The sequence below is a fragment of the Ixodes scapularis genome, unplaced genomic scaffold (genome assembly GCF_016920785.2).
Source record: "Ixodes scapularis isolate PalLabHiFi unplaced genomic scaffold, ASM1692078v2 PGA_scaffold3__209_contigs__length_174095766, whole genome shotgun sequence".
Taxonomy (NCBI): domain Eukaryota; kingdom Metazoa; phylum Arthropoda; class Arachnida; order Ixodida; family Ixodidae; genus Ixodes; species Ixodes scapularis.
In genome coordinates this window covers 91,487,456-91,559,544 of record NW_024609868.1, presented here as the reverse complement: position 1 = coordinate 91,559,544, position 72,089 = coordinate 91,487,456, and the positions used below count along the sequence as shown (strand labels likewise).

At 45.9% G+C, this 72,089-nt stretch overlaps 1 protein-coding gene across 1 annotated transcript; it reads left to right on the top strand.

The window, feature by feature from the left end:
• The first annotated feature begins 19,066 nt into the window (after positions 1–19,066).
• LOC8031604 (chorion peroxidase) lies at positions 19,067–62,752 on the top strand. Its single transcript, XM_029992857.3, has 17 exons — positions 19,067–19,683; positions 30,980–31,069; positions 33,562–33,816; positions 34,648–34,791; positions 37,347–37,473; positions 38,869–39,077; positions 43,470–43,640; positions 46,790–46,969; positions 47,497–47,598; positions 47,719–47,826; positions 48,367–48,564; positions 50,040–50,176; positions 51,544–51,711; positions 58,607–58,809; positions 59,795–59,964; positions 60,767–60,869; positions 62,476–62,752. Exons 2-17 carry the CDS (start codon positions 30,988–30,990, stop codon positions 62,555–62,557), a joined length of 2,439 nt encoding a protein of 812 aa, XP_029848717.2. The 5' UTR covers positions 19,067–19,683; positions 30,980–30,987; the 3' UTR covers positions 62,558–62,752.
• Positions 62,753–72,089: the final 9,337 nt, after the last annotated feature.

Genomic DNA, 72,089 nt, shown 5'->3' with positions numbered 1-72,089 from the left:
TTTTTCTCGCAGTATTTTAGCAGATCTCCATGCGTGTGATGATTTTCGTTCGACACTAACGTATCGCACGCAAATACAATTTATTTTTATAAACCTGGTGAGTTTACTTAGCCCAACGATGCTCGAAATAATTACAAAATCAAAATCGGATCCTTATGCAAACGATTTAAACTGTTGCAGACTTCAGATAAGATCGACCAAAGGGTGGCTGGTCGACATTTTTAAATCAACTGATGTTTTTATATGACATTGTCTAGTGTCTGGTATAAACGAATCCACACTTAGTTTTGACCAGAAAAAAAATTTGGAGACAAGAAAAATCGTGAGGCAGGGAGAGGTGGACAGTTGCAATAACGCGCACTGATGGAGGGGGCAAGTTTGAAAGTGAATAATTAAAACAATAAAATTAGGAGAATTTTAAAACTTTTTACAAACAAGCTACGGGTACAACTTGCTTGTAATATAAAGTAATAATATTTTTTAAAAATTTATTTAGTTTTCTAAAAATTGCCAAACATGCCTGCTCGAACGACAAATGGCAAACTTTGGAGATCTGTATCTCATGAAATAATTTAATCATTATTACATAACTTGCAGACATTATTTTACTAATATATGGCTATTATTGAAAAAATAAATAAGGTATCTGAGTGACACAATAGTTACAATATATTTAGGCAAACATGGGAAAAAAATCAAACAAAGAAAAATTCCAATGCGAATAAAAAAAAAACACCACCTTCGATTTTTTTTAAATTTGGGTACCCTGTTATACTCTATTTCGGCATTCATTTCTATTAAAAACATGTTGCATCATTGCACTGTGAAAGAAGAAACAACTCCCCAAAGTAGGGTCCTTTTTCAAAGCCTACACTTAGCAGTGTCCTATACAAGAAGTGACTCTGAGTTCCAGTTTCATGAAACTTGCACAAATCTTTTATATACATTTATTCAGATGAGGTCATTGATAAAAAGAGCGATCGGTCACACAGTAAAAGGGAGGAGAAACTATATACAGCATTTTACATAAGCGTACAAAGTGGTATCATATTAGAGACTAATGATTTGAGAAAAGATGATGCAGTGTGAAGTTGTACCTTCCGGTATATTTTACATCTAGAGTAAAATAAATAACTTTACTTCCACACACAAAAACAAAGATATAATAGTAAGATATTTAGGTTGGCTGTGTATTTACGATTACAAACAATTTCAGGTGACGGATGTCATAGTGCCTAACTGAAGCAGCTTCGATGCTCTCGGTGTATGAATGAATCGTGGCAAGCCGATATATTTTATCCTGCTCGAGGATAACATTTTGGGATTTTTTTTATAGTGATCAGATAAAAATTATTAGTAACCACCAACAAAAACAGTAGGTTAAATACCCCGTGAAGAAAAATGTGATAAATAAGATGTCCCTGCATTCAAAATGAGCAGTCCTTGGGAAATCAAATTCGGCACTTTACGCTAAGGTTTTCCTCGCTGTACCCCTTTAATAAAGTTGCTTCCAAGCAGATCCGACTGTCCGTGCTCCATATACGTCACAGGTCCCTTCTGTTGATGACTTGCTGAGCCGCCACGCGTGCCAAGACTGAATGCCAGGGAAGGCGCGCACCGTCAGCCACTCTTCTTTTTTTTGTTCACAATACCGAACAACCTCATTTTCGTCCAGATATACAAGATGCACGCCTTTCAGTTTCTTTGATAGAACGCTCACCATTGTCCTGGCCGTCTGAATTGCGCTTACTGAACGTTCTCTCAGGTTGTTCAGCGTGGCCTGGTGCTTCACGAGTCCGCCAACTCCGTCACATGCATTTTTCCCATGTCCAGATGCAGAAAATAACCACTGGGCTTGTGGGCAATCGTCCTTTGCAAATTGGTGAAGCTGGTAGCGATTCTTGAAATGGCTGGCGGCGCCGTCACTTACGTACTATCGGGGAAAAATGAAATGCGAACAGAGGAGCGCGTGGCTCGCGGTACAGGCTGCGCCGCCTGGAAGTGAGCCTAGGAGCGAGGGTGCGTGGCCTACTCCGGCGTGTTCACGCCCCTCCCTCTGCACTCCCCAAGCTTCAGCAGTGCGCCTCTTGGTGCGCTGAAAACTGTCACCGCTATCTTTGCCTTCTCGGCGCGTGTGGCGAGCTTCTTTGCACCGCGCGCGCTGAGCCAGCAAAGATAGCGGTGATAGCTTTCAGCGCACTAAGAGGCGCACTGCTGAAGCTTGGGGACCGCCGAGCGAGGGGTGTGAACACATCGGAGTAGGCCACGCACCCTCGCCCCTAGGCTCACTTCCAGGTGGCGCAGCCTGTACCGCGAGCCACGCGCTCCTCTGTTCGCATTTCATTTTTCCCCGATAGTACGTCACGTACGAGTATACCGCAACGTTGTCTTCAACCCACTCCTTCACTTTTTCTAGAGCCAAGCAAGCGTGAGCGGCGTCGTGACACAGGTCCTCACTGATGATGGCAAAGCTGTTTGTAGATTTTCTTGTCGTAACTACACATGTAAATATCGAAACTTGTTTTTTTTTTTCCAGTGATATGCTTGCACTTCGTCAGGAAGCACGATGGTCCAGTTTTCAGCAAAGTCAAAATGAAAGACAATGCTCCCGCGTTGCATGCACTGTTTTTCATCGTAGATCGCTTTACCTTGCGTTTGCCGGATATGGTTGTGAAGTACCCAACTTCCAACCGTCACTTGGATGACATTTAGGAAAGTCTCAGGTTCCAAAGTTTTTTTCACAAGGTCGCCGGACTCCCATGTTGCAAGCACAATCTCTTCATCCTCCGGAATAACAAGTTCCTGGAGTGTAAGAAACTGGCCTTTTGGGCAGTGATCACAGTCTCCTTGAAGGCACAGTTCTGTTGCTGGGTCGCACAGAAATGCCGAGTTCATTTCACCAGTGTTGAATGTTGAGCCTGTAACGTTCTCTAGAGCGGCAATACAAAGATAATAATTGGCGCAGCGCACACAAACGCACACTTCCTGGTGTGGAATACATTGGACCCATCTAGGGCGCAACGAATAAAATTTCGTTAGCCCAACGCCGGAATCGGGATGCTTGTCTGTGTATATACGGAAGGCCTCTCGTATTGAGCGTGTCATGAAGCGCTTTGGCACGAACGTTTTCTCTCCGTTGAGCATGACAGAGATGACGTCCTTCTGGTTGGGACTTTGGCGCGAACATTGTAGCTCGTCTTTCGTGAAGTACTCTAGGGCAGCAGACAGGTTCTCAGGGCTCACCTTGCACCTCGTGTAATGATCCGGCTCATACCACACGCCATGCTTTTCCTTGAGTTTTCGGGATTTACTGATGAGGTACATTGAGGCCTGTGGAATCATCTTTTGAACCTCATTCTTCGTCAGTGTTGACGGCAGGAGTGTAAGCAGTTGACAACGTTCCCGGAGAGAGGTGGCGGTTTCAAAGGCCTGCCGAAAGTTGTCCACCCACTCAGTGCATGTGGAGCATGTTGGTTCGGACGACCCCGATGGTGCGTCCCTGTCGTACGCAATACGTAGCCTTGAGCGTATATTCTTGACAGCAACCTGCTCCAGTTCTGTCTGCTTTCTTTTGACATAGGCAGGCCTGTCCCGACTTCTTACGACGCTTGGTTGTCTCAGCGGCGACACATCTGTAGGTAGTATGCTGCGATTTAGATCTTCAATTGCTTCTTCAGCTGGCACAAATATGTCAGGGCACTGCTCTGAGCTTCGCATCGAGATCTCCTTAGTGATGTGCATGAAGCAATGGTAGCACAGGTAGTCCGTCGCACTCACTTTGGTGGAACAGTCAGGCGGAAGAATTTGCTTCAACGAGTTTAGGTCCAACTCGCCAACACTTCGAAAATTCCGCTGCTTTGGTATAGTCTTTTTGTGTTTGCAAAAGTAATCTGCACAAAACACTCGTTCGGAGCTCCAGGACGTCTTCATAATGTATACATAAATAATAGAAATTAAACCCCAACTGATGGCATATAATTGCCAAGTGAAAGAACTACTGGGTGCACAAGTGACAAGTCCGAGGCTGAGGAGCTCACTCACTGCAAAAGTACATTTGAAAAGAGAGGTCACAACTGAGGCTGTCGGCAAAGCTTGATCCACGTCAAAGGAAGAAAGAGGGAAAGTCTCCAGACAAAAAATTGTGGTCAGCGGCCTTCGAAAAAGACTTTCCGGAATCGCACTGTCGTCCCTCCACGCGCTGATATGAAAGCACCCGAGCTTCTACCACGTGGTTCATGACACAGCCTGAGCCATGTCGGCGACCGGTTCGCGAGGGGTTGGCGGTGGGGTTACGTTGATGGTCACTCGGATTAGCCCTTGCTGTACTGAGCTACCGCCCGCAGTGCCTTATCGCCGGCTGGTGTCAACAACGAGAACACACACACCCTGTCTGCACCAAAACTACAAGCGTTCACCGCACACGCGTCGCCGCCGCTTTTAAGCTTTTGTGAAATTGCTTTCTTTTGCCGCGGAGAACCGCCTTATCTTAACTACGCGCCTGAAATCCTTCCAGGCGGGCGCACACAATATGAAGCGTTTCGAGAAATGCCCGTGGAGTAGAACTATGGGAAAATTCGGAGCCCGCGATGTCGATATCGTCGCCGTTGTGTTAGTACGCCGTCGCGTACTGCAGTCCCCCGTTGGGGGAGGGGGGGAGCGGTCTTACTACGATAACATGGCGACAGCGTTTACACTCTGTGTATTTACGCGAGGCTCGAGTATTTGGGGATAATGCTGCCGGTTGGTGTGCCCCTTTGTGCCTGATATTATCGCCCGTGACGCCAGCGAGTGAGATGGCGACAGGCATGACTGCTCAGTAAACAGGCGTCGGCGGCCATGTTTTGCTGGTTGAATCGAACCCCCTTGTCCTTGACAGCGAGCGGGGAAATGCGAAAAAAAGATTGTATCGGCCGTTTTGCCAGAACTAACGACGAGTGTCGTCTGCGGTTTCCGGCAACTATTTTGCCATAATCGTGAGCTTAGCGAGGAAATGATTTTTGCTAGCCACAGAACACTACCACGCAGAAAGGGAATGCTTGAACATGTTTTTGTTCTGGATATATATCAGGGATATATATGAGAGAGAGAGAGAGAGAGAGATGAAGGTAGAGCGGAAGAGGGAATAGCATATAGTGTCGCAGGAAAATAAAGTAAACAAAGTTCCTAGTGGCCGATGGCTGCATGATCTTTTCTCGGATCACTAGTCCGTAATATGATACCTCTTTGTACACAGTAGTTTCTCCTTCATTTAAGTGTGTGAACGATTTCTTTAGTTATCATTGGCCTCATCTGAATAAAAATGTATAAAAGATGTGTGTTGGTTTCATGAAACTGGAACTCAGAGTCAGTTCTTGTGTAAAACACTGCTTAGTGTAGGCTTTGAAAAAGGACCCTACTTTGGGGAGTTGTATCTTCTTTCTCAATAAAATGATGCAACATGTTTTTAATGGAAATGAATGCCGAAATAGAGTATAACAGGTTACCTAAATTTTAAAAAAATCGAGTTTGGTGTTTTTTTTTTTATTCGCATCGGAATTTTTCTTTGTTTGATTTTTTTTTTCCATGTTTGACTAAATATATCCTAACTATTGTATCACACAGATACCTTAGTTATTCTTTAAATATTAGCTATATATTAGTAGAATAATATCTGCAAATTATATCATAATGATTAAATTATTTCATGAGATACAGACCTCGAAAGTTTGCCATTTGTCGTTCGAGCAGCCATGTTTGTCAATTTTTAGAAAAATAAATAAATTCTAAATAAATATGATTACTTTATATTACAAGCAAGCTATACCCATAGTTTGCGCCTAAAACGTATTAGAGTTCTCCTAATGTTATCGTTTTAGTTATTCACTCTCAAACGGGCCCCCTCCATCAGTGCGCGTTAATGCAACTGTCCACCACCTCATGCCTTACGGTTTTTCCTGTCCCCAAGTATTTTTTCTAATCAAAACTAAGTTTGGATTCGTTCATACCAGACACTAGACAATAACATATAAAAACATCAGTTGATTTGAAAATGTCGACTAGCCATCCCTTGGTCGATCTTATCTGAAATCACCCATATACTTCAGTCATTCCGTGTGCGTTCGTTTTGCGTTTGTCGCCTGCAGCAGGCATCTCGAGACGCCTCGAGGACCGGAAGTTGTCGTCGCACATATTTCAGGAACGGACGATTCTCGGCAAACTTCTGTCAAGGTAAGTGTGAAATCTAGGCTACGTATATCTATTCTTTTTAGACGTTTAAATTCCACGTCCGAGTTTTGACCGATCGTTCTTTCTGAGCGACATTCAGTCTCATGTATTCGTCCATAGCAAGACCCCTAGCAACGGTTTGTTTCGAGTGGTGATGTCACATTTACGGGGTCAATTCACTCGGGAACTGAGGACCAGAGATGCCAAGTGACAAAAAACACATCCAGCGAGCCTAACTCTGGCACTTGTTTGCCGATTTTAAGCTAAAATACAGGCTGTCCCCGAAACAAATGAACAGTGTTGTTTCAATCGCCGAACTAAACTACGCTTTACAGAACGCTCAGTCTCCATACCCAGATGTAGCGCTACTGGTCCGGACCAGATGCCAAAGTTTTCAAACGAGTCGTTTTTTATTTAAAAGTTATAACATTTTCGGAAACTTCCGATAGAAACAATATGGCGACCCACAAAGCCCACGAATATATGGGCCTGAATGGCGCAAACTACCAATAAAACCCCCAATTTTTTATTTAAAAAATCACCTATAACTTTTGAATAAGGTATATCGGCTAGCTCTAAGGACCACTAAGGCTACATTTGGACAGAAACTTAGCGTTCAGCAATGCGTAATTTTATTTCGGTGGTAAAAAGAAAAACCAGTTAAATTTTTTATGGACATTAGTAAGCGGATTTTGGACAGAGAATATCAATTTTTGCTATATCTTGACTTTCTTGGGCTTTCAGGGTCCTGAATTGCTAGAAAAAAACGAAACTTTTGGCCCAAAGAATAGTACGCTACAAGGGATACATCATTTATATGAAATGTGGAAGTTGATTAATCCTATACATTACCCGTCTTATGAATCAGCCTTTGAAATACGCGTTTGCTTTCAAAGGTTCACCTGCGACAGACGGAACGCACATAATCCTCAATCTTACCCGAGAGAATCAGGACAAAAAGGTCGTGCAGTAAAGCACGAAGAGAAAAAGAAGCGCAATAGAATATACCATCCAATCTTACCGTAGGAAGTCTGTGGAAATCGTTACTTTAACATGGCAACCGTCCGTCCCGCTGCTAGGAAATATTTTCCACTTAGCCAAACATGCCGATGAACTTTTGAGTGTTTGAAAAGCATTCAGGCCAGAACTTCTTGTATGTGGGTTAATGGTAGCTTACGTTCGCACGCGAAATCATGTGCCAATAAAAAAGCGACCGTAGTTTCCAGGAAATCTACCCTCGGCAAAGTGGCACTAATCGCCTCATTTTATTTACAGCGTTATCAAAGCTTAGATGATTCCATTGGTTCCGGCAACATGAATTAAGATGAATAGAGATGGGAGAAAATTGGCTTGAAGGTTAACGTTTAAAAGGCTTGCTCAAGCACCGTTTTCTTACGTTAGGAAGCTTACGTAGTGCTTACGTCGGTACGACCGCAAATCAGCGGCACATCCGTACTTCCTGCGAAGCGTAGAAACCGGTTAAAGCAGAAGCTTGACACGCCGAATACGAAGCACGGATGCGCCGATGACTTGCGGTCGTATCTCGTCGTAAACGTAAGCTTCGTAACGTAAAAAAACGGTGCGGGCTGTGTGAAGAGCACGTGAAGAGTGACGCTGTCAGAGATCGTGTTCGCAAAATCGCTGTTCTTTTATAATGTATGCACTCTAGACGTTGAACACGTCAGACGTCTATAAGCACTCAAAAAGAAATAAAAAAAAAACAAAAACAAAGGATGGTTTGGGGGAGGGGGGGGGGGGGGGGGGTTCTCCCCAGAAACTTTGTATGTGGCGTCATTCACAAGCTACGCAGACTAAGAGGAACGTCGACGTTTCGTCCTTGTAGACGTCGGAAGTCTACAGCTGTCGTAAATTTCCTTCAATGCCAATCGACGGGCGAGTGAGGCGTCAGGTCCCCCGCACCCTTTGAAAGAGTGCAGCGGATCTTTCGATAGATTACAGCAATCCCAGGTAATCCAGCGCGGCAACCGCATCACGTGACTATACGCCCCGCGTATCGCTGCGCCCCACCCGAAAGTCACGCCACACTCACACCGTTATTTGATTGACTTCGATGGCTCGTAGCGTCTTGCGTGGTCCATCGTAAGAGCAAACGGAGTTGTATACTCTGTTCACCCCCAAGCTGGCATTACGGCGGAAGATATGCGTGCTCGTTGGACCAGTTGTGACATCTGCCTTTCGCCAGATGATTAGGCTCCATCCCGCCCATGCCCACGCGCAGACAGCGGGGTCAGGTAATAAAAGAAGAGAGGCGCTCGATTGGTACGGCGAGTGGACTATAGCTTGCACTGGAATGTCAGTCTTAGGGGTGAACGGAGCATGGACGGTGATGCTCCGCCCGTGTTGCGTACTCGTTTCATAGTCTCTTTCAACGTCTTGCGAGAGACACTAAGCATGACACGATTGCAGCGTGGGGAATCACCGTTGCTCCAGGATATGTTGCGCTGTCGGCGACGACGACGTCAGTGTCCGCACAGGGCGGCCTCGTGGCTGTTGTGGAGCAACGGGGAAATAGACGCTGCTCTTGGAGGGCATCCTGTCTCGTTAAGAGGAAGTCCGAGTCTGTGGCTCTTCTCGCGTGACCCGAATCTTTGATGGAACTTGCGACTGCCGAGGAAATGGCTATAAACGCGGTTTTCGGAAAGAGAAAGTCAGTGTATAGGAAAGAAAACGGCCAGAGTTGTCCCTGCAGACGTAATAACAGTAATTTTATTTTTTAGTGTCGAGAGAGTGCACAAACCTAAAAAAAAAAAAAAAAAACTTTGTGTAAGGAAAAGAAATAGTGCGAAAGTTAGTGAAATAGCTATATGTTTCTATTTTGGGGTGCACATCTCTAATTATAGGCGTCTTTAAGATTGGTACGTAACTAAAAAAAAGTGTAATATTGAGTTATGCGTCATTCCAAAATATACTTTAAATTAAAGACGCGCACCTCAAATAGGCCTCCTTCAGAATTGCTCAAATAAGTCTGGACCCCTCGAGACATAAATATTGCGTTTATTTTTGTTTCATCGAAGCTCATTTCGTGCATTACGTGTCCTGTCCAGGCATTTGCAAGTTGTTTTTGTGGAGTTCAGTATCCCTTCAAAAGGGTACCTGCAACGGATCAGTGGACCAGCAAGTCCAGATTACTGAGGCCGCCCCGAAGCGCCAAGCATTAAAACAAATCTGACGTATTTATGAACCACCTCATATCAACAAGAAGGATGTTTATATATATATATATATATATATATATATATATATATATATATATATATATATATATATATATATATATATATATATATAAATAATAACGAGCTTAAACACATGTTTTCACTACCGTGCGTCCTACTCACAATACAAAAAGCCTTTCAGTGCCCAATTGTTGTGAGAACCTTCCAACTTTTGGTTGGGTAGCAACTTGTTCTTCTCATATCTTTTTCTTTTTTTAACAAAAAATGTGTTGAACGGCTAGGATTTACGTGAGAAGAGTTACCCTAGAGTGTAAAAAAACTGTTACACGCAGGCTAAGGCAATATACAGCCTACATTAGCCCATAGCAGGCAATGCATAAGCATACAAAACACGTAGAAGGTATACTTCGACATAATTAAACGCACTTAATTGTAATCGGCCATAATTACTCGTCATTGTCTCAATGTTCCAAGTGGCGCCACTAAAATCAACAGCCCGACGCCTTCATTCGGCGCCAGAAGGAGGGGGCGATGGCAAGTGCAAGCTTCTGGACTGAGTATGACTTACGGTATATAGCCTGCGGTTGCATGACGACTGCGGACGCTTGAACCTGGCTCCCGAATCACGAAGCGTAACTCTCAACCAGGTCTCAAGGCTTTATGAGACCTGATTAAATTTTAACTTCTCTAGTTGTTGTTTTTTTTCTCATGCACCCGGAGAACACTTCGGTGTGTAGTGTGTGCAAAGTTCACGGTATCACACAACGCTCTCCGTAACCAAGCTTAACAAATCATAAAGCACGCATGATACACGCAAGAAACATTCTGTCCTCCACAAGTTTGTGAAAATTATCGTGATAATATTTTTATTTATATAATAATTTGTATATGTATATACATATTTTTTTTTGTTCTAGCCATAAAACGAAATATAATTTTATTTCACTAAGAGCTGCCAAGAATGCACGACGTTGATAAACTATATGAAAAACGTCAAATTGTGGGGTTTTACGTGCCAAACTAACGGCGGGCATCTGGCACGCCCCAGCGGAGGACTGGGGATCAATTTAGACCACCTGGGGATCTTTTAATGTGCAACCGAAAGCTGGGTTACCCGGCGTCTTCTCCGCAATTAGCCTCCGTCAGATTGCGGGCACCTCGGCCGGGATTTATTTATTTATTTATTCGAACCCGCCACATGGGGATCCGTAGGCCGACTATACGAAAAACGTACTACACCCTAAGAAAATTTATAAAAACTAAGACTGTTCCGTTTATCATAATAAAACTTTTTTTTAACAACAAACATAAAGTGGAAAATGCCGAAAGAAAGAACGTTAAAGCCCGACTACCAGACTAGAGATTCTGCCAGGCAGAAGATCCACCTCACCAAGGGGGAGGAGGAAACAGCCAGTGGTGGGCAGGGTAGAAAGGGGAGAGGAGGAATCGGGAGAAAAGTGGAAAGCGCGAAGTGTACGTCGGCCTTTAAGAGCAAATAGAAAATTGATGGAATCATTTTTTTTTTGTACCAAACATGAGGAGGCCACGAGAAATTATGTACCTAAGATTTCCAATTAATTTCCCGAGGAGTAACTTGAGATTAGATCCCCCAAAATAAAAAGAAAGCTGTCAGAAACGTGGATACTTGAAGAGAGTAAAAAACACCCCCTAGAAAATGGGTTCGCTTCGATAAGTTGAATTGCACACGTTAACGACGTGACGTAAGTTGCGCCAAAATCCAACGTATCATATACATTACTGCTGCTTAATGAATGAGTGGAATAAACTGCAGAACGACATATTTCTGGAGCTAAAAAAACTACATTTATCTTTTAATGGGGAGGTCTAGTGCAAGTTACATAATTCTCTAATAAATAAAAAAAAATGCAAAGGAATATGTCACGTCCCACGAACGAGCCAATATATGGGCTTATGGGGGTTTACATTTGAACTGTATCTAAAGAAACAAATCAATATTGTTTTTGTAACGTAAAAAAAAAAAGAAAACCTAGAAAATAAAGTATGTACACACTGTCTGAGTCATGTTTGTTCCTCTTATGACAATCCTGTAACACTGGTCATAAAAAACCCGCTCTTTCGTTTGGAGCGATTCACCCTTTTTAATTGTAGAATAGAGTGCCGTTGCAGGAAACACCCTTCACAGTGTGTAGGGTGCGAAATGGTGCAAAACACCCTTTTTCGCACCCTTCAGTGAAGTAAGGCGAGCACCCTTTTCGAAGGGTGTTCACGACCTTCAAAAACAACCTCGTTTTACCTACTATGTGAAATACTTAGGGCTGGATGTCGATTAAAAATTTTACCCAGATTATTCATCACCCTTTTAGTAGATTAATTAATCGTTTAATCAACTTCGCTTATTTCCATGTACACTACTTTGAAGAGAGCAAATTTACGCCTCTTACCTTCAAAGTTTTCTTTTTCTTTTTTACAGCGATAGCGGTAACGAGCCTGTGTCGCAGAAATCTTGGCGTCGGTTGCGTGACGGGAAAATCCTAATTAGGTCGATAAGGTCATGACGTCAGAGCCACGTGACCTCGCGCGGGAATTTCAAATAACCCACAACGTTCACGTGAAACGTGACATCACGCGTGGAATGAAATTGATCAAAACGCGACATGTAATACGAATTCAATGTCGCCGCATGTCTCAAATGGTTTAAGTTTATAAAGTAATTCATGTGCATTAAAGAAAACAATTTAAGAATTTTAGGCCTAGAAGAACCCATGAGCCTTCGGTGGCGAGTCAGACACGCTACTTACTACGCCACGTAAGGCACGCTTGCACGGCGTGGGAACGCGCGGGAGTTCATAAGTTTATATGCGTGCCCGTGAAGTCGAAATGAGACGACAGCAGCGACGGGTTTCAAGAACAGCCCAAAGAGACTTCCAGCTTATTTTCCATTAGTGGAAGCAGAGAGGTTCGTCGGTATCTTCCGGCAGGAACCAGCTCCTTTGCTTCTTCACAGTAGTCACTGCTGCGCTAAACAGACACTCGCATGGCGTTGAAGTGATCGTTCAAGATGTAATCTTCTCGTCTTGCAGTTGGTTGTAGAGCTCTTCCCTGCAGCTGACTTTAAATCTAAACTTCAGCTAACATTTACCCTTCATACGGGTGTACTCTTCAGCGTCTTTGCAATGTATATAATGCTGAAGCAAGTAAAAGTGGCTCAGGACGCGCCGCGCCTCTTCCTTCTCAGGGGACTTATGAGTTTCAATTTAGCGTTGCTCATGTGTCCTCAAACCAACCAACGGCAGATCAGGACGCTCGTTGAAGGAAGGTACAAGGCGTAAATAATTGTTGTCCCCGAATTCTTGAGTAGAATAGAAAGAAACAGACGATATATGTCGTGATTTTGATCTTTTTGGACTATACACCACCTCATCCCAAGATGGACTAAGCGTCGAAGTTTCGGGCCGCAAGGTCCAATCACGAGCCAGATAGAAATACGTGCTATGTTGCTCCAAAGTCTGTATAAATTTGTCGAAAAAAAAAAAAAAACTTCGTCTGTAATCGACGGTTCGAGGTTCAGTTACAGTAGTTAAGGCATATTCCAGGTGCGTTTTACTGCTCCACATCTACCCGATAATATAGCGGCAACGTCGGCAACGTACCGTTGTTCTGTAACGCAGCGGGGTCATCAATGGAAGTGACACGTTTGCGGTCAAAATAGCTGGCAATTCTCCCGCGGCTTTGGAGATCCAGAAACTACGTGTATTTGACGACGGTATGTTGGCAGAAACTGAACTTCCTCCGTGCTGCTGTCTGGGCGCAAGTGGCTGCCACAAAATCATGCAGGCGTAGAAGCAATCCCTCATTGATGCTCAAGACCTGACGGACAGGGATTGACGACTCCTTTCCGTTCGCTCGGGAGCAGTGGGTGAAAAGAAAGGAGCTGTCGATTCGTGTCCGTCAGGTGACACATGAGCGATGAGTAAACACGACACAACTATCCACCTGTTCAAAAAATAAACCAAACTTCCTATTTACCCTCATCAGCATTTGCAGGAACCGCAGGATGACCCCATGTCCCAGATGACCTGCTTTATCCTTCGGTATAACACGGTATTGAAAAAAAAAATTATTGGGAAGATTTTTGATTGCAACTAGTAACTGGTCGTTCAAAACAAAACCCCTCGCCTTTTTTTTTTTTTTTTAACCATCGGTCTTTTCCTTTTAAAACGCCAGTAGGGATCTCGCTCTATCGTTATCGCGTTTCCTGAATAGCAGAAGTCTCCGTCAGGTAAAGCCGACGCTGTTAGGCATCAAGTTTCGGAGTGAGGAGAGCTGACATCGGTACAAAAGGCGCAACGAGCCTGCTATGCAGTGATGGTACGCACGATTATTCCACTATATCCGCTGTTATTTGCGTTAAGGCCAAATCACATGGGACGTTTTTCCCGCGCCTCGTCCGCGTCAGCGTAAACTCGCGTCAGGTGCGGCGCTCCGTGCCGATATCTGTCCCGTCCAGATTTCGGCGTCGGCTCGCGCGTGGCATCGTTGTGGGTGACCTCGAGCGACGCGCGCCGACGCTAACGCGGGCTAAGTGCGTGAAGAAATAAATAATAAAAACGCCCCATGTGGTTGGGATTTTATAGTCGAAAAAAAGGACGAGTGAAAGCGGTTGGGGCCAACCGCGGCGTTAAGGATGATCCACACACTTGCGTCGAGTCCGACCGACTGCGAGGGTTGTTATAGCAACAGCTGCGATGGCTCCGTCAAAACGGGCTAAAAACCGGTTTTCGTTGGAGCCGACGCAGCTGTTGCTATAGCAACCCTCGCAGTCGGTTGGACTCAGCACAGTTGTGTGAACCGTCCTTTAAACGCCGACGACCAGACACGAGACTCTGCAAGGCAGAAGATCCTCCTCACCCTGGGGGAGGAGGAAACAGGCAACGGTGGACAGGGTAGAAGAGAGAGAGGAGGAAGCGGGGGAAAAGTGGAAGCACAAAACTAGTCGTTGGTCTTTAAGCTGTAAACAATGACTGTACGCGAGGCAATATACCGATGTCACCAAGAACTGCACAGGCGCGCGTATTCCGAAAGTGGTGCCGCCGCCATGCATGGTACTTGTAGGCATCGCTTTCCGGCTTCCTGGCTGCATAGGGCTTGTTGTGCGCGTACATCATCGTACATGATCGTTTGCGATACCCCGGTATCGGCCTGGATTTTCCTGCATGTTTGCATTTAATAAGATTGTGTTGTGATACCTTATTAGTTTGTCAGCAATAGAAGTAAAGCAAATCGCTTTGTCGTCTGCTTCGTCGTCGTCTGTTTCTTCGTCTTCGTGAACGCGTGACACCACTGCATACACGCGTAAATTCCATTTCGGCCACAGGAAAAACAACAATGCCACTACACCAGCACTCCGGCTGTTCGGATGTCTCAATGAACTTCGAAACAAGTCAACATCTATAGTTCAGTAGCAAAGATCACGAAAATTCGAGGTACCATCGGCTCGGTGTAGCACAGCGGAACATCATCAAATTTGTCGGTGGAAAACTGAACACTGAACACTAAGCTTGCCCATAAAGTTTAATCGACAATAAAGTAAGAAAAGCTAAATAGACTTTCTCGGGGAGCGATGTTTTTTTTGTTTTGTTTTTTTAAACTACGGGAAGGAGACAGCAGTTCATCTTATTTCAAGTGCATGATACATATCGGGAATCGCTGCTCTCTTTTTAGCGATTGTCCTGATCTTTTGAAGCACAGTGGTGCTTTAAAAATTTCATCGCAATAACAATTATAACCACTAAAGTACATCGACCAAGACGTGTATTAAAAAACGGCCGCCGCAAAGCAGTGAGGAGGTTCCGATTGACATAGACCAACGGATAGACCACCATACGGAGCGAGTGCTCAGGGAGATTCCAACGTACGTAAAGCTTTGGAAGGCATCACCGTACATCGTGCCCTGTAATCTTACACTCTTCAGCTAACGTGCAAGATGGTGGATTTAACTTATGAAGCAAATCGCGAAACAAATCAAAAAATGCTTTTCCTTCTGTCGCTCTGACCGGCTATGTTTACCTTTCTTAGCCACTCTTTCCGGGGGCTGCTTTCTATTGGAAAAACATAAAATCCGATGTGTCTTTGCCTGGTGCTTTTTATTGGAGAACTGTGGCACGTAACAAGTGAAGCCACCCATCGAAAACCCGGTTAAATGTCTCGTGCTAACCCGAAAACGTCAGAACGCCGGTCGTACAACGCGGATTGACGCGGCCGGAAAACTGAGGAGAACCGCATGTACCACAAAGCACTACGGCAGCTGTGGCGTCGCGCAACTCCTGGTGAGATCGGTCTATTGCGAGTCAAGAACGCGCATGCGTTGAACCCTCTGCGAAAATCACACTCCCGAAGAGCAATTGCCTTGCGTGCGCACAAAGTATCTCAGCTCTCGTGTCAGCGTTTACACCTTTAACACGACCACATATTGCGAAACCATCACGTGAAAAAGTAAGGCATCTAACTTGAGGAGCTACCCTCAAGAGCAACCTATTATAGGATGATACCATATAGTTCACTGCTGTACTGTTGTGACCACTGAGCGTGCTGAAGACGGAACAAAATACAAACATAGATAAGTTTATTGCTTTCATACAGAGAAATATATGCCATATGAGTAAACTGTCTGAAACAAAATGCGGACACTAAAAACACACACAAAAGCACAAAAATATGATGACATGCGAAGCTAGAAGCCGTTGTTTACTGTCATGTATTCAAGACCCTGTACTGACATAGCCTGTTTTACTCCTTGTCATTAGGCTCAAACTCTCGTTTCAACTGGCCTATTTATTCGGCCTTCTACACTGCGTATGGCCAAGCATCTTACAAAAACGGCGTCTGATATTATTCAAATGAATGATGTGCTCAAGGATTTTTGCTACGTCATCATTGCCACCAGATTATTTGTTTTACCTTAATGTCCCGTGAGAGGCCGCAGCCTCGAAAGATAACCCACCCCTAAGTTTTGGCAAGATTTTATATCTTAAAAAAAAAAAAAAAAAACGAAGGATAGTCCACTTTTAGTAATTGCGGGGCCCTGACAAATGGTGACCTTGGCATAAATTGAGTTACTTAACCTCGGCAGGAAGTTAGCGAATATCGTTGACAGTGAGGAACAGTCATCCTTGATTCATCACCCCTCCCTGCAATCACAAGCTTTGAAGCGCACAAAATTTAAAACTATCATTTTTTAACCTTTTTTTTATCGCAGATTGGAAGTTAGTAAACAAGTTGTAGGAAAGCAGCACTGAAAGCCACCCCACGTCTTAAGCGTGCGCAGGCCCAATACTCCATTCACCCTTTCACGTGATTGGAGAACCAAGCTACGAGCCCCTCGCACCAATCCTGTGTTTCTAACATAGTCTTGTCTCGCTAATATGCACCCCGTTAATGTGGATATCCGATATATAATCATATTTTTTTGTCCCATTACTACGAACTACTCCTAATATCTACACTTTTTTTTTTTGGGGGGGGGGGGGGGGGGGGAGGGGACGGAGGTGTCCATATTAACTACAGAACTCAACATATACTTTCCCAGGGGAGGCAGGAGACAAGCTATAGTCACATGGCATTTGGTGCAGGTGCGAACTGATACATGGCTTACATTGGGAGATCCGTGACCGCGTCCCGTAATGCCTAAGCGGAGAGCAAGTCGTCTGTTTCTTGCGCAGGGGTTGCGGTGACGTCAGAACGACTTAGAGTTTTGAATGGCTTTGATTGGAAGGGTAGTGGGTAGACCGCAATGCTAGATGCCTCGAGTTATACCCACTGTTTTCTTCAATCACACAATGAGAGCTGGGCGTTCTGACATCATCGCAACCCCTACGCAGGAAGCAGGCGAACGTGCGCTCCGTATTCACTAATTATGCTCACGCTACTTGCTTCGCCATTCGTTCCTTGGCTTTCTTATCGGCTCATGCCGCAATATCGCCGACTGCGGAGCGATGATAAGGTGCTCGCAACGCACCATGCCCTGCGTTCCTTTACCTGTCAGTGACCATAGACATCAAAGGATGGATTTCACGTGTGCGCGTTTGGGTTGTTGTACTGTTGAGAACGGGGAAGAGGGCGTGCCTATAGGCGCATTATTAGTCTCCCTGTGCGACGAGGAGACTCGCGTAGGCCTGGAAAAGGGAATGAAAAGGAGGGAAGAGGGGTGGGAATTTTAAATTTGAACCCAAGTTTCAGTCAAAGTATGTATTGCTTTAGGGGGATTGAAGTGACCGATATGTGGGAATAGACGCTCCGCAGTCGATACAATCGATAATGTAGCGATAAGCTAAATACCTGTTGTTAGGCCCGTCGATCGCAAAGTCTCTAGAGGAGAACGGTAGACGAATTCCGCCTTTAGCCGTCCTTCGGGAAGGAAGAAAAGGCGATTCTCGTGGGTAGGGTGCTCAGGAGCGAGCGTCAGGACTGATCGGATAGAGGACGCTCAAAGAACATATGATGAATGGTTTTACGTATAACACAGGCGGCACAGTGCGGTGTCTTTAAGTTTGGATAATTTGTGTAGAGGTTTTGCAGCGTAGGCACAGTCCGATCGGATACGGTAAGGTACAATGAATAAGCTTAGATTCCAGAATAGATGGCGCTGGATTCCCATACGTGATGCCTTGGAGTGAGTGAGGCATTTTGTTGACAAGGTGGCAGAATCTCCGTACTTCGTTGGAAAGTGTAGTTACTAATACAACGAAGAGGGTGCATCTCCCTCGACTTCGCGATCGGCTATGTACGTATAACTGACGTTCTGATGAGACAACCCTCTCTATCTAGCGCAAACGCTAAGTCTACACACACTTGACACATCCCCTCCCCAGGGTGCCTATACAACCTCCAGAGGATTCCTTTAGCCGGTCACCTCTCCGTTTCTGCTATAAATCACCTTCCCAGGTTATCCAAAAAGCAAAAGACTCAATGACAGTCGCCTTTTGCACGTTTCGTTTCGTTCAAGCTCCCGTGCGACCTTGACACGGCGTCTCCGTCGCCGCCGCCGCGTCGTTCGTTAACCGTCCTCCGTCCACTTTCTAATACTGCCCTTGGCGCCGCTCCGAAGCCATCGAAAACCGGGCCCTCCCTCCCACCAGAACTCTTTGCGCGCTAGAGGACCAGTTCATTACTACGAATCCGCGCAAGGTCCCTCCTCGCTTAGCAGCGCGCCTCGCCCATGGATAGCCGGAGAACACGTGCAAGGAGACTACACCCTCTCCTGTCAGCGGCTACGTTACCACGTGGTTGCGCCAACGCTTGAAGTCTACGCGGACGGAGTCCTTGACCGCGCAAGGACACGTATACGTGTCTTCCGTTCCCCATATACTCCGTTCACCCCCTAAGCTGACAGTGCGGCGGGAGCTACGCACTCGCAGGACCAATCAGCCGCCTCCCTTTCGTCACCCAACTCCGCTCTCTACGCGTCGCTATGAATGGGAGTGTCATCACGTGACGAAAGATGGACGTACGATAGGACGAACGAGCGCGTGGCTTCCGCCGCACTGCCACCCTAGGGGTGAACGGAGTAGAGACGACGCGTCACCGACTAACTGCCGTTTCGCTTTCAAACAGACCGCAGAGGACGCTACGAGCCATCCCTATCCAATCCAGCGCTCAATCCAGTCCAATCTATCCGAGGATAACACGACACCCACGAGGCATTAGATTGGCTGCGACGGCTGGTAGCGTTCACTGCGCTCGGTCGTGAGGTGAAACGGTGTATCGTACGAATGTCAGCCGTTTAAAAACAAGAGAGTGGGGGTGAAACGAAGTAACGAAAAGAGAAGGAATAGCAAGAAGGACTTGTTGCCGTTGCTTACGACGAAGCGCAGCCTCCTTCCCTCACCTACGTGTGACGCAACTCGCTTCTTTTTTTCCTTGAATCATTTGTGCGAGAGGGATGCTTATTTCTTCGTCGCCGGATACCTGGGATAAGAGAGCGAATTAACATAAGCGGAGGACGAGAGAGCAGACATCGCAGTCTTGGCCGGCGTGGGGGAAAGTCGAGACGCGAAAGAAACGCCTCGAGAGAAGAAGAAGGGACCGGAGGGGTACTCGGGGCTTTCCCCTCGTTGTAGTGCGGCAGAGACGGGCCTGCGACGACTTGGCCGAACGCTAAACCTGTTGCTGCTTTCGGATTTCGTCGTCGACGTCGCCGCCGATATTCGCGCAAACAGTGCAGCAGTGAACACCGGTTGACCGGCAAGGAGGCCGCCGATCCCGAGGCTCGGCATTTTTTACGGCGCCGGACTCGTAACACCAGGTGAGTGCGGTGCACTTCTCCAGCGTCCGAACGAGGAACTGGCTTTCCAGTGTGAGCTCGGGCGGCGCCACGTAGAGTAATGGATACCTGTGAGGCAGACTCCTTTAGCTCCATGGGACGTCATCCTAAGATGGTCAACTCATCGATTTGGCCCGAGCCCGAGCTCGACGCCGAGTGTCCTTCGACGAGTCGATCGGACACAGGGACAAGCCGAGCCCTGACGCAGCATTCGTATCGAATATGTGACTGCACTGGTTCTTACTGCGATGATTTCAAAATTCTGATGCAGCACCTTTGAATATTCTAAGTAATGTTGAATCATTTGGTGTCCATAAAGTTTTATTCTGTCGCATTGGCAGCTCTAAGGTTCCCTGCTGGTCAACTAGTTTCACAGTGGGCTGGTTCTATAATCCTGATCAAGCGAATTCACATTGACCCAGCTGGCTTATGGAGACGGCAACAGATTCCCATATATTGGTTTCAGGTTGATCAAGCTATCGCCCAGGTCATTACTGCAGTCTCTGTCTCCACAGAAAAATGAAACACTGAGAATATTATGATATAAATTTTACTAGCTTTTGTGCCATGTCAGGCGTTAGCGTCCACTCAAAACATAGCACCCAGCAGAACGAGTGCTCAGTGGTTGCACAATTGGCACCACAATCATGGACGCATCTTGTATAGAGGGAACAAGTTGTAACACAAGTTTTCCTTTTCTATTTGGCACGGAATTCGATGATTCATGTTCCTGAAACATTAATCCAGTCTATGCATTTTTTTTAAACATTCGCTTAGAAAATAGGGAAAGCAGGACGTTTTCAAATAACCATGCACGGGCGCGGACACGGCTGAAGCACTAAACATGGAAAGAGATCTCCGTTCTATCTTCTATCACATGCGTTTTTAGACCAATACTTCATCATCGTGTTTGAGCTTCAAACTCTCACTCAGAGCTCTCGTGCAAGAAAACAAGCCCTTCGGGGCTCATGATCACGCTGTGTGGGGCTCTACAGACGCATCAAAAGGCGTCATTGCTGGGCTTACTAAAATCTACGTCAACGATCTACGCGTGAATTACACGCGCGAAGAACGATGTCGTGAAATATAAAATGAATGGACATTTAAGTGTTTCAGCAAGTTATGCCAAGACCACACACGTGTCTTGGACAACTTCCCAGACAGATCGTGCGTAAACGCCATGGAGTGTAATTATCTACACTTACATTAGCGTGGAGTCATCGAGATGGATGGTATGCGTTCACTTACAACTTATAGACATGGTCACTGGGATTACAACTCTCCCATATCGAACGTAAGTGTACTAACGACACTTATGCGAAAGATATAAGGCTTCGAAGTGTCAAAAGAACTCGACATTTGGAGATCAGATTTCTCGAGCTTTGTGGACGATCGTTTATGTAGAATAAGAAGCAGTAGTCACCTAGGGCGATGTTAAGTATTCTGAGAGCAGAAATATACACGAGCGTCGGAATTATTTGGGAGAGGTGGGGGGGGGGCTAAGGTGTCTGGAAACCTCTGTCCCACTGCTCCTACATCATACAAAAAGTACGGTGTTGGTCGCACATATATGATGACAAAAGTATGGGCGCGCCAAGAATGTTCGAAGCACGTTTGCTTTATATATTTGTATGCTTCGACGATGTCTGCAAATAGTTTTACGCTTTCAAAAAGAGGCGTGCTCTTGTATAGGTCCAGTTGACTCAGCCTTATGAAACACTATGCTCGTATGCGGACAATTAGACAAGGTCAAGTTGGCGCCTGTCTTGATTTAAAAAAGCCTTCCTTCTTTTTTTCGTTTTGACTGCGGTTAAATTGGCGCGTTTTGGCTATATCAACTTGTCAATTAAAAGAAAAAGGCGCACGTACCTGTCTCCGAATGTAGACACTCACAGCGAAACTTGTTCGTTACGCCACATCCAGGAAAGAAAAGCAATACGGGAGAAATCTCGTGGAGACGTGCCAAAACGAAACCGTTCCGCAGGGCTACTCGCGCAAACAGCCAGCCGTCACGTTGTCGGTAAAATTACGAGGCACCTAATTCATAGGCCGTCTTCGTGTTTTTATTGGTAATTTTTTTATCATCCAGCGAGACGATCTCTTCCTGGGCGAATGTGTCTTAATGTGACGTCTGTGTACATTCGGGACACTTTCACATCCAATTACGATTTGTTTTCCTTTCGAAAGCCCTTGGTGAGCCTGCGGGAGATCGCGTTTGGTTAAACGTTCTTCGAGGTTGAGACGCGAGTGCACACAAGGAACAAAATTAAGACAGACATGAAAGGCGTTGCGTCTATTTTTTTCTGGTGTTTGTTCTTCGCATGTGCTCGCGTCTACATCCCCCCCCCCCCCCCCTCCCCAAGCACCATCACCACGAGTATTTCCAGGTCCGTTCTGCCGCACTTTTTCTAAAGTTGCCACGATGTTATACTCACGTCTGGGAAATACTAAAGGGTAATAAACAGGCACCTTTAGTAGTCACAAAGAACTCAAATAAAATTCAAAACTGTTACCCTGCTTGTTTTTCATGCGCAAACTGTGATTTTTTTTAGCCAAATTGATTGTTCGGGGCTTCGTCGTTCGTTCGCTGAACGCTATCTGCAGATCACGGTGATTATATCTCCGCGTGCACTGTGGAAAAGTAAAGACTCGGGCATTTTTATTGAGTGCACCGAATGAAAAGCAATATGTGTTCGAAGATTCGAAGAGAGACTGTGACAGTCACTACGCCGGGCAATTAATGGATGCCTCACTGAATGTATAGGCAACCTAAAATCCATGATATTTTGCACAAGACGTCAGGGCGCAAACGAGCTAGTGAAGTTTAGCAATAACGCGACCACGAGATTGAAGTTATGCAAAAGACGACACATACACAAAAAGTATATTTTGTACGTGTATGTGGTCTTTCTTTTACCTCCAACCTCAGAATTGTGTTACGTTTAATATTTTGTCATTTGCGATACCTTAGAGACGCTGTACTGGATGACTACGTTAATGATAGACACACAAAATAATCACACGAGGAAACAAGCAAGGTCAAACACGGGAACGCCATGCTTTGGAGGAAATGTTGACTCTGCCTAGCCCAAATGATCTTGGTCATTTAGCAAATGCCTTCGCGCCGTCTGTGGCACGTTTACAGAGTAAACATGAGCGTCTGGGGAAATACCCAGAAAAAAAAAAAAAAGTCGGCACGACTCTAGGTTGTATTTTTGAATCGGCGTGACAACCTTTACACCTGTCATCTTCGCTCGAGACACATACCGCGGGTCGTGGCGCGGTATTTTGCATGAACACCTCTGCGACGCCGCAATATGATGCCAGCACCGGACAAACATAAGACCCGTAAAAATAATAAAAAAAGTTAAAACATCTCCGTTAATCAAATTTTGAGAGTGGGAAGAAAACTTGAAGACAAAGCAGAAGAGGCAGAAAGAAGTAGACAGAGAGCGTCGCAAGAAAAAATACGACATATGCTTGGTCGTTACGCCACATCATAAGTAATTTGCACCAACTCGCGTGCACTTCGACAATTTTTTCATCTCCCTTTTTCTTCAAAGTGCACACTTTTTTTTTTTAATTTCTTGCTTTCTCGCACTTGCCCGTCATCATAATTTTCCTAAGACCAGTTATATCATGTATACGCTCGGTTTGATTGTTAGTCAGAGCTCAGCCGAAGGCTAAGATACACACAAACGAAGACACACAGACTAAACCAAAGCATTGATTGTCACGGTGCGCTTACTGGATTTGGTAGGATTAGCCTCGAAGGACACACCTAAAGAAAGTTTGTAACGTCGTCATTCTGGAGTTTCTTGAATAGGGTCAGCGGCTCGTAGCCTCCGCTGCGCTTTGAAGGCAAATGGATTCCTCCTCCCTCCACTCACGCTTCCTCCTCCTCCTCCTCCTCCTTTTCCTCCGCTGCGCACACTCTTCTTTTGTTTTAATATTTTTCTGTACCGCATTTGCCCGCCATCATGATTGTCCCAAATTCCAACGCGGCAAGCGACGCTGTTCAAAGGATGACGTTACTTTTCTATCGACACCATTCCAGCACTCAGTATCCGGGCGAAAAATGACCAGTCATTGGGCTGTAGGCGCGTGCGCGACATCTGATATTACTAAGGAAAGTGCTATCACCCAAGCTCAAAATGCGGTTAACAGCCCGGAAAAAAAAAAAAAAAGTCGGATGGGCGGTTGGGGCCACCTTAGCCTACAGACCTTTGCAGCGCTTATCACCCGGGCGAAAAATGCTGATTCACCGAGTTGTGGACGCATGCGCAGCGTCTGATATCCCGCACAAACAGGATTACAGCGCATGCTCTGAAGGCGTTTCACAGCCTAGCAGACAAAGATGGCAGCGCGCAGAAGGCGACTTTTGCAAAGGTCTATTCTCCGTTCCACCTCAATTCCATCCAAAGCCGGCGTTACGACCTCACGAAGCCAATCCGAGCCAAAAGTGCTGCCTCATTGGCTTCATCGTCTTAGCGATTTTCCTTTTCAAAGGCGACGAATATGCGTTCACACTGGTGGAGTAAAACCTTTCGTTTGGTAGTGATACCCGGAAACAATCAAATTTGGGGTTCAATGAAACTAAAGAGATGAAATACACGTCCGGTTGTCGATGACGCCTCCCCCCCCCCCCCCCCCTTGCACACACACACAAACACGCGCACACATGCTCCGAGTGTGGCACACGGACTGACTCTTGCTTGGCCCTTCCGCGTTGCTAGGGTGCCAGACGCGATGACGTCGACGGCCCGCGGTGCCTGTCAGCTGCGCCTCCTCGGGTCTGTGAGAAATGGAAAGTCAGTTGCTGGAATTCTCTCGGCGCTGGGGCTGTGCAAACACCAGCCCCGAGAATCACGAACTTTGTACCCAGCAAACTCTCTCGTACGTTTCGGAGTTGTTTGGCGAAAGAAAAACCAAATGGTCAAAACAGAGGGCGCGTGCTTACACTCGGACCATAGCCCACCGACGTCTGAATTTTATCGACACTTCGGGATGAAGCATTAATAGTCATGAAGAAATGAATCAACGCGAGCTGAGAACAAAAATACCGTTTTGACTTATCGTCGCAGCGGAATGTAGCTGTCTTTTTCAGGTAGTCTTCGAAGAATCAAAAAGCAAACACCTCGTGAAACGCAATTCAAACCAGAGTTTAAGAGAGCACATTTCAACAGCGTTGCGCCATCTCGGTAATCCACAGGCGTTTCATAATTTTCTGAGAAAGTCTGCGAAATAGAAGTAAGTCCTAAAGTTCATCTTAACGCATTTGTTCACATCTTCAAGAAATACTTTGTTCCAATAACCCCACAAATTTATTCTAATTTTACCATAAAATAGACATATCCTCACTTAGGCCGCTTTTGTTAAATAATTATCGTAAATTATCGCGGCCCTGCACCTTATGATCCGAATGAAGTCCTGTTTCCTTTGTACGTACTTAGATTGAGGGAGGCGAAGCAGGGCAATAATATTGCGACAAAGCCTCTACCACTACATTCATTCACAGCTAAAGATAAGCACGGCATGGCGTATCGCGATCACTCTCCCCGACTCGTAGGTTATTTTTCGCTGTTCTTATGCCCGAGTCCCACTAGGACGACAAACAGAAACAACCGACACCGATAGGCCCCTAGCACGCGCAGCATACACGAGAAGGTATCTTTACTAGCAGGCTTGCAATCACTCGTGCTTACTTCACGTGCACCGATAGACTTCAGGCATGCCGAAAGTACATTTGCGAGCCTCCTGCAGGTGTTTGGAGCTTGTCGGTGTTGGTTGTTTTTGTTTGCCGCTCCAGTGGGGCTTGGTATTCACCACGCCCTGCGTTTTTTAAGTTGTTGGTGACCAGTGGCGTACCAACTTGTTTTTGAGTGGGGGAGGCAAACCAGACCCCCCCCCCCCCTTTTCCCTCCCCTCCTTAGGACCGGGAGGCGGTGCCCTTGGTATCCCCTGGGCGCCGCCCGCCAGTGTTTGTCCTGCCCAGTGGCGGCTGTTTCGGGGGGGCGGGGGGGGGGGGGGGGGGGCAAAACACATGCCTTGCCCCCCCACTCTGAGAACTGGGGGGAAAAGCAAGCCCCCGCTTGCCCCCCCCCCCCCCCCTCCCCGGTTGGTACGCCCATGTCGGTGACTCTAGTTTAAGGTTGTGAACGATATTGAGCGACTATAGAGATAAAGATGACAACTTCACGCAGCCCGAAACGAAATCTACACCGACGCTGGCTGTACACGCGATGCGCAAATAACAAGCGAGTCCACGCATATTTGCTGAAGCAAGGAGGAGGATCGGATTTCAGCATCTTAGAGCGCGTGAGGAATTATTTAAAATATTTATTTATTAGACAGGAAAAAAGTTATAAAAACAAAAATGCTGACGTGCCATTCGTGATAAATCAAATATTTGCTCAATACTGAAATTTAAGCCGTGATGTCTGGCTAATATGGACGCCTCCCCCACCCCCTCCCCCCAAAAGAGCTAAACAAAACATTATTAATGAAAAAAAATTGATGTATTTACGCAACTCGCCTTCTTAAAATGTTATCTTTATAGGGGTGTATCACCTTAACGGGTTTCGTATGAACAAGACATAACTGTAAAGTGAATATTTTGGTTATGAGTGTCGAGTTACGGAGTGGGCGGTCACTGACAAAACCTTCGTCCACTTTTCATCAATGATGCGTGTATACTATGATAGTATTGACCACCCATGCACGCCTGACATTTTAGCGTTATGGTTTGGGACGCCAAAGCCATAATTATTGCAAAGGGGTGCTAGGACCTGGGCGCAAATATGTTTATCGGGAACTAAGGTAGCGTTCTAGATAACGCACGTTCTTTTGCATTACGATCAAAGTAGTCCGGATAAAATTAAGCTTTATTATCTGATTACTCAGATTCACTCGTTCTTGGGCGAGGCGTTCAACATAAGATTCGTCAAGGACACGCGTTTGATAGGTCTCTAGAGCGGCGATACTTGAGAGTTGATAGCTGAAGATACGGTGACCATTTCCAGTCAGGTTTCGACAACTTTCTTTACTTAAGTTTTCTTCCCGGTGTTCAACACCATAGTGTAAGAAATGCTGATGGGTGAGTAATAAAAGAGCAACAACAACTTGTCTAAACACACTTAAATTCTCCCAATAGCACTTTTTGCTTCGTCCTGCATCTCACTCGCGCGATGATACACACTGTAGTCCCAACACAAAAGGGACGAGGGTGACAAGCTTACGTCGAAGCTTTTACGGCAAATTCCAGCTTCTATAGGAACGATGTATGCGACACTTCAATAAAGGCGCAGGTGCTAAAAAACCTTTCAAGCTTTATCAATCCAATCATGATTTGCAAGTCTCCTGTGTTTCTTGTGCGCATACTGCCGAATGAGGTGTCAATCATTTACGCTTCTAAAGCGAGTTCGCAATGTCTTCAGTCTAGTTTTATTGAATAGCAGGACTACTATATGTGCAAAATAAGCTGTTATTCGTTTATGTCCAACTTTAAGCAAACTGATTACTATGTGCGGTTTTGCACGTAAGGCGAATGTGAAACGTTCTGTGCGTCTTTTTACATCCGCTGCCCAGAATAGCTAAAACTCATCAGGTTAAAGGACGGTACACATTGTAATGTCAAGAACTAAAATTTATTGTCCTCTAAAAAAAAACAACATAAAAATACCCCCAGGAATCAGATTGCCCGGGTTCAAACGGTTTCTGCAGTAAGATAGTTAATCTCAATTCTCACCATGATAACGATTGCTCCTTTGACACCAGAGGGTACATACAGTTCAAAGTATTACTGACGATGCAAACATTTTATAATGGCAGAGCATACATACTACATCTTATCATTAGACCGATATCACTAAGCGTTCCACGCATGCGTGACGCCGCCATAACTCTAGTTCATAGGGGGCAGGCGCCACTTCACGAGACAGCTCGTGCCGCCTCAAGCTCTGCTCTCTCAGCAGGGTTGTCGCGCGTGCTGAAGAGCTACAGTTCCCACGATGCATGGCGGCAGTGGTGGCGTAATGAAACTGACTGTGGTATCAATGTATTCTTTGATTTGAAGTACGAAGTACCCAACCACCTGGCTACACGAGAAAACTCATCACTCGGTTAAAGACACATTGATTGATAACATGAAAGTCGAGTTAACAAGTAAAGTTTTACACTTGTCTTGAAGATTACATATATCGTATTCAGTTTTAGTGCATTTGTGAGTCAGTGCCGAAGCAGAAGCTTGACAAAGTTTCGCGTGAGAGGGATGAAGAAATTGGCCATGAGCGAACAACGGCAGGAATTAATTTAGCTAATGTAAATAACTATAGAGAAACGTTGTTGCTAGGGCTGGGCGTCGATTAAAAAATTTAACCCGATTAATCACCACGTCTTAATCGACTAATTATTCGATTAACTGGTCTATTTACTTCCATGCATAATAATTCTAAAAAAATAAAAGAAAAACTTCTGCTGAATATGCGATAAACGGTGCACTATAGAATTTCGAATATGAATCAATCTCGATGCGTAGTTGAGAACAGATAACACACTCACAGATTGTTAATTGCCTGCATGAGGCAGCGGAAGGGCGATCTCCTGTGATTGTTCACAATAGTCTGTACTGCGCCAAACGGAAACTCTCAGGTCATTGAAGTGCCCGGAACACGTGAAACCTTCTGCGTTTGTCTGGAGTTACAAATCTCGCCTCTTTTTACCTAAATTTTACCTAAAGTTTGCGCTTCTCACAGGTGTACTCTTCCATGTCTGCGTGGTGAAAGCGTTTAATGTTTACTTTGTTTTGGTTCGTCAAAATTTTACCGATTAACCGGTTAAAAAATTAATCGCGATTAAAGCATTGATCGATTAATGGGTAGTTAATCGATCAATTGCCCAGCCCTAGTTGGTGCTGACCTTAAATTTAGAACGAACAGTCAGAAGTGTGTTCTAGGATAGCTTATGCACTCTCAAAAAAAAAGGGTGTAAAGGGGTGTATCGTTACACCCCTTGTCTCATATAATACACCCCAAAACTTCATTTCGACGTACAGCGCCCTATAGTCGAGCAGACGGCCCCAAATTTTACGAGGGGCTTGATAACGGTGTGATATAACTCCTTCAATAGCTAAGGTAGGTATCAAAGACTACATAAATAAAACACCGAGTTTTTACAGTAGGGCCAAGAAAACTCTGATTACTTTTTTTTTAATCAGTAAACCGTACATTAGCTACTTTAATAAATTGTACCACCACGTCTATCAAGCCCCTCGTAGAATTTGGGGCCGTCTGTTCGACTGTAGGGCGCGTACGTCGAATTGAAGCTTTGGGATGCATTATATGGGACAAAGGATGTAGCGATACACCCTTTTACACCCTTTTTTCTTGAGAGTGTGTAAGCCACAGCTGGTCGGAAACTATAGTGGGTGACAGGTCAAGAATACAGTAGAATCGCCTTTTCCAGCGCTATATATCGTCCCTTGATAACAATTCGGCGCAGGTCCAGCCAGAGCATTATGGAAATCAACGAGAGCGCTTCTGCCTTATGCTTAGCCTGTCATCAACTATAATCCCTGTTTTTTTTTGTTTTTTTTTAGGGGGGTTGGGGGGGGGGGGGTCGCACACTGCACTTCACCCAATATGCCTCCATGGGGAGGTCAAGTGTTACATGACTTGCACATTACGTCATTGCTCCGCACCAATGGGCATTCCTACTTGCTCTTGCCAATCAAAAAAAATCAACACAATAAAGCGGCGCGAAATATACGTTGCAGAAGGTACGCACGCAGCAGCAAGGTCCTGCTTTTTATGTGTCTGCTTTTGCTACAGAAGCCGTAGACGTATAGCTATAGCCCTCTATACTCACAAAGCCTTGCAGTTCGACTATGGAGCCATAGATTGCCCGGTCGCAGATTTGGAGCGCGAGGATCTGGTAGCACAGAGCGTTTCTTTGGGGGCCTGTAGTCCGCGCACAGCTTTTACTCTGAAGAGTACCGAAAACATGGTTTTCAAACCAGACGAGAAAAGAAGCGGTAGCGCCAGGAACGCAAGGAGCACGAGCAGACATTCCATCGCTCGGGACAAGTGGGTTTCGGCGTCTCGCCGCAGCGGGGCGCCCGTTACATGCCTCCCCTCTCATCCGCTGTCTGCCGCTCTACCTTTTCATTTTCGGCGGCCACGTCTCACGGCGATCTGCCGGGCTTTTTCAATATAGAGGAGGCTGTGGTATAGACAATTGACTGTTCTCGAGACCATTACGACATAGTCCTGCTTTTAGGCAAACTTCGAAATGTTTTTTTCTTGTTTTGTTTTTAATGCTACAATCAAAAACCAACTCCTAAGGCCGGTTCACTGATGTATTCCAGCGCTGAGATGGCGCTAAATTAGCTTCACGTCATCGCTAATGGCGTGAACAGGAAAATGATGAGTTTCGTGCATGCAGCTGAGCGCTGATAGAGCATTGATGTAGCGTGTATAGCGTTGAGCTATAGCGCTGTGCTGCATGTGTGAACAAGTCATTAAAGGGATGGTGAACCGAACATTTCACTGTCTAAGATAAGCGACGCACTATCTTTCCATGAGTCAGCAGCCGCCGGTATCACGTGGCCTCGTGCCCACCAGGAATTGCTCACTCATTAAAAAAGATTGTGCGTCGCTTATTATAGACACTGAAATATTTGGATCACAATCCCTTTAAGCCTCCATCACACTGCTCCTACTTCATTCAAAAGAGAAGCTGTTCGTTGTAGGCACAATCACAGAATTATTTGCAGTCACACATCAAGTATGTTGGAAGCATGCTTGATTTGCACATTTGTTAGCTTCGAACATGTCTGCAGGCGGTTTTGTAGGACCACGGTGACCGTCATACGAGGAAGACCTCAGGCAGTGTCTGCAGACTGTCCTTTGGATGATAGCGGGTGTGACCACGGGTCAAAGGTACGAGCGAGGGCAGCCCTTGCTAGTCATCAGCCGAGATCCAAGGTCACAGCCGGGAACTTTGTGAAGGCTTCTCGCGGAAGCTCGGGGACCTATCTCTCCGAGACAAAGCTCCAGCTTCTACAGTCAGTCGGCCTGTTCGAGCGGAGACAGGGTTGATCAGGAAGACGTGCTTATCGTACACCGCGTGTCCTCCGAGGATGCGCGACTTCCAACGGCCGACGGAAGTCGGTGTTTCCTATCGCCGCCGGCACTGCCGGCGCAGTCTGTGGTCGGTCGCTGGTACTCTAGCACCGCGAGGGATCGCAGCAGCTCAGTGGGCGCCTTCCCTCCTGGTGCAGGTTGAAGAATGCGGCTCTCCTACTGGAACGTGGCCGCTGCTCTGGCCTGCTTCCTGCTCCTGGTCAGCATCGGTCAGGCACAGCGAAGAGGTGAGTCGCCGTTATTTTCGGTTCCACACGCATTTTTCGGCGCTAATCTCCCGGGCGAAAAATTTCGCGTCACTGAGATTGTGGGCGTATGCGCGGCATCTGATACTCAGCGGAAGGGAGCCATTGCGCATGCTCATAAGGCCTCCCACGGCCAACACCAAGTAGAATAGACAAAGCCTGTGAACATCCTCCTCTTTACCTCCACCAAACTTGCTTTACACCAGTCTGTTAAACAGGGAGAAGAAGGCTACTAAAAAATTGGGAGACAGCGCGAAGTGATGAGCAGAATGTACATAAATCGATATAATCCGATAGATAGACTGGACACGAGCAATGCAACTGATGAAGACAGAAACTGAGAGAGAGGAGGAGACAAGAGGGGACGTCAGAACGCCGAGCTCTGATTGGAAGGATTAGTGGGTAGACGTAAAGCTAGTTGTCCTTGTATTAGGGTTGTACGTACACGTTCCTCAAAAGAAGGGGGGAACGAAAGTTCGTTCCTCGTTCCTTCTGATTTTTAGAACGCGTTCCCGTTAGAAGTTGCATATGTTAAAAAAGAACTCGTCCCCGTTACAGTTAAAAAAATGGAACGTATCGTTACATATACGTTATATTTGTGTTTTGCTGATTACCATATTTAGTTATATCGAGCAAAGTTTTCTTTCTTTTTTTAATTTATCCCATCAAATGGCAACGTACGAATTTGAAACCCGTGATGAAGTAGCACCAGGAGAAGAAAACAAGCGGAAGCAGAGTTTCATTTGTTGATATGTTCACCTTCGAAATCTCAGTTTTTAACCATATTCACGTTTGTGGTAGGCAATTCAGACGAGCCAAATGCACTGTTACGGTAACCCATATTGCACAAGCGTTTTACATAACATCACACACTTCAATCTAACAAAGTTCCTTGTGCGAACTTAACAACAGTTGCTTCTCGATGTTGCTGTCCGCAAGACGAGTAAGTGAAGAAGAGGGTAGGGCTTTAGGAAGGTCTTGAAAACTACAAGTCTTTCTTCGTGAAGCTTGAATTCATTGTTCAGTTTGAAGTGGGGGGAGGGGGGGGGGGGGGGGGGGGGACAAGGGCAGAAGGAATGAGGGTTAATTCTTGTGTATCGTTTAAATGCCCAATGTTCGGGATACAAGAGTGCGTTCGATGTCTGGTAACCTGTTCTTTTATTGTAAGTGTATGTCTCTCTGGAAGCTCAGTAATGACTGTAGTTGGCCTTAAATTTCTGGGCGCATTAAGATTCGTGGAAGCAAAGAAAGTAGCTGAGTTTGAAACGTCCCTCCTTCTGTGTCTTTTCCTTCAACTAAAAGTTTTGCTTTTTTAGCGCAGTCTCGGACACTGAAAAAAGATTCGATGTCCACTAGGTCTCTTGCACCCGACTGTCACCAAGCTAGGACCACACAAAATAAACCCTGATAAGTAATCAAAAAGATAACGAGACCCTGCTGATGACGTCGGCTCGCTCTATGAGACGGTTAATGCTTTCGCATTGAAAGAGAGGGACTAAAAGAATACTTATGCATTGAAGCGCATAGTCTATAGATCTCGTTTCACCGTACTCTGTGAAACAAAGTTTTGAAAGGAAAATCTAGATGGCGCTTCAAACGGTGGGAGACAGACTGAAGGGAGCGAGGGGGTACCCCCCCCCCCCCCTTCGCAAGACTTCCACAACTGAGGTAACCTAATAACCTTGGCAGCTACTTTACTCCATCTCACCAACCTTGCAATGTAAACAAAAGCCCGGGCACAAGCGCGTGGCTTTGCAAAGCGCCTCATATGCACGAGTTCTCGTACAAACAAAAGCATTCTTCTGAGCAAGGCTCACATGCTTGCGCCTTTCTGTTTACTGCATACGTTCGTGAGGTAGAGTATACACCGTATTCAACTTCTAAATGTGTTCATATATATGTATATATATATATATATATACCACGAAACGTTTTTCGGTTAGTTTTTCCGGATTTAGTGAAGGCCTGTGACGTCACATAATTCAACGCGCGCAGAGTTGCATTATGGAACGTCACCAACCTAGACACCAATTCACTCTTTCTGCTAAATTTAGCGGGGAAGTTGAATCGGTGCTTACTTTACGAGGCATCAGTGGCGTCAATTTCCCCGCTAAATTTAGTGGCAAAACTAACGTCCCGTGACATACAGACCAATTCAGTTTCCCCGCTAAATTTATCGGAAGAATTGACGTCACGAGACTTGATGTTGATTTTAGAACGTTTCGCGTGTGCAACACAATCACCCAGCAATTTACCACATTTTTTTTTTTTTATGGTCACTGAGAGCTTAAGAGACGGACGCATGGTGTGTCACATTATGCTCACCCTTCCTGCTTCGTGATAGGTCCTTGGACGTTTCTATGGACTAACTTATAGGCTGAGGAGCGAAAATGAAATGCTCAGGAATCACCCCGCCCCGCGTTGCTCAAGTTGTCAGCGACCATGACACCTGGACGCGTCTTCCTTTTGACCAGGAAATGGCGGCCGAGGTCGCGGCCAGGGCCGGAATCGGGGCCAAAGCCAGCGCCAGCAGGCTGCGCCGGCGGCAGCCCCCGCGGCCAACAGGCCGGCGTCCGACTGCACGCTGTCAACGGGCGAGCCCGGGATCTGCCAGCCCCTGAGCCACTGCGTATTCCAGTTCAACGCCATCGATGACCTGGCGCTGTCCAAGTGCGGCGCCACGACCAAAGTTTGCTGCCCGCTAAACACGCCAGCTGCGACCGGAACACGTAAGCGGAACTTCACTAACGAATAAAATTGGCTATTTAAATTCTCTTCCTCTGAGCTTTATGCCAAAAAATTTAAAGCACCCCCCCCCCCCCCCAAACACCCCACAAAAAACAAAAAAAAAATCGTTACGGTGAAGGAATAAAAAAATATTTTTGTTATTCCTTCGTTGTGGTTGGGCGTTGATTCAGGATTTTGCGGTGGTCTCACAGAAGATGCACAATAGGATAGCTCAAGGTCGCTCATATAGCGAGGTTTTTGGTCTACGTTTCGTGCTCATTGCTTCGAGAAATTTGGCGCTTGTGCAGGTTGAAAGCCGTGTCTACCAACAGCGCGGTTGTGCGTGTTAAATAGACCCACATTTCAATTCTGATAGCTAAATTGCAGTGTCGCTTATCAAAAATGTCGTGTTCTTTGGGGATATTGTATAGACCTAGTAATGAACTACCTTTCTAGGGGGTAGCTTTCAAAATGAACCGAGAATTTAAACGAGACACCTTACAGGTGGTGGTTTTCGCCTGACTGAGCGTATCTGCTCCTCGTTCCTATAGGAACGAGACACAGACACGTTCAGTCAGTTCGAAAAAAAAAATACACACACACAAAAAAAGTTTCTTTCTCTTTTTTACATCGAAAGCTCCGTCATCAACTTTAATGATACAAATTATTGACCATCCATTTCGCCTGATCTTTACTTTCTGCGTAAACAGTACGAACAAGACATTGTGTTCGTGGTCCATAGAAAAGAAGTACTCGTGTCCGTTGCCTCGAAGAAACCGTCGTAAACAACTCCAACCTAGATCGAAAATAGTTGGCCCTTCTTTTGTACGCAGTGGAGTTCAGTCGCCCGGTGACGGTGACGGCGAGGAGGGTGTCCATCCCCAAGATCAGCAAGGACGACCTGGACATCGCCGGCAGAGCCAGTCTCAGCATCGTCCGCGGAATTGAAGACGCCGAGAGGACCCTTCTCAATGATGGTGAGTCGTGCGGAGCTATTGTCAAAACTTAGGGAGCCCTATCAAGTATAACAGGGGCGAAATTAAAACAACTTTACCACATTCTTTTTTTTCTTTTAATAAGCCTTTCTTTTAGAGCAATGTACCGTGCTGAGCAAACTTAGCCCGAACGCAAGAACGGCGTCTTATCTCATGGCAGCGCTGTCCTGGAACTACCCGAAGAACTGCTTAATGTCATTAATTACGTGTCGCTCAATCGAACAGTCCCAGCCGGAACGCCACAAAATCGCTGCTGGACCGGGGACAACACAGCCATTTTGCCTGCGAGGCGATCTACGCATTACATGCTTGCTGATTGAATCATCTAATCACATTGATTCGACAGTCCCCTATGCATCCTCGTGCGCGGCGAAGTTCCTGTCGTGTCCACCCGTTTCCCGAACATAAAATTACCCAGAACAGATCTTTTCGGGTCTTTCGTAAATTTTTCAGTTTTAAGTATGAAAAAAAAAGAGAAGAAATCAATGCCAGCTATTAAGAAAAAGTAGCACTAAAGACGCAGTCAGGCTGCTCATGCGTCACACAAAAGGCGCTTCTAGCTGTAGACATGATGGAAGCAGAAGTAAATGCAGACACGCCTCAAAGATGTCCAAAACATGTCTGATTCACACACATCTGTTCGCACATGTTTGCAGACAGTTTGTGTATAACCTATGTAACAAAAGAGTCAGAAAAAAAAAAGAACGCTTCAAACAGTGTCTGCGGGCTGTCTTTCCTATTATATATTTGCAGTACGACAGCGGCTCTAGATTGCGAAAAGCCTTGTTTCTTTCTTTTTTTTTTAATATGTATCGCACTTTTGTACGCGCAAACATTGCTGGCAATTTTCCTTTTGTGTTCGTCAAACGTACCCCCGCATTCGACAACAACGAACATACTATAACGAGCGCCCAATCTCTCGAAATTAATTAAATCAAATGGAAAAGGCGGAAGTCGCCTGACCTAAGTCAGTCCTCAGAAATGATTCCTTCCTTTTACTTGACGGAAACCGAACACCATTTAACTTCAATCGTCTCGTAGTTCACGACTTGCTAAACTGACTGTTTAGGTTACAAGATTGGTGTTCTGTGTTTTCTGAAGAAAAAGTAAGATACGATATTCTCAGTTATTGCGTAATATCTGGACTTCATGAAGCGAATATAGTGCGAATTAGCGACGAACTTCGTCCGGCAGCGTTCACCTTGTATGGGGCGTCGGAACAGTGGCGGTTGCACCCTTAACAAAGAGAGCGTGCTGCCAAACGTAATGCGCCGTTTTTTTGTTTGTTTGTTTTTTTTCCTTGCGGAACATTTGTTGCATTGAGTTTGTGCGCGTCTTCTCCACCTTCCCGGGGAATAGACTACTTTCAAAAATCCCTGCATACAACACTGCTCACGTTGCATTATGGGACCTATTTGGTCATGGAGAGGAGTAGCAAGGTTTTGGTTTCGATTGCCCCGTTGACGAAGTAGTACATCTCAGCATTGCACGAGAACAAAGTTGGCGCTCGCTTGCATCGCATCTACTCATCTTCCCGAGAGCCCCCGTTGTAACACGAACCTCCAGCGGCCGTAAGGACATGCCTAGACGTAGCGAGGACTCGAGGAGTACGGCCGGCCACGTCCCATACTTTTCTGGCGGCCTGGCCACCACTCCGGAATGTAGCATAACCCTCCCGGCTCATGGATTATTCAAGAAGCCTACGACATTGAGGAAACGATGGGATAGGATCACCGTTCCACGTCTTCTTTTGTATTTTATCACAGTCCTAGGTCTACCTGAGCACAAACTCTGGCACGCCGGGAGCCCAGAAAAACGTGCCCCAGCATTCTATCCGTATTGGCAAGAAACACGTATACAGTATTATAAATTTAAATGAAGTCACGAATTCGAAAATGAAAGCACTGTATTTGATCGCGACGGGATGTCGGGAAGCGAGGTTGGCAAATGAAAACCGAAACTGTGACCAATGGGTTCCCAAGATGCTTTGCGCGGCAGCTCGGAGCACGTGGAGCAGAAGCTCGCGCTGCAGAACCCAGGAATACTTAAAGCCCCTTCATGTTTCAAAAGTAGCGCAAGGTGCGTCGATGCACGAGACACGTGTGACCGTGCAGCCCTTGGGAAGATCATGGCGGCACAGCGCAGCACTGAGCTAGATTTCAGACGCCATGTTCTTCACAAAAGTGGCGCGTGGCACGTGTCTCGAGCATTTCCACAACAATGAATGGCGCCACTTTTCCCAGGATAGAGGGGCTTTAGGAATACTTGGTTCAAAGTCCACCCATGCCCGTTTCGAATTAGACAAGTATTCTCACTGGCGCGCTGTGGTGTATCACTACTGCGTGTGACACATGCTAAAGACCACAGTCTGGCGGTTACGCCGCACTGGGTAGTATTCACATCTACGGCGAGCAACAATGTCGCCATACCCTGGCAGATCCTAACATCAGACTGTCTAAACACCTAACGAGAAACTTTTTTTTTTTCCCCCATTTTTGCTTTTTTTCTTGGCTAATGTGAGTTGGTGTCTTTCGCAGGCAAGTTCGCGAAAAAACGAACAACAGCGTCGCTGCACGCCGCTTTCTTCGGGTCCAAGCCCATCGTGCAGTCTCTTGGAAGGGACGGCCTCATCGGACTGGAAGCCACCAGGGAACTGGCAAGAAAGTAAGGCCATGTCATTATCTCGAACGTGCTACTCAGACCCACCGAATATGCTATGATTAGAGTATCATCACTGAAATATTTAATTGTTTCGTTTGCGCTGCCATTTTGCCACTTAGCAGAGAGCAGGTGTAACTGGCGATCGTTACAATTCATGAATGCAACTTCCTGAGCCGGAAAGCTCGGTGCTTGCACATACAAGGCTCGAACTTCACCGGATGTGGACTGAGCAGGTCAGTTTTCCGTGTAAAATTTCAAGGCGTAGTTCTCTTCCCGTGAAAAAACAAAGAGATAAAAAAAACTGACCAAGATCAAGCTTAGGCGTATTGGCAGACGACCAAGTTAGCGACTATATTTACTTGTAGCGCCATCTCTCGGTGGGCGCAGCTAGCAGACAACAGAGTGCGTCGTCTGCTCGCAGCTCCTTTCGAGAAATGGCGCTACAAGTAAATAACGTCGCTAACTCGGTCGTCTGCCAACGCGCGCAACATTGACTTAGGGATGTCTCTTGCTGTAATTATTTACAAAAAGAAAACTGTGCCTTGCACTTTCGTACGGTAAAACTGACCTGCCCAGTGCACATTCCGTGCGTTCGAGCTTTCTGTACGCAGGTGCCGATTTTTCCGGCTCGTTTTACAGCAGAAAAACCGCGTAAGGTTTTTTTGTAATATAGCAACTATAACGTCGGACTAAAAGCACGAATTTAAGCTTCTATTGCTTCCGACAAAATGTTTATTCCTCACACACTAAAAAAAAAAAAACTGTCAGCTCAATTTCCTACAGAACACAAAGGCAGCCAATCACGGCAAACAAAGGAGAGATCATAGCGAATGAACAAGCTCAGAATACGATTCGATCTTAAACACGCGGTATTCCCAGGGGCAATGAGCGAGTCGAGCGTTTCGTGCTCGGCGTCCCTGAGCACATCGTATTTCTCCTAGTTTAATCGTATTATCTGCATCGTAATTCGCTGGAATCCTATTCTTCGCCGTAATTAGCTAAAATCTCCGCGTTTCACAAAAAAAAAAAGAAAAAGAAAAAACAACTAGGATACGTTTTTTTTACACCGCGCTCACACTGCTCATGTATCATCCAAAAGACAGTCTGAAGACACTGTCCCTTCCTCGTACGACGGACACATTGGTCATACAAGAACTGTCTACAGACATCTTCGAAGCATGTAAGAAGGCAAACGGGCTTTGAACATGCTTCAGGCGTGACCGCAGATACTTCTGTCATCGTGGCTGCAACGAACAACATGTCCTTTGTATGCTGTATGAGCAGGAAAGCTTTCAAGTGCAGGAAGTATTAAAAAAATACAAGGCATACGTCGCGATTTCGGCGGTGCCTCGAAGGAAACAGTGGCCAACCAGTGTGAGTGCACCATCCTGGGTGCAGGTTCAACCTGGACTCGACGCAGGGCCGCGATGGCCTGCAGCGCTTCAACATCCAGAACACGGTGATCTCGGACGCCTGTCCTCCCGTGCCGCGCTGCCCCTCGACCAAGTACCGGTCCCCCGACGGACGCTGCAACAACCTCCAGAACAGGGAGTGGGGCAAGTCCCTCACCGCCTTCGAGAGGTTCATGCCGCCCAACTACGCCGACGGTGAGCTTGGGCTTTAGAAGGGGGCAGCGCACTTGACGGATTACTCTTTTTCACGTGCAGCGGTATAGTGACGAATCCAAGTGACAACATTTTGTTTACTGATTTGTTCCACACGGGCTTTGTTCAGTAAGGCTGATTTATTGGCGCCAACTTTCCTGTGCATCAGGCTGACCTTGTAACTCCTGAAACAATGGGAAGAAGGGACAAAAAAACATAACACGAAAACACTTGAATCTTGTCTGTATTACAAAAATAAAAAGACAACCTTTCCAAAATATATAAGGCGTTTTTTTTTGTTTTTGTTTTTTGTTTTTTTTTTGGTAGTGAGTTAGCTTTTGGGAGTAATGAAAAGGGTGAAAAATAAAGGAAAGAAAAACCGTAGGAACAAAAACGTACAACACCTGGTTTTCAAGATTTTTTTACCGAGACCAGTTACTTGAATTGCACAAGGGCTTTAGCTAGGGGACTTCGGCATCCAGATGGCAATTTCTACGGGCACAAAGGTTTCATTCCTATAAAAGTATTTTGTTTTCGATAATACAGGGTGTCACAAAAGAAAATTTACACTGTCTTTTTTACCGCAAGAATAAACTAGGCATCGCCGAACGCTCATTCTCCGCCCAAAGGTAGCGCTAGAGGTCACAACCAAATGCCAAAGTTTCAGCCCGATCGGATAACTTAATCGAAAGTTATAAGTGATTTTCTAAAAATTTCAGTGGGAAAATGGCGGCAGACGGACTTTTCGAACACATGGGGCTCTATGGCACCAGAAACCGAAAACGGGCCAAAATGGGCTCCATTTTCCCATTGAAATTTTCAGAAAAACACTAATAACTTTTGATTAAGTTATCGGCTCGGGCTGAAACTTTGGCATCTGGTTGTGACCTCTAGCTCTACCTTTGGGCGGAGAATAAGCGTTCGGCGATACCTAGTTTATTTTTGCGGTAAAAAAGACCATGTAAATTTTCTTTTGTGACACCCTGTATATGCACTAATTGTAGCTTAGTTTAAGAGTCCCACAGAGCTCTACTGTTTACCGCTTAGTCGTACAAAAACTCGTATAACAAGCATGTTTCCTGAAAAAAACGAAAAAGGGATGACGAGCCAGCTGCCTGCGGCTTGTGATGCATGGTCCACACGATACTCCGACAGGACACAGACCGTTCGCAGTAAGAAAAAAAAAAAAAAAAAAGAACAGGGTGTCATTAGGCAAAACTAGTTCGATACCTTACACGCCGCCTTGCATAAACACTGGTGCGCTTCTACTCTCCACCTGGCGCGCGGCAGCAACGTGAAGAGTAATATAAGGCAAAATAAAAATAGTAACGAAAAATCACGAATAGCTTATTGCACTCCCAATGAACTGCGCCAGCAATTAAACGTATTAAAATAAAAATAAATCTGAAAATATCTAATATCTCGCGAGGAGCGACTGCTCACAGCTATACACTCAATATTTCACAATCAATCTTTTTGCGCAAAGCCTTTAGACACTAGACAGTTTTGGTGGACCGCACGCTATACCTTTGCGTACGCAAGGAGATTGCGGGTCGTGAGCGCGCATGCGCAGAACGCAATAGAAGGGCTAGCGTATTGCGTACGCACGCAACGCTGGGGATTTTGCGTTGCTGGCTAGCGGGCCTTGCGGGACGCTCTCAAGAGATCTCGGACCCAACGAGAGCGCCAGTTTCAAGATGGCGGTTGCCTCGACTGGCGCAGCAAGGGCGACGTGGTGTTTTCGAAGTTCTGTGTTACGTGAAATTGCGTGTTCAGCTCGGCGATTCTTTCTGGGCCCTACCGCGGTCAAATCAGATCGCCCTGCAGCTGAAGGAGTGCACAGTGGAAATGTTCGCCGCTCGCAGTGTGCGTCGACTCTGCGATCTGCTCAACGCTAAGCCTATTCCCACAGTTCATCACCGACGGACGACCGACTCTAAAAGAAATCGCCGAAGTTCTTGCTATGCACTAGACATTAGGGTCATGCATTTCATTCCGCGATAGCATTGATAAAAGGTGCCGTTTCCACGGGACGACTGACGGAGGCTCCGTGATCGAATTTGGCTACGCACTCGTACTCGTAGCCTCTGTACCCCGCAGAAAAGCGCGCTTCACGAGGCAGCTTTTAATCTGAAATAAAAGGATTGGACACTTTTTCTTTTTGAATATTTCTTTCCAGGAGCATGGTTGCGCTATAAGCACGCTGCATTCTACGGCGCTAGCAAATTTAACCAAGATCATGCGCGGTGTTCACTCGAAAACGTAACGCACAACTAAATTCGGTCCGAGCAGGTCATTTTTAGCGTACGCTATACTACTGCGTATTGCGTACGTAAGATCCAGCAAAGCTGTACTAAAACTATCTACTAATGGGACATTTTGCGGCAGTTCAAGAAAGTCTTCTATCACATGCAACTATAATCACATTAAATTAAAGACTGAATAGTTTCTTATCTGAAGTGACATTACCGAATTATAGAAATCGGATGTAAGTCGCTCATACCACTGTAAAAACATTAATGCACACAGATAACATTAATTTCAATGTAGCAATGTTTAAGTGGCTCTTTTATGACACGATAAATGTTTTTCTGGTTAAAGCAAGGGTGCAGGCGAGCTGGTTTTTGGAGATGTGTGTCGTGCTTGGCCTCCTTGTCCCCACTGTCTAGGGTTAAAAAAATTTCTTTTTCTTATTATGTGAATTTGCGATTTTGGGGCGCAGGTGTACCAAGAAATTACAAGTGAGTTTACGTGTTGCGAATACGAGCAAACTCTAGCACTCTCCGTTTACGTTAGCGTTGCGTGTTCCATACTGCGCATGCGCGGGAGCCTAAACTGTGTCTTGGAATGACGCCTGGCGAGGACGCAGCACAATTCACGCAACGCTAACGCAAACACATCGTGCTTGAGTTTGCTCATACGCAATACTTAAGCTATCCACTGTCGTGGATAGTGTCAACTCTAACAGCCTTTCATATTATTTTGATATACCTAACATTTTTTTAAGACGCTCTGAGCTAGGCTTTGGAGAGAACGTAAAGCTTAGACATCACTCTACTATCTCTCCGAGAAGCTCGGAGATAATGAACATTATCCAGTGATCCTCTGGGCATGCTTCCACCCTCTCCCCTGACCCTTGCTTCCCACTGTCGCCATTTTCGGAGGGCACCGTCCCGCACGACCAGCATTGTCGGCACCTACCTCTGCGCGTATGTCGTCTTTTTTGAACGAGTTTCTTTTTAGCGTCGCTGGTATAGGGCTTAAAATGAAATGAAAATCGATACGACGACACGATGTCAATGGGTTCTCACAGGCAGTGGCACGTTGGGCTGCTTTTCATTTGCAGTTGGCAGGAGACCCTCCACGTGCATGGGACGTTCGTTACTTTCTTAAAGGGCAGTATATTATTTGTTCGAAAAATGAACATATTACGATCGTTTTTTTTTTTTCTTTTGTGTGAGAAGGAACTTTTTGGGTTAGACAGTTGAGACCTGTGCATGTGCTGTTTCTGTTTGTTTTAAAGCCTCGAGGGTTCAATATGTTTGAGTGAAAGTCCCTTCTGCGAGCACAGTCAGATTGCGATATCATTATCACGTTTTACCTCAGCTTGTTTTTACAAACGTTCACGTTTTTGGTGTTTTTTTTTTTTTTTAAGCAAAGAAGCGATGATATCACAAACTTTTGGTGGGTTTGCGTTTCTCCTGCAGCTTCACGAACTAATATGTATCCCAGGTTAAAAAAAGAAGAAAAAAAAACTATTCACGCACTGAGGCACAAGCCTAATCAAGGCAGGGAAAACGTTAGGTGGTAAAAAGATCAATCAATTTTCACACACACAATGTTGTTTTTTACTGTTTACATCGCGTTGTATATGTAAATACCGAGATAATAAGCCGCGGGAAACTAAAGATATCAAACAATACTATAGCCATAGAGACCAGAAATGCAGACGTAACCAAATATATATATATTTTTTTTTTTTAGCTTTTAAAGTTGAGTACTTATTCCGAGTGGTCCCCGATGAAGCAACTGTCTCTGTGAAACTGTCTATTGTTCGACATTCGCTTTAAGAAAAGAGAGGGGGTGGGGGGCTGCGAGTCGAGAGGGCGAGCATCTTATTGTGGCATCCAATCAGAGTCAGTCGATAAGAAGAACGCGTCAGCGAGCAACAAGCTTGAAGATATTGAGTCCGTCTTTCGAAAGCTGTGAATAACTATACTCCAACTGCGGTGGAGCTGCTGTCGGCACTGATCCTGCGCAGACGCTTCGCTTCACGGGAACCTAGTTTCTGCGCAACCTCAATGCTCGCAGCTGATGTGGGCAAACGCTGACTTGCTCGTAAAACGGGACTCTAGTAATAAGGACTACCAATAACGCCCTCCGTTCCTCGTGCAGGCCTGACCCTGCCCCGAGTGAGCTTGGACGGCAACCCGCTGCCCAACCCCCGCACCATCTCGGTGGCCGCCGATCCCGACGGAGACTTCCCCAACGAACGGAACACGCTGATGCTCATGCAGTTCGCTCAGTTCGTCGACCACGACCTCACGCTCACCGGAGTCACCAGATGTGAGTTCCCTTCGGTCAAAACCGTCACCTAAAATCATCGAAGCCCGTGAACTACAATTTTGACGTCTTCGCGGTGAGATCGAGCGTAGACACGAGTGTCGTGTCAGAGTTCGGATGGCCCTCGTGTCCAACTAGAGCGTCGAACTACGCTCGGCATCGACATCGGGTCCAATGTCTGAGTTGGCGCCATCCGACTTTCATGAGGTGTCGCGGAGGAAGAGAGGATGTTTGCAGGCCTCGATTATTCGGTGTCGTCTCAGTACGTGCAAAAAAAAAAAAAAAATCTTAAAAAGGGGTACTTAACGCCTGTTCACACATACAGCGGAGCGCTAAGTTAGCGCTACGTGAGCGCCCCAAGGAGCGCTCATGTGGCGCTTCCTGGCGCGTTACTTAGTTCTAACGCAGCGCGCGATTAGCGCTTCTGTAGCGCTTTGTTAGCGCTCCAGTAGTGCCTTGTTAGCGCTCCAGTAGCGCCGTGTTAGCGCTTTAGTAGCGCTTCTTGTACCGCGGTGCTGCGAATTAGCGCGTGCACTGCGGTTCCGGTTCCTGTGCTTGGGTGTGAATCAGCAGCACCATGGCGGACATGTGGGATGCTGAAATATAAATGCGACCAATGCTCTTACATACGCGATTAGTGCATATGTGTGTGGACGGCTTAACGCCCAGAAGAGGCCTTCTGGGTGCGCGAAATCTTTCGCCACCGAGCTACCGACAGGTACCTAGTGAACCTTGTTCCTAGGCTGAGGGACCGAGACACAGAGCTCTTTCGAAGGCGGTTATTTTAACTGCGTGTCTTTGAAACCAGGGTCACGCGTATCGAAAAGAAAGCGATGAGGTCATACCCAATCAATTAGTCGGTCAAAGTTCATGACTCTGGGTCGCCTGCCCGACCCTTTGCTTGGAGAGCGGCTGTTTTACTACCTCTTCTTTCAATGCCAAAGGAAGAACAACAACAAAGGAATCGCCGTGCATGCGCTGTTCCGCAGCAGCAAGCACGGTACAATTGAGAGCGGTAACAGAGCGCTTCTGCAGCGCTTCTGTAGCGCTAACAGAGCGCTAACAAAGCGCTTCTGAAGCGCTAACAGAGCGCTACTGAAGCGCTAACCCAGCGGTATACATCACGCGCTAGGAAGCGCCACAGGAGCGCTCCTTGGAGCGCTCCTTGGAGCGCTCACGTAGCGCTAATTTAGCGCTCGGCTGCATGTGTGAACTGGCCTTTATAAGTGAATGTTCCGTTCGCATATGAGTATTGATGCTAATTATTCTCCATTGTGTTAACCCAGCAATACTTTGCTCCACCTTTATTCCAGACGCAATCAAAGCTACGAACTGATGGTACCATCGTGTTATGTCGTTGCTGAACCAATCCTAAACAGACAAGGCCCAGCGACTTGCGCTTTGACGCTGCTTGGTATTGGTCTGATTAACTCGTACGGCGACTGCGTCTGGACTGGGCGTGAAACGAAGTATGAGTTTAACCGCTGAAACGGGTTAAACAACTACATTTGAGCGATAGCGACGCGTTCCATCAATGACGTGTGCGCGAAAACTACTGTGACGACACAGTCGAATTACGTTGAAGAAGAAAGTGTTGTCTCGAGAAGTGTTTCGACGATCTTAAAGAGAAAAGATGCTTGCTGCTTTTAACGAGGAATTCGGACGAACGTGCAATCGCTCTCGTTGCTGCCTGTGAAAATTCAACAACCATGATTTAACTGCGACGTCACAGCTATTTGGTTTTACCTGTTAAGCTATAGAATATTTTTCTCATTTCACTTAGTTTAAAAACAGTTTGTATTACTTAAACAACTGCACTGCTACCAAGCAACCGAAATACTAAACGTACAAGAAGAGAAAAGCTTACTGCCCAAAATACATTCACGCAAGCCACAGCTTTTTCGTGTGCTGACTGTCTCAGTGCAGTTTGTACTTTTGTTTTAAAAGGTAACATTTCGTTCTTCCTCAGTTTTTGTTAATGTATTAGGTTCAGTTTTTGTTTTCATGTGGTAAGCGAGAAAGTAGACGAGATTGCATTTCTTCGAAAAACGTTTGCTGTTCAACACATACTACACTCGCCCATAAGCATATCCTACGAAAAACAAGAGCAATAACAGCAACAGGATTATAAACCTATACGGAGCGCAAGTTCGTCTGCTTCTTTTGCAGGGGTTGCATTGAGGTCAGAACGTCGAGCTCTGATTGGCTCTGATTGAAGGATAGTGGGTATACCTCAAAGCACCCCTGCAAAAAGAAGCAGACGAACTTGCGCTCCGCATACTCTTCCTCAAAGTATGATGCCCGGAGCGCTTCTCCGACTGCTGTTCTTACCACGTCCGAAAAAGTGGTCTCTCGATTTCCACCTGATGACGTCATAAAAGTGTAATGCTGTCGCCTGCCACGATCCTGGCGGTGTCCCAGCGACGGTGGTTGATGTGACCGACGCCTGTACTACTGCAGGTCGCTCTCCAGTTTGACAGTTCACAGAAGCTTCGGCAGCCAAGAGTTGGGACGCCATGTCGACAGCGACACTCGCGTTCGCTCGTACTTTTTAGCAAGATTTCTGGCACCAAACACCAGAGTCGTGTCATCCAACAGCATATAACAGTCTTGCATTTGTGACGTCATTTCTTGCAACTTCAGGACCACTTTCGATCAATGGGCGGAATAGGTCGCTAAATACACAAGTCAGAGACGGATTCCAAGCACCAAAGCAAGCAGAAAAAGTAATCCCTGCGACCTACGAAGGTTGCTTCCATGAAAAAGAATAAAACGGAAAGGGTACGATACACGGGCACATTCTTGTGCCCGTCTGTGTCTCGTCCTCTTTGTCTTTTATAATTTTTGCTAGAAGTAAACTTATACTAACACGCACGTTACAAATATAAGATTACGAAGGTTGCCTATCGAATATCGAGGCCTAAAAACAGATTAACCTCAAAAGATGCCGAAAGCGCTGAAACACTTATTGCGCAAAACAGCGTGCAAGAAAGGTCCCAGCACTGATAGCATCCTTGAATGCAGATGCCTTCTGGCTTTCTAATTGACCGGGTTTCTACGCGTGATCTGCAACGAAGCAGTCACGCTGCTCAGGATAGTTCTATAGACAGCTGTTTCGGACGCCAGTCGCCTGACGAGCCTTTTATTCGCAGTCCGCAACGGCTCGGCCATCACCTGCTGCGACGAGGAGTTCCTTACGAACCCGACCAAAAGGCACTTCGCCTGCATGCCCATCGACCTGGATGCCAACGATCACTTCTACTCAGAGTTCAACCTCAGGTGCATCGAGTTTGTACGCTCCGTGCCGGCGCCCCGACCACAGTGCACGTTCGGTACGTGATTTTCGCTTCCGCCATAAAGTTCTATAGACCAGCAGGCAACTCTGACGTCACCATGCCGTTGCGGTGGCGCTGCTGCCGGGACGGCGCACTCGTAGACGTCGCGCAATTCTTGTTTCTGCGTGCGCGCAGTGGCCATATCTGGTGTGGGAAAACCCTGGCTTGTCTGCAAACAACGCGTTGGCGTATACGTCTCATGGCCCTCAGCAAAAAGTGATAGAGAGAAATAAGTAGAAAGAGAAAGACCGGAATGGGAAGAAAGAGAGGCTAACCCAAGTTTCCTAGTTGTTCACACCGTTGGAAAAAGGATAAAACCATTAGGGACGCGGACACAAAGCATAATCAATCACGTTGGCCTTTTAGAAATTGGACACAGAAGCAGGCGTTTCTATTAAAGAAAGATAAAAAAATATTTTATGTCTATGGCGTTTGCTTTACTCAATATAAAATTTGATGGCTACATGAAACATGTTGTTGACAAATATCTCCAGTTCAAGTTTTAAGCCCAATACTTTTTTCAGGACCTCGTGAACAGTTGAACCAGCTGACTGCTTACATGGACTCCTCCAACATCTACGGCTCGACGGAAGAAGAAGCCAAGTCCCTGCGGAGCTTCAGGGACGGTACGAGCTACCTTTCGATTAATCCTAGAATGGTCCTGAACATGGACGCGAGTACGAGGTAGTGGAAAGTTGTAGATAGCAACGGTATACACTGACGTCGCAACTGTTGATGTTGCGCAGGTCGGCTGGCGTCCACGTTCTTCAGCAGGGACGAGCTGCTGCCTCGTCAAACAGATGGCACGCAGGAGTGCAACGAACAAGGGACCGACTTCGTTTGCTTCAGGGCAGGTAAGGACCACGGGGGGGGGGGGGGGGGGGGGGGGGGGGGGGGGGGTGTAGGACGAGCTTTAGACTTTTATCACAGAACCTTAACGTGTGATATGAAATGCACATTGGTTAATAACCGTTATCTCAAAATTGCTCACTCGTTCAGATCGTTCTCGTGTGTATAGTTTGTACAAACGCGTACTTTTGAAGATAACACTTTATTGGGAAAAAGTATGGTTTTGAATTTTTTTCTGAAGTTTACTACATGGCCATGCATAATTACTAGTCAATATTTATATTTAGCAAAACACAAATGATAATATAAATAAAAATATGGGCTAACTGGTAAAACATGTTGTACAGCATTTATTAATCAAATCTTTTCTTCGAAAATAATAATTACTGCTCTAAGTATTTGTAGCTACACAATATTTATGTTGACATGCTTCGACATTGTATCGTGTCCTATTTTCGTTTCAATGGAAACGGTTCTTTCAACAAGCCCTCGTTATCGAAGGTTCATTTCTTACGTATGTGTCTCGCCCCACCTCGTTTCCGCAGGAGACGAGCGCGTGAACGAGCAGGTGAGCCTGACGGCGATGCACACGCTGTGGCTACGAGAGCACAACCGGGTCGCCGGAGAGCTGCACCGCCTCAACCCGGGCTGGAAGGACGAGATCCTGTACCAGGAGGCCAGGAGGATCGTTGCCGCAGAGTTCCAGCACATCTGCTTCAACGAGTTTCTGCCACTGCTCCTGGGTGCGTTCTGTAACACAGAATGTGGTTCATCAGCCGATTATCACGGAGATGTGTAATGTTTTATTGTAACGGCCGCAGCTGTAACGAAAAACCGAACGCCAAAGCGTTACGCCCATAGGAAAGCTTATAAAGAGAGTTTGATCTCCGGCAGGATTTGAACTCACCACCTTAAGATTGCGAGCCTTGTGCTTTGACAACTAAACAATGCATTTTCTTTCTTTATTAATTGAGCTATTTAGGGTCGGTGGTTGCTAGCACGCCAAAGCGAACTCCTTAGTGCAACGCGTGAAGGTGCGGTAGCGCGCTTCGCGTTTTTTCCTGCCATGCTGCGCCGTCTCACGGCGTGTGTCAGAAATGGGAGCGAATCTTCGGTAGGTGGTGCCGTTCAGACGACGCGTTCACCCCTCCCGTCATGGTCGTGGCTCCTACGAAGCAGACAGCCGCAGCCCGTGCGCGAGCCTTATGGGTAACTTAATAAAAGGCAGCAGCATCAGAAAAGCCTTTACCGTTTGCCCCGCAGATAAACACCGATAAGTGGAAGTCCCATCACACATCCTGTGCTTACCAGTCGCTGTCAGCATGATTAAGATTGTATAATATTTTTGTCATTTAATGAATAAAAAATAGTCATGGTAATAACCTAACCTCAATAAACAACCAGTAAAAAAAATTCTCTAGGCGAGGTGTTTGCGATTTGACGGATATTTATTGCGGTGAAGGCCCGGTATAATCGAGATTTTCGTTGCTCGTCAGAAAGGTCCCTAGGTAATCGACATTTCCCTAGGGTGTGCCAGATGCCTTTCGTGGGTTTGGCGCGTAAACTTTTTCAATATTAGTTTAGGAAGCACATGGCTCGCAGACGTACCAGTAAGTCTTGTTGTACAGTCGCCGACAGCTCAAGAGACGCTGGGAGTGGCTTATTGTGTTCACGCTTCGTGATGGGCGCTTCCGCATCCGTACGGGCCAATTCCGCAATTTCATTAGCCGAGAAGCGATAATAAGATGTTCGGGAATCGTCACGCCGTCTGTTTCTTAAGCTGACAGTGATTGTAGGAACCTTCTTTCGGTGATCGATATTTTGGCGGACCCTTGGAGGGAATCTGAACCATGAGTAAGCTACAGAACAGATCCATGAAGCAAGCGAAACTGCTTTTTTTTCCCGCTATTTGCGACAGTGAATTATTTTGTAACCTGCGTACAGTCACCAAGACCATTCAAAACAAAACAAAACAAAAAAAAAGTCTACAAATTTTGCACGCCGATTACCGCCACAGCGGTCGCATGTATGAGGGTGAAGGATGACGTTTGCACAATCGTTGCTTAGTTCGAGAACAAATGCTTGTACGTTCATCGCTTACTGTGAACGTGAATCTAATTTTCATTTTTTTTTTATTCTTCCGTCAATTATGCATATGAAGCTTTATAAACTCCTGAATTAGATATGTTACTTTTTTTTTTCACTCTCCGTCGGCCAGGTCGCAAAGTGATGGAACAGTTCGACCTGCTGCTTACGCCGTACGGTTACAGCCATAGCTACGATCCCAATCTGAACGCCGGCATCGGCAACGTGTTCGCCACCGCTGCATACAGATACGGGCACACCCTCGTGCAGGTGAGTACGACGAGAGGGCTCGATTTCTCAAATAGATTGGACCGCGCAGGCTTTGTCGCACTACCCCGAAGTTTTGAAACGGCCATCATACCGATATCGAGGAACGAAATGATGCATACCTGAAATGCGCGTATTAGCTTGTGCTCTCTGAAAACGTCAGCACTGCTACGCGCTGCAGTCGAGGACCGCTTTCGTTAACCAGTGTCCAGAGTCAAGCAACGATATAGGTGTTGAGGTTCATGCAACCAGAATCTCATTTGTCAGCTCGAGTTTAACTACCGTAAATGTTTTGCGGTCATGCGAACTTGTGTGCGGTGTGTGTCCATGTAATACATCTAACTTCGTATGCACACGCGTTTTTTTCTTTAATTTTTTTTTTTGTGAGTGTTTCTAAGTGCGAATGTATGAGTCGGGTGTGAACGAATGTTAATTACTGCTTTCTGGCGTGGAAGCGCGAATCCTTGAATAAAATACAACACATCGAGAGAACAAAAAAATTCTTAGAAGCTAGGAACAAGTTTTTTTTTTAGTTTTTTTTTAACATAACTTTATGTGCAAGAATTATAATACCAGAGTTTATGAAATTCGTAAGTTTCGGCAACAGAGATGTGGTCTAAACTTCCGGATACTCTAGGTTGCACTGTATGTGTGACAAAAAAAAAAAGAACTTTAAATATGCCATCCAGAGACTATAGCAATAACAATGCTCAAATGCCATTCTGTTCTTCCTTAGGATTCCCATCGTTGTTGAGTGTTGACAATGTTCACTGCCATACTGCGCACATGATCTCAGACTTTAAAGATAAATTTGAACACAGTCGAAGCTCTGTCAAAGACAACGATAACATGTCTGCCAATATTTGCCCGTCCGTTCGAAAGCTATTACTGGTCATTTAAAAGTACAGGGACTTCAGTCTTATTGCTAAATGGAAAAATAGGCAATACGTTTTTCAACAGCACTATCGATATCATGGGCTGTTGCCACCTAGCAAAGCAGAAAACATGCTTTGGGGCGTGCCCTGGACAAATTTGAAATACTATAAAAGTATTATAAAAAATGCATTATTTATTGTTTAATTTTAGGGTAAATATATATATATATATACGAAAGCAATGCTAGGCGCGCCTATCTTAAAATGTGTCTTGCCATGAAATATTGCTTCAAACAAGAAGCACTTGCTAAATCCGTGTGAACTACAATATCTTAATTAATAGAAGGCTGGATAAATGCCACACGCTTGATACACGTGTAACGCATAACTGGTACCTATAAGCTACTTGTCAAACTCTATAAAGTCGCCGACAAGTGGTGTAAATAGCTTGAAATTATGTACAGTTAATTTGCATTGCACGGGCTCTGCGCGCAGGGCAACATCGAGCTGATCAACGAGGACGGATCCGTGCACAAGCGGATACCGCTGGCGGCCCAGTTCTTCAATCCGAACGAGATCTATCACCCGGGCAACCTGGATCGCTTCTTCAGGGGCCTGATCACGCAGCCTGCACAGACCTACGATCGCTTCGTCACGCAACAAGTAAGCCCCAAGTTATGTTTTACCGCACACTCGGGGTACTAATCTGGACACTTGGCGAAAAAGTCGGCGAGAAATTCGACCGCAGTGATTGGACAGCGCCAAGGTCAAGCGTCGCGCCGGCCAATCAGGGCCGCCAGATTCTTCGGCGACGTTTTCGCCAAATGTCGAGATTAGAGCCCCGGGACGTTCCGTAAACAGATACTTGAGTTTGTGCGGCTGCATTCCCGCAGCACACCAGGAGGGCCAATCACTGCCATCTGCGAAAAGACCTCGGCGAATGACTATACTTCGTTTCAGCTTTGGTCCGAGCGCGGTCGATGTTATCAGCCGAAGGGCCAATCAAACAGCGAAAGAGGCACAACGTCATTGCGTGCTCTCTGCAGTTGATAGGACCATGCCGGTATTCGCCGCCTTTTTGTACGCACTCCTCTGCCGGCTAGTCCTATCAAGCGCAGAGAGCACACCATTACGCTGCGCTTTTTGCGCTGTTTGATTGGCCCTTCGGCTCATAACATCGGCCGCACTCGGACCGAAGCTGAAACTAAGTACACTCTAAAAAAAGCATGTGCGTCCACTTTGCCGTACAAAACTCGGAGAGCCAATCACCGCAACTTACGGCGGCAGCTTAGCGAATGACGATGCCGAAACATGTTTACACTAAAAAACGCAGTCTGAGTTGTGACATTAAGCAATGCAAAACATCACGCTTGAATTACTTAATGTCACAACTCAGACTGCGCGTTTTTTGTTCTAAATATATGTTTCGCCATCGCCATTCGCTGAGCTGCCTCCGTAAGTTCCGGTGATTGGCTCTCCGAGTGTTGTGTGGGAAAGCGGATGCACGGTTTTTTTTTTAGAGTGTAAATGCCGGAAACGCTTTTCCTCTGAAATATGCGTGCTGCGCTGCGACACTCAGCCCAAACTTCTCACGAGCTCACGTCATGCCCACTGTCGCTACTGTATTTTTAGGTCAAAATCTTTTTTTAATATGTTTACTGGTCATCGAGGTCGCTCCTTCCGTGCCCTACTCGAAAAAAAAAAAAAAAAATACACATATATGCACCCATACGGCCCCTATTTCATAATGACATATGAACGAACCATATAACGTATATACATTTTTCTTAATGAAGAACGCACGCGCTAATTTGATGTTTGGCCATGGTTGACTAATACTTTCCTTGTGTCTACCATGCTTTCCTTGTGTCATAAATGGCATCGTTTTCTACCACCTGAACTTAATCATTTTTGACACTAGCGATACTTTAATTAAATAGATCTTGTGCACAGCACCGACAAGATTTAATGTGTTTTAAGTGTATAGTACCTGTACAAGATAAGGTAGATTGTCTGGAAACACCTAAAATTGTGAAGTCCGTTGATAAAACCGCTTAATTTTCAAACGTTTCTTGATATATGAGTCCTCCGTTTGCTGTTATAGGAGTCGTACGGGTGTGTATGTTTTTTTTTGTTTTTTTTTTCAGTACGATAAATTGCAAATATTAACTCAATCGGCGTTCTGCGACCACCAATTAGACACGCGAGCATTTGTTAAGTGGCGTATGGCAGCTATGGCTCGTTTATACTTCCGAATTCGCTGGCGGATCCGTGCAGGCGGAAAGCGGATTTCAGAGCCGGGTACTCGACTCGTCGCCGGTGAACAATCTGAATAGGGTTCCCGGCGTGATCCAGATTTTCCGCCAGCGACGAGCCGATTTCGCCACCCGGCTCTAAAATCCACTTTCTGCCTCCGCGGATCCGCCCACGAATCCGCAAGTGTAAACGAGCCATTACACTGGAGCCCAATTACAACAGCGAAGCGGGTAAGCTTTCCAAGATTGTAATGGTGGAACTTTTATTGTTCACAAGAAGGGGAAGGCATCCGTACTGGTATAATCTGTCTCCCAGTGGGGTTTAGTTTCGCCTTCTCGTAGAAATGGGGCTAGACTAGTTGTTAAAGGTGAGAGATGAAAGAGAGGATGATACGCTCTTAAGAAATTTTACACCCTTAACACTTTGGCGGTTTAAGATTTTTTTTTTATATATACAAAGATGCTTTTCAACGATCGCCTTTTTGTTTTCAAAGGGATAATACAAAGAAATGGTCAGTGCATATTTTTTTCCTAGTCATCTAGCGGGAACTCGTACAGTGCTTGCAACCTGTTGAGGTTTAGAAGCATCAAATTAAAAATACTTCCATTCGGTTTCATTTTGGCGCATCCGCTTCTTCGACATTCCAGAGTCTTCAAAATCCTAGCCAAAGTACATTAAAGATGTCCTCCTTTGGATGATGAGCTCTCATCCTCTACATTTAATTCCGAAAAGCGTTGGAATTCTGAATCGGAGGAGGCAGTGCTCCCACTGGCACTACTCCCGGAGAGGCCGGTATGCGAAGTGAGACTCACGTGAGCGGAGCGTCGACTTTAAAAGCTATATATAGTCCAGCAATGGGAAACACTGTGCAAATATAACGTTTCTAGTTCGCCAAATACATAAGAAATGGCAAAACACCTACCACGTTGCACGCAGTTTTTCGTTAAGCGGTCCCTTTCAAATGTGTAATCACCGCCGTACGTGTACTATTGGGTTCAAATGAAATGCGAACAGTGACGGAATTTTTGGCCGCCTAACCCTCCATCTGAGCAAATAAAGATTTATTCAGTCAGTCAGCACCATCGACACAGCGTCGAATCTCGGGTTGTGCTGGGCGAGGGTCAAACAGATCGGAGTATACACGAACTCATCTCTGTTACGTCACGGCGCGGTGGTGGCGCGTCGGTCGCACTTCCGGTCTGGGGCTGTGGGCAGAAGTGCCCATGCCAGACGTGTATTCCTGCGTTGTTTTGAAAGGAACCAGACAAAAACCTGCCTCTCGTCAAAACGCCGGGACTGGGGCCGAACCAAAAGTGTCGAAAAAGGTTTGAAGGTCAGTTTTCATGCGCTCGGTTCGTCCGAGAACGCGGATATGTGCCGTGAAAAGGGAAAACCAGACGCCGTTGGACCACGATTGCTTGGGCGGGAAGCACTTTGGGTTGAATTCACGGATACTTGTGGTCATCAGATTTATTTGTTTTGTTCCAAAATGAACTCCGGAAAACCGTCAAGTTGTATGGACCACCTGCGGACTACGTTCAGTGCGTCTTCAAGTTCAAACGGTCGCCTAATCGTTCGAACTGTCGTCTGCTCTTTCAAACGTTTCTGCTTGTCGTCTGCTCTTTTAGAGGACACCGGCCCGTAGACCAAACGTGGGCCCGGTACTTGCAAGCGATAAGAATTAAGTGCAGGCCTTAAAAGACTTAAGTTTGAAGGTTGGTAAGCAGGCTCGACGTAAACAGTAGATACAAGATGTTGATCATTGTTACCAGTGGCCATCACCGACTTGTTATGCCTGATTCACTTGGTTAGATTCTGCTTGCGATTTTCAGTATCGACGTCGACCATCTCAGCTACGGTTCACGCTTTTGCAGTTCGAGCGACGTCGCTACTGAAAATTGCGAGCGAAATCTCATCATGCGAATCAGGCTTTAGCGTACGTTCTGCGGCGTCCACGCGGAATGAATCGCCGCATGCCAGATGATTCACGCGAAGTTTTGCGGTGTAACGAGCCTCGTTAATTTCGCTGACGCTGCTCAAGTAGTCAGACATCGTTAGGAGGACGTGGAATCAACAGTTCCAACGCGAAAAAGAGCGCGGGGACTCACACCGGCGCCGACAACATCGCATTTCAATGGTTTGTTTATGGGCGACGGCGAGCTTTTTGCCCACACCCCCATCGCGCATGCGCGGCGCCGGTGGCCTCCGCTAGGGGCGCTCCGGGCGCTCCGGTTTGTTTGTAAACATGAGTTGGTGTATAGACATTTTCCACAGGGGCGCCGCCATCTTGAATTGTCGTCACTTCCAGTATGGGCGACGAAAAAATACTAAAACGTTTCAACCTGTAACTAGCAAAATAATAGAGGGGAGCCAAAACGAGAATGTGTGACGGTTAGGCTTTTATCCTAAATGTCTTCTATTGGCGTGGCGACGGCAAAACAATGTTTTCGCCCATACTGGAAGTGACGACAATTCAAGATGGCGGCGCCCTTGTGGAAAAGGTCTATAGACCGTTCCATTAGGGTCAGAGCAGAGAGGGTAAAAGAGAAAAAAAAATGCACTCCCCCTCTCCCCCGCAAGCCGTCCGCTGCGCCGAGTGGGCTGTAGCTAGCGTCCGGCTGGCGTGCAAAACTCTGTTTAAAATCGCGTCATTTTGGAACTTTCAAGCGCAGATGCGCAGATTTTGGTATGCCAGTTATCGTGTAATACTATACTAGATAAAAAGACTCACAGGGTCCAATTGCACTATTACCTGCGTGCAAATAAAAAACAAAAATAGGGAAAACTGTGTCAGATTGGCCGGTTTCTTTGGCGAAAAGAAAATCCGGTTGCTGTACCTTTTTTACTATACAAAAGTTCGTACTGGTGTAGGCCTTTAGCGACCATGAGTGAAAGTTTGAAATAATAAATAAAAACGTGCTCTCCTGCCGCAATACACGCAGTAGTTGAGGGTAGTACCGCCGGCTGACTCAACTGCTATTTAAGTAACGAAAAAAAGATATGCTAGTTTATCATTTAGCAAAATAGAACAACAGAGAGCTATAGGCTGATTTTGGAGTAGCCACAACTATTCTAAGAACGCGAACCACTTCACAACGGCAGCCACGAGCGAGAGTTCGGTGTTCGGTAGAGCCCGCCGATACAGCCCAAAGATGGAGAACGGCAACCTCCCGGTTTGTCGTCTGCTAGCGGAGTCGGACGCGTGCCCTCTCTCTCGTTTTACCCCGCCGAACCTTGCCGAACCCGCTGAACTTCCCGGATGTGTGGAGAGGGCGCTGCGGTCGAACAAAATGGTGCCGCCCAGAGAGCGGTAAATGGAATGGTCTACTTTTCACCCCACAGTTTTATCAGTTTCCAGAGGCCTCCAGGAGGCGCAGCACGTGTCCACGGCTACACGCTTCAGTGATGAAAATAATCCCTGGAGAAGGGGAACAAGAGGGACAAGGGACAAACATAAATCTCCATCCACAGCTAGGTGACTGGTGAGCGACCGAAAAAATCCGCCTGGTCCGGGTATCGAACCCGGGACCTCTCCATTACAAGTGGAGCGCTCTACCAACTGAGCTAACCAGGGGTTAGACGTCAGTGTTCGCCTTTCATTCGAACCCAATAGTAGAGTCACGACCGTCAAAGGGTTTAGAGTGCAAATGACCTGTACCAGAGACCCGCATTAATAAACGCTTTCAGACGGTCAGCATGGCCGTGACTCCTCTCTCTCTCTCTCTCTCGTGCGTGGTTTACTGCGTATTGGCCGTTCCTGCGCATGTGAGAAAATTAATGTGATGTTTCTAAACTTGCTGCTTAAAAATATATCCGCAAAAAAAGTTCCTAAGATCGCCAGCATGCTATTTTTAAGCATTCACTAGCGGTCTGAGGGTGCTCTTGTATAACACCCTTTGGCTGTTGGCCCTGTGACACGCTCATTTACACCCTTAAGGTCATAAAACATTTTAGTGTGTAAATGCTAAATAAATTATCATTTAATAGTATTCTTTCAGCGCACTTTCGCATTAAAAGCACCATTATGAGCTTCTCGTACCTCACCGAGATTCCGAGTTACTGAAGCTGGAAATGACGTAACGTACGTACTGAAAGGTTTTTTGTTGGTATGAACCATAGTCACTGAATATTCTCAGGGCACAGACATTTCTGTTTTTAGTATAAAAACCGTGCCGTAATCTTTTAAATCAAGGAACTGTGCAGGAGCATGGAATCTGGGTGAAGAGAGCGGACAGAGAATGTCAGTTATGTTTGTATTATTGAAATGCACCATCTAGCCCATCCGATCTTACTGCAATCTATATGCGTTTCGAGTGCAAGCCGCACTTCCTTCCCGGTGCCCTACGAGAGAATAAACGCGCAGGTCTCTTTGTGCAGTCTAAAGGGCTTTTTTTTTTAAGGTTATGCTAATTGCAAATAGAAGTTTGCCTATTCAATATTCGATTCAATATTTGGCATCTTGGACACTATACGGCAATATTTTGCTTCGTCCTCACTACGGCGAGGAGGTGCCAATGTCTATGCAAAGGAGAGATCGTGAAATGAAGTAGTTCCTGAGTTTCAGAAACGGTGTATATGCATGTGCCTGTTTTAACACAATAACATTTAGGAGCTCATGTCGCAGAATATCCGACGTCGGCGTCAGCGTCGGTGAGACCAAAAATTACCATACTGCAACGCGCGAAGCTACGTCTGACGTCACACGTGACTGCGCGCGTTGCATTATGAAAGTAGGCCGCTAAATTCGGCGGGAAAATTTTCCCGCCAGATTTAGCGGCCAATATTTCTGCCAAATTTAGCGGAAAATTTTCCCGTAAATTTAGCGGGAAAATCCCATAATGCAAAGCGGGCCGCCACGTGTGAAGTCACGTGTGACGTCAGACGTTGCTGCGCGCGTTGCATATGGGACCACACACACACGCTTGCACGGCTTGGCAACGAGCACGCGTTAATAAGAGAAGGCTTTGCGAAAGGGACCCAATAACGCTATCGGGTTCCACTCTTAAAGGCGAAGCTTAAGTGACCCCCAATATTAATTTTTTCTTTGTTTTAGGTTGATGTATGGAACTCATTGACACGCTTGACTGCGTTTTCACACTTTGTACTCGAACTTGATTGAAAGTAAAATTTTATTTTTGCACACCGAAGACGCGAAGAGATCCCTTTTTATTAATCTTCAAGCTTTTCCTCAGTCTCAAGGTTTAAACATCATGATTAATACGCATTAGCTCACCTGCCTTTTTGAGAACTTTTTTTGCAAAGAGTGTCCGTTCAATAATGTCTTCCCCGCTCAACTGTGCAGCTGACTAACCACCTGTACGAGCCCATCGGCCAGGGCTTCGGTATGGACCTGGTGGCGTTGAACATCCAGCGGGGCCGAGACCACGGCATCCCCAGCTACAACGACTGGCGGGAACACTGCGGCATGCCCAGGATTACGGACTTCGCCCAGCTGGCCGACATCATGACGCCGGAGTCCGCCAAGGCCTTCGCACAAGTCTACAAGTACGTGCGCGACGTGGGAGACTTCCCCGCACCGCGGATACGCGGACCGCGTTGACACCTGCCTGTGTCGCTTCGTAAACACTCTCGAGTGCCTAATTCGCTTTTTTATTCGAATTTCAAGCACCCGCCGAAGGCGAAAACAGATAATGCAGACGCCCACTAAAGGGACACAAACTCTCAAAAATTTTTTTTCTTTTTTAGCGCCTGAAGAGACGAAAATAAACGTTTCGAAACAAGAAGAAGAAAAAAAAAACACTTTTTTTGGCTAATATTGACGGTGCTAGACTCATTTTAACGATTCCTGTCTACATCCAATATTGAAGTTAGTTTCGGAATCGTTTTTAACTAAAAAGGTGTCCCATGTCGTGAATAGCGTCCTTTTTTTATGGAACGCTGCAGCGGGGTGCTGCAGCGTTTATTTTGTTACTTACGTCTTATCAATGTACGTTAAAAACGTTTTTTCTTTTTTATAAACTCAAGTGTTTTTTTTTTTATGTTTTAGGGGTGTAGACCGCTTCAGAACAGTATATTTGGGCCCGTTCATTGCAATGTTTCTGCGTTTTACACGTTTATTTTTTCAGTCGCAAAAATGGCAAGCTCCTTACTGGATCGTGATTTTAGTGAAAGGCTTTTTGATTGTACACGGGGATACTTATTCACTTTTCAAGCGTATCAACATAACACGTATTCAATAACAGGTTATTGCATAGATTGTGTTGTTACTTTGCGTAGCTTTGACAGGAAAAAAAATCACTTTAATGTGAATGAAAAAAAAACGAAACAAAAAACCTCCGACGGAATTGTTATTTGCGAAGTATGAGGGTTAAGTAGTAGTGACCGAGACCAGGAACCGCAAGTATTTTCGTATGTACCACGAAATAACAACAAATACTCGCACACTGAAAATAGTGGATGCCGTGGGACCGTAGTGCCGAGTTAGAGCAGTTACCGGAGCGGCTGTGCGATTTCCTTCACATTTATCCAGGTACCCCGACGACATCGACTTGTTCCCGGCTGGCGTGAACGAGAAATCGGTGCCCGGCGGCACGCTAGGACCCACCTTCGCCTGTCTCGTGGCCGAGCAGTTCCGACGGATGAAGAACGGCGACCGCTTCTGGTACGAGAACGGAGGGCTCGAGTCGTCCTTCAACGAAGGTCAGTCACTTCTGCACCTGCTGCTAAAATGCCGTTCGTAATATAACGGACTAGAAATATATAGCTACGTAAATGGGAGTTACACAGTAACACAGTACGGGAAATGAAAGGGGAATCGAAAAAAGTTAGGCGCACCACCCTGACATTTTGAACGAGGCTATATAAGCTTGCCGAGCCTAGTGATATGCTTGACTTCACTGCAAGTCTGAGCGCGGCCGACGCTACAAACTGATGGTGCCAAACAACAGTCGGAGAGAGCGCAAGGAGATAGCATGGACTGATTTAGTGATTTTCGATGACGCTCAACAAGTTTCTAATTGAAACCATATGTGTATTTTCATTTGAGTGATCTATCCGATTTATTGTGAAGATTAGCCGCCTATATAATGTCCCCCTAGTCGTATAACTCACATACGCAAACCGCTTCAGTATACCTCTTACGATTTTTTTTAAAAATAAAATAGGTTCGAATTAAATTTAACACTCTGTATGTATCACCTGGAAGTCTTTAACGCATGTACCAGGCCACTCGACATAACTCTGATCATCAACACCATCACTGACGTTCCCCAGTTCTGGCTTACCGTTTTGTGGTGTTTGCGAGCACAACACGCCATCCAGCGACTTTAAACGCGCAGAGTACACAGCGTATACAAAAAATGATTCGCGGGACGGTCGCGTCACACATTGCCGGAAACACAACGTGCTTATTAAATTTCTTTTGGAGTGTATGAACGACACCACCTTCCAAAACACCGTTATTTGGGTTCATCAGTGTTGCCGTTTGTTTTTGTCTTTACAGTTCAAATCGAGGAAATTCGAAAGGCCAGCCTGGCGCGGGTTATCTGCGACAACTCCAACCTGAACTACGTTCAGCCTCTGGTCATGATCAGAGAAGCGCAGTGGTGAGTTTGGCCGATAAGCTTTTATCGGTCTTCCGCGTGCATTTCAATGGCCGAAGGACCTCTCATCACGAAGCCGCCTGATACGGGCAAGACCAGGAAATGGCGTTATCTAAGAATGTTCGAGGACACTCGAAAACGGTCAATGTCCCGATAGCTTTTTTTAAAGCATAAAATACTTTTTAACGCTACCCCCAACAACAAAATTTTGTCCGCCCGCGCTTCCGTTCGTCCTTCCGTCCTGCCTGTGCATTTCCCCTATTTATAGGGCCTTCCAACCTAAAAATAGTTTCATTAAAAAAAAAAAAGTGGCATATATTACCAGGATTTTCCCATGGAAGTGTCCACGAAATTTCAGCTCGCGATGTGAAGGATGAAGCGCATAAAATGCATATGGAGATTCCCGTGTTATAAGTCGCTTGAAACGATCCGTGACGTAACATCAGGATCAGGATGTCGTCTCCTAAGGGCTCTCCTTCTTTCACCCTCGTCCCGCCACCCCGCCTGTTATCATCGCGTCGGTCCCATCTAGGAGGTGTTGGTCGGGCGCAGAGTCGCGTCGCCTTACAAACGGGGGCAAAACGAGAGGACGCATAGGAGAATAAACACAGGGCTTACTTACACGTTTCTTGTACTTATTCGTAAGGAGTAGGAACATAATACAACGCAAATAAAGCAAAGAAAAAAACGCCCTGTAAATTTGCGCTCATCAGTTTGTCTACTTCACCAAAAAGCGTAATTCTTTTGTGGAAAAAAGAAAAAAAAAATACATTTACATTGATACATTTGTAATCGGGCCACGCGATCTTCTCTGCCTCAATAGTTTCTCCAAGTAGAGAATCGCCACACTGCGCCAACGCAGTGCATTTTGTGAACTGGGTATCGCAACGACAGTCTCATCACTGAATCCCTAGATGGCCAGAGACAGTCCCGCTCGTGCTGTTATGATGTTTTCGCAGCCGATCGTTGAGACATTTACCAGTTTTTCCAACACATAACTTAGATGTTTCGACAGAGCGGCTCGAACCGAAAAAGGCGTGACGTCACGCTTAGTGATCGTAGTGTCTTGTTACGTCACAGGCTTCGTCGAGTGACGAAACAAAACTGTATCAAAATCTGAGCGTTTCGAATTAGTTTTCTGATAAAATCTTAGCTCTTTTGGTTCGATAATTTAGCATCGTAATTCAAGGTACGTAAAATTGTACGGGGCACGAAGACCTACGATCGCTATTTCTATAGGCTGGTCAGGCAGTTTAACGCTTTAACAAATCTGGAGCAACTAGTTTCCCACAAACCACATAGGGGGAACAAATCGCCCCAAGCTACGGATGAAACTCGGTGAAGGTCGAGATGAACCGGATCGCAAAAAGAAAAAAAAGGAGGTTATTGCAGCAACGAGATTGATCCTGTCCCTAATTTGATTGGAGCAAAAAGTAAAAACAACTTGGGAATCATTGGGAAAATTGGAAAATGTGTCCACGAAAGGTGTCGTGAAAGTGTTTTGAAGAGGAGCCCCGAAATTCCAGTGGTACAACCTGGCTAATTTTACTGTATTGCTTTTGCGACTGCTCGCGTTTCCTAACGCGCGTTTTGTTCTTCAATCGCGCAGGAACCCGAAGGTGGATTGCAATGGCGAAGACATCCCGAGAGTGAGCTTGGACAACTGGCAGAACGAGCCGGTCTGGACGTAGGGCCACCGACTCCCGCGGGGGGAACTTTTATTTGTTGTGTTCCCCAATGTTCCCTGGCATTACTCCCCTACCCCACGATGTTGTTCACTTGCCGCGTTTTTTCCTCGTTGCTTTCTTGTTGCACGCATGTGACGATGCCCCGCGATATCCGTTTCATTAAAGGTCACACGAGCGCACGTGCGCTTCATTCTTTCATCGTTGTCTATTTGTAATTACTTCGCTGAAAACTATGTTGGGGTTCAGTGCAGACAGTATAGACGCTTTACACACGAGCCAGAATATAGCCGCCATTGCTGACCTTCTCTTGTTTTACCGAGATACCGAGCCACTGAAATTGGTGTGGACGAGCCTCCACAAAAGCCAATGCGGTGGAGAAAGACTGAATAAAATCTAAAATGGCAATAACCTGGCCTGCTATGGTAATACTGAGGTGAAGTAAACGTAATAAGGGGAAACAAAAACTGGAGGTCAGTTATGGCGGTGCCCATGCACAGCTGCTGCAAAGCGTCAATAGGAAGTATTCACTGGCGGCCATAGCTGTGTGCGCGAATGCTGAGCGCGTGCTGATGGCGAGTTTCCACAGTTCTTTTGCAACGTGCGTTCCGCACCATCAAGAGTGCCGGTCTTAGCAGCCTATTGATGTGAGCTCGTTTTGAGCATGCGCTCTAAACAGCACGCACAAATATGGCGTCCAGTGAATACTCCCTATGCAACAGCGGATCGCTTGTTTTCGAAAGCGCGCGACACATAGTAGCTGGTGTGCCGATTATTCGGGTCTGCCACTGTTTGATCCCGTACTCTGTGGGCATGTGCGTATTGAACACAAGTGATGCCTCCGACGAGGATTCGGATTCAATTGCACGCTTTGTGCCCCAAAAGTGTCAACCGCCCATGTTGATTCATGGGCATATGAGAAAAGCACCAAGTAGCCAACGCCACTCTAACAGTGCGACCATTTCTGTAAATTGGTTTATATACGGGCATCTACTCAGACCGCAAATTCGTCTGCTTCTTGCACAGGCGTTGCGATGCTGTCCGAATGCCGAGCTTTTATTGCCCGATTAAAAAAGAATAGTGGGTAGACCACAAGGCGTCTAGCATTAAAGTCTACCCACTATCCTTCATTCAGAACCAATCAGAGCTCGGCGTCGTTCTTACGTCACCGCAACTCCAGCGCTAGAAGCAGACGACTTGCTCTCCGCAATAAAGTGAAAAGAGAGTGAAGAGAAAAGAGAGTGAAAATGGGTAAAAATAACAAAGGTACTGGTTGACTATTCTGTGCGAAAGTCTCAAAGGCAACCAACCTCAACTGACTTCGAAGCTCAAATTGCGAATATTAAAGAATCGTTAGTGATGGACTACCGGAATGTTTCTGGAACGTGCGTTTTATGTAACAGCGCTCAGCCGATCTTTGTGTAATGAGCAACGATGCTGGGCGGAAAGATTGGCTTTCGGCTGCAGGCTCTTCTGTTACTTCCGTTTTATCATTTATATTTCTTATATTTTTACCGTCTTCCGGTACTCATTATGATTTGCGCCGGAATAAAGTTTTCTTTAGAGATTAGAAACAATACAAACTAAAAATGAAATAATTTAGAGGTCGTGTAATAGTTTGCTTTAATTCATATGAAGCGGCTGTGAAAATATCTTCATTTGTTTACGGAAATATACTCGACACATCTGCAGCACGTTAGCGGGAACTCTTTTTATATGCTAACAGAAGTGCTCTTGTCATGATTAACTTGCGCTGATGCGCACATTTGCAAATATTCAGTTTCCTCTTTCATTTTTCTGCAGTTGATAAGTAGTTCTTCGATGGAAGGCCACATAAAGTTACGACTTGAAAACAACCACATTAAATTGTTAGCAGAGGTATGAACCCAAAGTAAGCAACAACGAAAAATTCACAATGCAAATCGCTACACTGAAGGGATGTTGAATGACGCACTGCACATATTTGTTTAAAACTAAACTAGACAGGATGCAAATCTCTAGACACAATAAGCACCGTCTATGAATGCAAGTATTTTTTCTATCCGCTCGAGTATGTCAATGGTACAATCCGGAAAGGATCGTGATGCGTCATCACGACACACTTAAAAAAAGAAAAAAAAAAAAGGAAGTAAATTTTGGTTTTTTAGGGAAGTAACCCGCTTGTCACCGTGAGCGGACTCCTAACGAGTCAATCGCGGCACCTATACTTCCTTCTGCGTTTTACTCCCTCTTGAACCCCTCTGAGAGTAATTCGTTACCCCCTCAGTAAACAGCGATTTGCCCCTCACAATTTTCGCATCCCCAGCCGTGCTCTATTTCACTTCAAGTCCGACAGCAGTTAACGGTATACAAGCACCACCAAAAGCGCATCATCACGGTACCCATCCTCCGTTTACGTGTTAGATCCCTGTCTAAACCAATCGCGCACAGTGAAGTCGCCGGGGTTTGCGCTGTCTTATGTGAGTGGTATGGTCTACACGGTCATAACCCCCCCGAAAAAAGAAGAAAAAAACGAGCGCAGTGACGATTTTTGGCGCAGCTTGATTACCTCTATCGTGTAGTACAGTGTTGGCTAAGTTTGGGCTTCGGTTGAAATGGAGCATAGACCTGGAGTGAAGATTGATTGGGTCGCTTGGGTCCCAACACGTTACTCGCAATCGCTTATGGTACCTCGTAGTTGTACAATGCAGTTTGCGACCTTCAAACCATTCGACTTAAGCGAGTGAAACTTTTGGTAGATGGCGAGGAAATCTTCACGATACTCTTCACTGAGGGCAGGGCCCAAATTAACATGTTATATGACAACTCTAAAGGGTGTTCTTAAAACTTACGGATTGTTAAAAAAATGCGGTGAAAGCTATATTAGATTGCGGGTTAGGCAGGTGAGTTGCAAACAAAAACCCAGGTGATAACGTTATCGTTTGCCTTTTTGCATCGCCAGCCTCGCGAGCGTTACACGACTGTTGACCTTAGCGCACCACCACGCTTCCCACGCGCCTGAAATATTTATCAAATTGACTGATTTCGTGGTTTCCGGTGACGTTCAACACGGTTCTGACAGGAATCGTATGTTCATTTTAACACGAAACGTTTTTTGGCTAGGTGTTCGGCAGCTCGTCAAGTCTGGATAAAAGGGTGGCCGCGAGGCTCGACATTGATTGGTTGACGAAACTTAGGTTCACGAGCGGGGTGGAGTGGAAATCAAGGCTAAGCTTCCGCGGAGTCGGGCGTCGCGGCGTCGCCCCACTCCCGGATGCAGCGAAGCGCACCGAGCACTTGGTCAAACACATCTCCATTGGTGGCGGTGGGCCAGTCACATCGTTTCCCCTCTCCGACAATCACGGCTCGCCGCGGCTCGCTGTCGTGTTCAAACAGAAAAAACAGAAAGGGAGCTCAGCTTTTTTGACAGGGCGGTGAACTGCTCATCGACCATGCCGCCAGTTTGCATAGCATTTAAAGGCGGTCAACAGGGTCGTGATTTCTCTCTCGCGCGTGAGTTGCTGCGTCCGTGTGCGCCGAGAAAGAGAGGGAAAGGAGGAAAGCAGAGCGTGCGGGGTCGTCAGAACACCGAGTTCTGGTTGGAACGATTAGTGGGTAAGCCTAAAACTAGCTATCTTTTATCTCCACTGCACTCGTCGAACGCATTACAACACGAAACGCCGGCGTCCGGAGTTTCGCTTTTACTTTCAAACGCGTTCGACGAGTGCAGTGGGGTCAAAGACAGCTGGCTTTAAGTCTACCCTCTAACCATTCGCATTAAAAATCGGCATTCTAACGTGAAAAGACGATGAGAGTGCTGGCGAGCTGGTGGTAGCTAATCATGTCGTATTACACCTGAGACTGCGGTGGAAGAAATCGGAAGAACTTTCAGTAGAAGGAACAGACACAGAGAACGTCTGTGTCTGAGACGTTCTCTGTGTCTGTTCCTTCTACTGAAAGTTCTTCCGATTTCTTCCACCGCAGTCTCAGGTGTAATACGACATGATTCTAACGTCCCCGAGCGCTCCCGTCTTATCCTCTCCCTCACGTTTTCGCCGCATTGACATGTTCTGTGGATGTGAAAACGTCATGCAAAGCTTGTTTCTCGTGAACAGGCTGCTCGTCAATAAATTTCCTTAGAGAGTTTTCATGGTAGCAAGCATCTTCCTTTTGGGTTGTTCACCAGTCGTTCATAGGCGTTCCTGGAACACCCTTAGGGTGTCAGCCCTAAAACAAGCTGATCAACACCCTTAATTAAGGGTGTAAATTATTTTAGTGGGTAAGAGTGATAAAAAAAGTTAATGCGCCCAATATTTGGGCATACATACCACAGTCACATCCCTCCATAATCGCCGCGCAGATTTAGGTAATTATGATGACATGGCGCAAGCTTTTGGATGCCAGTCTTAAAGAAGTTTACCGCCTGGGTTAACATTAATCCATCGAGCGTTGGACAAGACTTCGGGGCGTGGCTCGCGGCAGGCTTTGTGGGCTGCATGTGGCGCTGGGGAGACCTTTTTTCAGACCTGACTGCGAGCACTCGGTGGGCTGGACCGCTTATGGCAGGCCGTCACCTTGTCTCCTTAAAAGGACGAACAGCATGGAGAGTTTTGGTTGACCTTCTACAGCACAAAAAATATATGAGCAGAATGGTGTAAATTGAGATTTATGCAAGTATACTCGTCTTCACGTGCCTTGATATAAAGGCATATCTTGCGGTGATAACCCATACGGTCCGCTTGCCGTCGCCGAAGTGGCCTGAACAATCTCGATATCTCAAGGTACAGTAGTGCAGCACAATGGATCTTAGGGTTCCTACATAAAAGCTTATTACAAGTAGCGACATTCTTCGAAGGGCCGACTGCGTGACGGTGCAGGGTGTCGGAGGCGAATGGCGGCGCACAGCAGAAGGCTGAACTGAATGGCGACGTTTTGTTCCAGCGGAACGTGCTTTGTCATTTGCATTGGTTGGCGTTACTTCTAAAAAGAAGTATCGAGGGTCTTTATCTTTTTTTAGTAACAAGCGCCATCTGGGGAGCTGTCGGCGAACCACAAATGAAGGGCAGCCTAACATGCCTCCGCCCGACAGAATTCCTTGGCATCGTGCCGATGTATCCGTTTTTATTGCTTCGATGCCCCATACTAACGATCCCCCAAAATTTAATCGTCAAAAAAGACTCAATACGCGCAAAGACAGGTGATAAATATATTTGGTCGTGCGGAATGCTATTATCCAAACATGATAACAGCGGGAACCAAGGCCAGAGGAGAGACTTACTAAGAACAGTCCAGATATTTATTTTTATTTTTTATTTTGCTGTCGCGCTTGCGCACATGAGAGCACAGTACGAAACATGAGAGATAAGCAATAACAACGACCTTTATCCTCAGGGTCCAACTAATGCACGGCATGCAGGAGTGAAGGAACGATCGTTTAATCTTATGCAGAAGACATAAAAACAGTCGTTCCGGGGAGTGAAGAACATTGTTTATTAATTCGAGATTTGAAATTGACGCATGACGTCACGGAAATTTTCCCATAACATTTAGCGGAAACATTAGCGTCCCGTGACCTGACGCCACGCCTACGGTGTCAGGTGGAACCATGAATTCACGTGTCGTCAGGTTACCTAATGTCAATTTTGCCACTACCTTTACGGAGTAGTTGCAAAACGCAAAGTCACGTGATGCCAGGTCACGTGATGCCAGGTCACGTGATGTCAATTTCTCAGTTACATTTAGCGGTAAACATTTTGCATGACTTCAGGTCACGTGATTTCATGCCACGGTGTCAAGTGAGACCGTGATGTCGCGTGACTTGACGTCACGTGACTTTAGGTAACGTGACATGAATTTTCCTGCTCAATTTAGAGATGGGCGGACAAGCGGACAAAATTTCAAAATTAGGGAGCTCTGTTAAAAACTTTTCCGCGTTTTAAAACACACGTTCGGTAAGCTTCAAGAGCTGGGCGGTCAGATAAAGACGCCAATTTCCGTTTTGATGCGAGCGAGTCTCAAGGCTGGTTCACACCACGACCAAGTACGACCGATTGCGACTGCAACGGCTTGCGACGTTAATCCTTTCACGGGTTGCTATGGCAACAGCTGCGTCACGACAATAGCGCAGCGGCAGCGATGGCGCTCGTAAGCGCCTTAAAGGGATACTCAACGAAATTTGAAATATATCCGTCGTGTTCAGAAATAAGGTGAATATTATCCACAATATCCGTAAATGCCAATCGCACGTTTGTGTTTTAAACCTGATGGCTGTATTTTTTTTTTATAAACGGCCCACTTTGGCAGGCGCTCGGAGAGCAGCCAGTGGGGAGCACGTCACATCCGGCGCAATCGTGACGTAGTTTGTCTCGGGATGAGCAAGCTGCGGCGAGGCTGACGTCGTCAGGATGCCCTAGCCGTTCCAGCCACCGAAGCGGTCGGGCCACCGCAACTAACTGCAAAGCTGCTTTTGAGTGAATTTTGAGTGACAGGTTAATCTGATATAATCTTGTAGAGGGAGAATAGCGACGAGTGCGACACACAAAAGAGAGTCCCGTTGAGTGAAGAGTTTCTCCTTCTCCTCTTCTCTTGTGCTGGTCGTAGAGCTATCAGGATGGCGTCAGGTACAAAGCATGTATAGTTCAAATTCAAGTTCAAATCAAATTCGTTTATTTTTGCCACAAACGGTACATTTGTGACAGGGGCGCTGGAAAAAAAGCTGCAGGTCTGCAGCTTGACGAGTCCCAGCGCCCCAGAACAAGGTAAGAGCGGCACCGGCACATACAGACAAAAAGAACGAATATGTGCGCACATACATAGGCATACACATATACAGAGGATAAACACGAGAAAAACTTAAAGAATTCAACTTCGCAATCAACAGTATACAAAAAAGTGGTGGTTACTTATTATAAAGCTTCTTGAATGGAACAATGACTAATGGACTGCATTTCAATATCACGGGAAAACAGGGTGTTTAATAAAAGTGGTAACTGGTGGCGATATATTTGTAGACCAAAATTTGTCCTTGAAAAGGGAATACGCCAGGGGGGCCTACGTCGCGATGGATATACAGACTCGTTTGCTTCTAGATTACCAAGATCTAAAGAAATGACATTATTTTCTCTTACGGACCGTTGATAATTAGCTATCAGTCTATGTGCATACAAATTGGTTATATCAATGACTTGGCGAGATGGTTATCGTCACTGCATGTCAAGGTTCCTAGACGGGCATTACAAACGAGGCCTTAGCGGCATCCACCAGGGGCTCTTTGCAAATCATTTAGTTTGTTTTAAAATTCTTTCTCGTGTCTTTTTTTAAGAACATATCGGTGTGCCCTTTGTGATACTGCTCCTTTAAACACGTATAGACAAAAATAATGAGTGCCGCAATTTCGTCGTAGTATCCCTTTAAAAGCCGGTTGCGTCGTAGTCGGTCGTAGTCGGCCGCCAATGTGTGAATCAGCCCTGATTGTCTTGCCCGTGAGAAACGATGACGTCGTGGTTTGTTTTGAACAAACACGCCACCGTCCGCCGACCTCTGCCGGGGACAATCTATTGGCGACTGTCAGAAAGACGTCGGGACGCTACACGCCTCGATAACGGCAGCCGTGGCGGATGCCGAGGTCCGCTTCAAACAGGTTCGGTCCGGACGCGGCAAAAAAAAAAAAAAAAAATCTGTTGCGTACCGTTCTTCGCGTCCGCGGCAAAGATAGCGGAGGCATCAATAAACAATCCGTCGTCCGCCTTACAAATGCGCGCCGGCGAACAATATCCGTGTCCACCAGTGATTGAAGTGACCAGATTAGCAGAGAGGGAAGACGCAACGTCGTTCGCACGTGTTCCAAAGCCTTGAGACTGATCGTCGTCCAGATGCGCTCTTCATGTTTTCTGCTTCCACGTTTCTTGGCACAGGGAAAAAAATACAAAAAGCGTCGGGAACAGGATTTGTTGTGTATTTGCCGGGATATCAACCGAGCACGAGGCAGATATGTGCATGGTCGCTGTTTGAAGTGGGCGGCGGAGAAAAGCTCACCGGAGAAAAGCTCACCGGAGAAAAGCTCACCGGAGATAAGCTCACCGGAGAAAAGCTCACCGCAAAACCGGCAGATGCGGAGAAAAGCTCACCGATTTTATTTTTTTTTATCTTAGCGTATTCTGCGTTAAGAGGCAATTTAACACAATTCGCATTCGCCACTTCATTCTTACCTCTTTCTTGTAATATTCTTGAAGGTCATTGGGCATATTTACTAATTCCTCAGAAATTAGTAATCACCCATTCTGTATAATAATGAAGCCGCAAAAATGTTATGAAAACATCGTACACCGGTAAAAAAGACAACAATTTATTGACATCTGAGGGTGCGCCGTCGGTAGCTTTGTCAAATAAAGAGGTCTGTTCTTTGTGAGCCAATATGAATAGCGGTGTGTGAACCGTTTCAGCTGCAAATATTCTGTAGTGGCTAATAGTTAAGTAGGTATTTGTTGATGCAATCAGTGTCGGATACGCTGTTTTCTTTCTGTTAATTTCAATAAAAAAACTTTAGTTGCGAGAACAGCTTCGTCCAGTCGTGTTTGCTCTCTTCACTCGTTCGTCGTCGTTTGAGCGGTTTTCATCATGTATAACGTTTACCAACTCGCCCTATTCGCTACCTTACAAAAAACTATTTCTTATATAGGTCACGAGTAACAATGGTGCCAGCGTGTAGCTCTGAAAGTCATAAGTGGCTCAACTCAGAAGGGCACTGCTATCACACAAAGGCAACGTGCGGAAACACCAGCACGAACGGCTAGAAAACGTGCATGTCCGTGGAAGAAAGAAGCCTCAATATCCTACTGACTGTTTTATCCTGTTTTCAAAGGTTAATAAAAGCTTCAAAGAGAATTTCAGGCACCGCGTTGTTGCGCATGCACTTTCGGATTTTCGGTGTTTACAGTTTTGATTTTTAGGTTTTAGGGAGACATAAGTTTTCGAACTTTTTCATGTTATTCAAGTTCATAAAATTTTCAGTTAGGCTTTAGCTGCCTAGAGTGTAAGCCGCAGGAGAAACTGGCCCGCCATTATTAATTTGGGAGCGATATACTTAATAAGCTTGGGAAATAATACAAAAAGGACATTTTCTTTTTGACAAAGCTGACGAACTTTAATGATAATAAATTGATATATGTTACGCATAATCTAACAGCCTCTATATAACAAGGAGGAAAAAAAACTGGGTGAGCTTTTCTCCGCATCCGCAGGTTTTGCGGTGAGCTTTTCTCCGGTGAGCTTATCTCCGGTGAGCTTTTCTCCGGTGAGCTTTTCTCCGGTGAGCTTTTCTCCGGGATTCGTTTGAAGTATGGGCTTGAGTGCAAGGAAAAACATTGTGGGCAAGGTGTGCACGTTCTTCTGATTTATCCACGAGCCCACGAATTCCATAGGGTTTCTTTCATGTGCGCTTCGCTTCCGAGCCGTTTAAAATAAAACAGTTCGGCGGATCGGTGGAGCTGGTGACCCGCTAAATTTATCTAGAACAAGACGACTTCGTGATAACAAAAGAGGGAGATTCGATCTTGTTTTG

Bases quoted from the DNA above. Each gene is read 5' to 3' on its own strand.
- LOC8031604 (XM_029992857.3), top strand. From the start codon at position 30,988: ATGCGGCTCTCCTACTGGAACGTGGCCGCTGCTCTGGCCTGCTTCCTG. The intron at 46,970-47,496 runs GTACGTGATTTT...TACTTTTTTCAG, and splicing joins CCGACCACAGTGCACGTTCG to GACCTCGTGAACAGTTGAAC. The intron at 48,565-50,039 runs GTGCGTTCTGTA...TCCGTCGGCCAG, and splicing joins GTTTCTGCCACTGCTCCTGG to GTCGCAAAGTGATGGAACAG.